General features: G+C 39.0%; 1 long non-coding RNA gene and 1 pseudogene across 1 annotated transcript; one reads left to right on the forward strand and one right to left on the reverse strand.

The window, feature by feature from the left end:
* Nucleotides 1–6,253: 6,253 nt before the first annotated feature.
* Nucleotides 6,254–8,358, reverse strand: LOC141630246 (high affinity nitrate transporter 2.7-like; annotated as a pseudogene).
* Nucleotides 8,359–33,786: 25,428 nt separating this feature from the next.
* On the forward strand, nt 33,787–41,957 carry LOC141626765 (uncharacterized). Its single transcript, XR_012536347.1, has 3 exons — nt 33,787–33,830; nt 33,935–34,675; nt 41,529–41,957. It is a non-coding gene; the product is annotated as an uncharacterized LOC141626765 (long non-coding RNA).
* The last annotated feature ends 30,132 nt before the right edge of the window (nt 41,958–72,089 follow it).

A 72,089-nucleotide genomic window follows, 5' to 3' on the forward strand; every position in this document is an offset into this window, starting at 1 on the left:
TATATGGTGGTAACTTGTGCACTTTACCTCGGTTGGACACTCAATCTTAATGCACGGAATCCGAGAGGCAAATGGAGCACTTTTCAAAGGCTAAGACAAGGTACGAGAAGATCACTTGTAACCCGAAAACCAGTTGAGAGAAGTAGGAATGAAGATTAGAAGAAATGAAGGCATTTGAAGAGGTCTAGCTCTTGGAATATAGATGTCCCAAAATGCGAGCCTGTGCGCAGCCTACGTAAACAGGGTGCGCAGGTGCGCATGATTGCGCAGGCAAGAACAGTGGTTACGCAGCCTGCGCAGCTCTGCTATACGGGTTTTTCTAATCTCGTTTTTGGGCTTCTTAAGTGGAAATCTTTCTAGGTTTTCGTGAAGCCCTATATATACCCGAGAGTTTGAAGACCTAAAGCATTCACCTACAATCCTATCATCTCATCTAATCTCATTTTGAGGGTTTCAATCTTGTAATAATTTAGAAGAGTATTTTCCATTCAAGTTGTAATCTTTCTTTATTGTTGGGTTTATGAAGACTATGGAAGGCTAAATCCTTCCCTACTTGGTATAATCCATTGCAAGCTTTCATCTTTATCATTGTATTGACTCTTTAATCTCTACTCTTTCATTTATTTCAATTTCTAAGTTTGAATGTCATGATGAATGTTTTGTTGTGAGAAGTAATTACCCTTGCCTCTTTAATGTTCATCTATTGCTTGTTTATTGCAAAGTTCCTTGCTTTTGTGATAACTTGTTGAAGCACCTCATGATTATTGATATCTTGGTTTAAAGTATCAACCTTTGTGAGTAGAAATTGATTGTATCATTGGGTTTGTTGGTTTAAACATATCTTTGTGATATCCCATTTACTTTCCTCTTGGTTTTGTTGTTCATGCTCTTGGCTACAATTCCTACATGGTTTAATGTTAGAATTTGTAGTTTAAGTAGGATTATCATTGTTGGCTTAGATTGGTGATCCCCCCATTTCCCCCACCAATTGGTCCTTTGGTCTGGGTGGCTGTGTAGGTGGTTTTGCATGTAAGGCGGTGGTCCTGGGAGGTTTCGATTGGTGAAATTGGGTGTCCTTTGCTGGTTTTCTTGGTGGCCTGTTTTTTTTTACGTGTCGTTCTTTTCTTTGTGTCCGTCCGTTTCTTGGGTGGTGTGAGTTCTTGGGGTCGGTCGGGGCTCTTTTTGGTTGAGATGTGTTGGGTAGGGTGGAGTTGGAAGTGGCTATGTTTGTGGTTGGTACGGATGTGGTGGTTTTCTTTTACGTTTGATGGTGATTTTCTTTTTATCGTTTTTCAAATAAGTCTAGCCGCATTTTCGAGTATGATTAGGGTGTCCTGTCCCTTCCTCGGGGTGTTGGTTATCGCTATTGTTGTCTCTTCATGGATGTTTAGGGTGTCCTGTCCCTTTATCCTTGGGGAGCTTCTAGGTATAATAAATCGGTTTTATGAAGATCGGTGTCCGTTCGGGTTGGATTTGTCGATCGACGCGCTTTATAGCAATTATGGACGAAACTTGGTCACGGGGAATCCTTTGATGTGGTTTGTGTACGTCTTTGGGTTTGTTGATCCGTCGTTCGTGTGGCCAGAGAGTTCGTTTGCCTTGGTGTAGGAGCCCATGCTCCATCGGATCTGACTTTTTTGTCTGTCATCCACCATCTCTTTCTACGCTCTTGTGGCGTAAGTGCACCACGCCCTCGTCACTCCGCATCTCACATGCATCGGGAGGCTTTCGGGAGATGTTAGTGCTCGCACAACGTCGATAAGGAGACTTGCGTCCACTTTTTCGTACTCCACCAACTTGATGTTTCTATCCGACATGGTCTTTTGCTAGGTTTTAATATTTGTATCGTAGTGATGGTTACTTGCATGTGTAATATGGGCGTTGTTTGCCCGAACTTTATGTAGGTATACCTTTATTTACTGCTGCCAAAAAAAAAAAAAACATTGTTGGCTTAGATAGTGGTAATCAATTGATTGAGGATTGTTGTTGGGTAAATGAAATTGGAAAGAAAGAGTCTTGCTTTGAGAAAAGTTGAAACTTGTAGGATTATACCAAGTATTCACCTCTTATAATTGTTACTTGCATACCAAGTGTTTGTTACCTTGTCTCATAGGAAAACTCACATCTCCTTGATTTTGTTACTTGTTTTCTCCATGCCAATTCTCCATATATGTCTCTCTATTGTTGTTCATTGTTGATAACCATTGTTTGTTTATAGTCTTGTGCTTTGTCCATCTTAATTAGTTTTAATTCAAGTTTTTAATCTTAAATCTCTTCTCTTGGGTTCGACCCTTACTTCCCTTTACTACTATTCTTAATTGCATAGTGTAGAGTTGAGTTTGGTTTATAAATTGTTAATTTGATAGGTTGATTCTAGTATATTACGACACCTAGTTTTATTGCTATCACATACCATTAGTCCATGTAAGAATTAAAAGTTTATCTACATTAATTTGCTATATAAACGTCCGTAGAACTGTTGTATGTAGGATTGTAGGACAATATTGTTAGAAAAATGATTAAATCTCTTAAACAAATGCCAAGGAAGGCAAAGATACTATAAATACTATAACTAGTATTAAGTGCACATAGTTCGATTTAACGTAATGCGTTTAGAATCTCAAATTCGGCCTACTTATTCCTAGTAGCCTCTACGACAAAATCCATGCAATTTCACGGAAATTTCGAATGGGTACTACACTGCTCTTTGTGTGCTACCAAATAAATCGCCCTTATGTCAATCGCAACGAATAACATCAAAACTTAACTCGTAATTCATTTGATTTGGTATTCCATTTTGAGAGTGACGGACGACAATACACCATTACACCATGTACCGGTGGACGCAAGTAGCACAACATTACTGAATCTTTAGGCTTACAAACATACCAAAATCTAGTAATTTTCTATAGCTGGATTAGTTAGTATAATGAACATAACTCTCACAGTTACGAGTATACTGCAAGCAGAAGTGTCGCAAACTTATCAACTTATATACATTTTGTTACTCCATATAGTACTGTCCTTCAACTCAGGTACTCGGTAGTTAATTCGATAGTTGAGTACAGAGCAATCGATCAGTCTTGTATTTTAAATGAAGTCCATGAATTACGCTAACTCGTTACGAAACTTTCTCGCCCAACTTAAGTGCAAATCCTAATATGTTAAATCACCGCAAGGTTCATTCACTAGCTAGATTCGATTGGCCATACTCCTATTCCAGCAAGTACGGAGTAGTACACTAGTACCTTGATAAACACGATGAAATGTACCGTAGCTTTTATTGGTTACACTTACTGTGAACTATGTGAACATAAGTTATATTATTGAGTTGATCTTGTAATAAGTAACACACCTATAAATAGGTTGTAATACATTTCATTCAATAATAAAATCACATTTATTTACTCTTTGTCTCTCTCTAGTTTTATCTCTCTATAACAAACTCCATAACAAACTATAACTAACTTTCTCTATGAACAACAATGGTGATCATCAATTTCTTATGGTATCAGATGACGAGGTTCGATGATTCTGGATGAATTCCGCGTCGTTCTTCTTCATTTTATTCCGCATTATTGACGAGTATCCTCTATACAATTGTATGATCTTCTTCTTCCCTGTTTCTTCTTCGCGTTGAAATTAGGGTTTATTGATCATTTTCACCCTGATTCTGTTCTTAAATCATCTTCCAGAGCCTTGAAGTTTCATGCTAATTTACCACTGAAGTTCTGGGGTGAGTGCATCTTAGCTGCTACACATCTTACTAATAAAATGCCAGTAAAATTGCTTAACTGGCTTAGTCCCCATGAGGTTTTATTCAAAGAGAAGCCCTTATATGATGACCTTAAAGTAATAGGTTGTTTATGTTACTCTACTATACCTATTACTCAAAAGGATAAGTTCAAAGAGAGAGCTAGGAAATGTATTTTTCTAGGCTATCCATTTAGACAAAAAGGCTATAAGCTTTATGATTTACATGAACATAAGATGTTTGTTGGGAGAGATGTCATTTTCAGAGAAACAGAGTTTCCCTTCAAGTCTTCAGTACCAGCATCACATAGTTCGCTCCTGATTTAACTACTCTTGATCTGGTAGATTTCACATATGAAATCAATTCATCTGGTGATCATCCTTTTTTTACTACTGTTGACACACAAAATACTACTTCAAATATTAATAATTCAGAAAATACCACATTTAATCATCATACTACTGTTTCCATATCTTCTGATCACTTACATAGTAATATTTCTACTAATAACAGTCAGCCTCTCACCATAATGAGATAGTTTCACAGCCACCAAGGAGGTCCTCACGGCCAAAACAGATATCCAGCTCCTTGGCTGGGTATCATTGCCTTGTTAAATTGCCCTTCAGACCAATGGAGAAACAACAACACCATCATCATCTTTCCATGCTGCTATTCTTCATGATTTGGTGGATTTTGATCAAAGATAATTGGCCAGCTTATCCAATGTGCTCACGGAGTTTGAACCATCTACTTTTCATCAAGCAGTCCAAGATAAAAGATGGGTTCAGGCCATGGAGAAAGAACTGGAAGCCCTAGAGAAGAATCGGACTTGGGATTTGATGACATTACCTCAAGGCAAGAAAGCCATATGATCCAAGTGGGTTTACAAAATCAAACATAATCCTGATGGTAGTGTGGAGAGATTTAAAGCCAGGCTACTTGCTAAGGGGTATAACCAAGTTGAAGATAAGGACTACAAGCATACTTTCAGTCCAGTGGCTAAATTTGCTACTGTCAGGACACTAATGGCATTAGCAACATCAAAGGGTTGGGTTTTACACCAACTTGATATTAATAATGTATTTTTCCATGGATTCCTAGAGGAATAAGTGTGCATGGCACCACCTCTGGGATATGTTAGAGCCAAGAAAGGTGAGGTCTGCAAGTTAAAGAGGTCCATTTATGGCTTGAAACAGGTATCTAGACAGTGGAATAAAGAGTTGACTAAATACCTTTTGAGTTTAGGGTTTATACAATCTAAGCAAGACTACTCTTTATTCACTAAATCCTCATCCATTGATTCTCTGATTGTTGCCTTGGTTTATGTTGATGATGTATTGTTGACTGGCAATAATCACACTGAGATACAATCTATCAAAGATGGACTTGATACTACTTTTACCATCAAGGACTACTTTGGTCATATGAGGTATTTTCTTGGTCTAGAAGTAGCAAGGAATGACATTGGGATTCTCTTGAATCAAATAAAGTATATCCTAGACATACTGCAAGATTTAAGGATGGAAAACTGCAATGAAGATGCATTTCCTATGCAAAAGGGTTTGAAATTGTCTACTACACAAGGAGAACTTTTGGATGAACCAGAACAGTACAGAAGATTGATTGGGAGGTTGCTGTACCTTAACCTTACCAGACCAGATATCTCATACTCAGTGCATCACCTAAGTCAGTACTTATGTCAGCCCAGGTTACCTCATATGCAGGCAACTCTTCATATTGTCAAGTATCTCAAAGGTACCATCAATGTTGGCCTACACTATCCTGCATAGACTGAACTGGAACTGAGAGCATATACCAATGTTGATCGGGGACAATGTGTTGATTCATGTAGATCCCTGAGTAGATATTGTGCATTTCTTGGTTCTTCACTGATTTCTTGAAAGACCAAGAAGAAGAAAACAGTCAGCAAGAGTACTACAGAGGCAGAATAGGAGTATGTCTTACACCACAAGTGAAGTGGCCTGGTTAGACGCTTTGCTCAAAGATTTGCATTTTCAAGTTATCTTGCCAATCACATTGCTATGTGACAATAAATCTGCAGAACATCTTGCACAGAACCCAATTTTCCATGAACGTACAAAGTATCTCAACTTAGATTGCCACTATGTTAGAGATAAGGTACAAGAAGGGTTTATGATTCCTTCTCATGTTTGTTCAAGTTTGCAGTTAGCTGATATCATGACCAAAGCCCTTGGTGCACAGCAACACTCTTTTCTTGCTAGCAAGCTTGGACTTCATTCTTACAAAGGAAATCCAGCTTGAAGGGGGAATGTGAACTATGTAAACATAAGTTATATTATTGAGTTGATCTTGTAATAAGTAACACACCTATAAATAGGTTGTAATACTTCATTGAATAATAAGATCACATTTATTTACTCTTTGTCTCTCTCTAGTTTTATCTCTCTATAACAAACTCCATAACAAACTATAACTAACTTTCTCTATGAACAACAATGGTGATCATCAGTTTCTCACTTACTTTGTCAATGAAGCTAAAATTATTCCTACATCATAATAACACAATGCAGTATCCGATCACATACTATATTAAACATTTTAAAACCAGAATTTCTAATATATATCGCTCTGGTCGCAAGTTCAAATTCTAAGTTTAAACAATAATCAAAACAAAGAAATTAAGCATACGATGAACAAACACTAACCTTGTGGAGACAAAGGGAACAACACCAAAGAAAACATACACATTACTCCAATTGACCCCCATAGGGAGTTCACCCGTCCAAGCCCAACACACAGCAGTCCCGCCACCGTTAACCTGGCCCATAAACTCCACAACCTCCCTCTCATCCCCTACTTTCGGCCCATATAGTCCGACAAGGCTCCACCCATGGGCCTTAAGAATCAATTTGCTAGCCCAAAAGTCGCTGCCACTGCCCTTGCTGTCTCCAATTTCAGCCCAAATTCATCGTAAAAATATTCGGCTATTATGTTATCAATTGTAAGTTCTACTCCAAAGAAAGTTGCATATAGAAAGCCTAATATCCAACCGCAGTAGTTTTTCAACCCGGTCCATAACACTTTTGTGACATTTTGTTTCGGAAATGTTTGTCTATGGAAGTCTTTATAGTATCCGTGTGGAGTGTCTACCGTGTATTTTAAGAATAGTATGGCGGTTGTAGCCTGGAACACTGCGGGAACAAAAAGCGCCAGTCGCCATGATTTGGTAAAGCTGTATGCCACCGGCATTAAGAGTTTGGCTATGCTAGAGCCGATGTTAGCCCAACCAGTCGCGGTAGCATTGGCCTGGCCTATGACACGACCTGAGACCATAGAGCTCATCCAAAACTGGTTGGCTACAAAGTTGCCTAGGGAGAGGCCAACGAGAAGGCGTAGAATTTCAAAGGACAGAGGCGTTGAGGCAAGGGATACGTGTAAGATTGTAGGGGCTGTGAAAAGGGAGAGAGTGGCAGAGGTGAGACGTGGACCCAACATGTCACATGCTAGGCCCATCAGGAGGTGGGAGAAGATGGATCCTGCAGAGGAGGCTGCCCCAGCTATCGATATGTCGGACGGGGTGAGTTTCAGGCCAGCTCTGATGATGGGAAGTAAGGGTGGGATGGAGAAGGTCGAGAAGAAGCAAGAGGAGTGAAATAATTTTTTTCTAAAATGGGGTTTAAAATCAAAGAAATTATCAAAATGGGTTGAGTTTCAAAATAATTATCCAAAATGGGTCCACGTCAGCCCGAAACTAGCCTCTGATTCAAGTCGCTCTCTCCCTAAGTCACTACATTCGGAATGACCTGAGAATAAACCTGTTTTTAAGAGCCTACGATTTTAGTCCAAGTCGCTCAGGTGACCAACGACTAGAAGTCAAGTCGCTATGGGAGCCAGCGACTTTAGCTAGTATTATTTTCATTAAAGAAAAATTTAAAAAATAATGAATTATGCGGAAAGCGGAATCGAACCAGATCACATCACATAACACAATCACTATCCCTTGCCTCTGCTCCACTACACCTACAGAATATTTACATTTAATACTTGCACTCAAATATATTTATTGTTTCCAAATATATAACTGGTGCATTTAATATGTTTTATAAATGTTTAAGTACGTTAATAAAGATTATAGCACACTTTCTGTAGTGGGTAAGAAGTTAGGCAGTTATTCTTGTAGACGCGGGATTGAGTCTCCAAGCATACGTTATTGTCTTTTTTTTTCCCAAAAATATTGTAGTCGCTCAATGGGTGAGCGACTTTAACCCAAGTCGCCTACCCGCATAGCGATTTGGGTCAAAACCTCCAAGCCTTATAATCACTATATTAACTTGTTGCCCGGGATGTAGTAGCTTAGTTGGAGGGCGACTTGAATGCGAAGCTAGCTTTGGTGCTGACTTGGACCCATTTTACGTAATTACTTTGAAACCTAACCCATTTTGATAATTTCTTTGGTTTTCAACACCATTTTAGAAAAAAATTCAGAGTGAAAGCCATGATAAGTGGAATGCGAGCATGTGGGGTGAGTGGTTAGAGATCGGGTTGAAGACAGTCGCCTTGCCGTCTTCATCCACATGAAGTAGTGGTTGTTTAAGTGGTGGTTTTGTTGGTTGGTTGTCCATGTATGGTATATGCATGGTTGGAACCTGGAAGTAATTGGTGAAACTAGGCAGTGTTGAGTACGTACGTGCTTGTTATATACACTCAAGGGAAATGGCCAAAAACAAAATTTTGGGTAGCAAAACTTCTTCTTATAAGTTACTCCGTAGTATCTTCGGTAAGATTGTATTTTTAGAGATATTTGCATACCAGAAATCAATAATTTTAACTGTTTTTCTTTTTGGGGATTTGGGATAGCGAGTGATATCCCTTGCTACTATGTTAAGATTTAGGAAATAGGAATTCATAAAAGATAATTGTTATTCAGTTGTGTTATTGATATCAATAGAATGATCGTATTTATATTACTATACAGGAAACCTAAGCATATCAAAACCCTAGACAATAGCCGGCCCTAATGTGCCTAATATCCTAATACCCTCCCGCAATTGTAAAGGCAGTACAGAGTACGAACTGTACGATTGGAGAAATATAAGAAAAATATAAGAAATGTTATTCTTCGTCAACTTCTCCATCTTTGTTTTCCGTCTTCATTTCCGCAATGTTGGCAAGATAAACGAGTATAAACTCATCAGAAAATTTCAATGAACAAGAACGTCCCTTTTCGAGCTTGTCGAATATTAGGTAACTTGTTAGGAACACTAATCGGACCTAAACAAATTTCAGGAAAACGGAACATTATCCGTCGATTTCAATATTTGGAGAAGGCTAAGTTTTTCGAAATCCAAATAGATTTGGATCACCATTATGGTGATTATGGTTGCGTAACTCGCCAGTCAATATTGTATCGCCTTGAACAAATTTGAAGACTTTATCTGTCAATTTCAATATTTGGAGAACACTAAGTTTTTCGAACTCCAAATAAATTTGGATCACCATTATGGTGATTATGGTTGCGTAACTCGCCAGTCAATATTGTACCGCCTTGAACAAATTTGAAGACTTCTAATCAAATTTCAAAGAAGACATAATATTTTTTTCTTTTTGAAGATATTTTGGGTGAAAATTCCGTCAAATATAAATCACCTGATAAAATCATCCTTATCTTATCATCATGATAAGATGGGAGACTCACTAATACCAATCTCATGACTCCCATCAGGGAAATCTAGACAAGAAGAAAGACGTCATAGTGTCGTCCACAATTTATTTTATTTTTTCAAGCGAAATAAAAGGCGTGTTTTTTAAAGGAGAAAAATTATTATTGTGAAGTCCCGCCGGCAAGAAAGAAAGCGGAAGCGATTTTTAGAGTTCTCAAGAAGGAGGCTCTGATTAGGGATGGCAATTATGGCCCGAACCGAACCAAACCGAACCAGAATCGAACGGAAGGAAAAAATTCGATCCAAACCCATCCTTTAAAAACCAATCCCCGATTCACTATTTAAAAACCCATATCCATATCCACTATTGGAAAACCCGAACCAAATCCAAACCCGATCCATTCATATCCGAACCCGATCCAATCGAATATTTTTGAAAATTTAGGCTTTATTAAACTTGAAATTTCAAATTTCTTATATAAGATTAATTTTTTACGTAGTCAAATCAAGTTTCGGATTTGGATCTTGCAAAACCCGATCTAATCCGACCCATTGCCATCCCTAGCTCTGATACCATGTTAAGATTTAGGAGATAGGAATTCATAAAAGATAATTGTTATTCAGTTGTGTTATTGATATCAATAGAATAATCGGTATTTATTTATAATACCGTACAAGAAACCTAAGCTTGTCAAAATCCTAGACAATAGCCGATCCTAATGGGCCTAATAAACTCCCTTACCTCCGTCTGAATCATATGTTTAGCTTTTTAATTAAAATATATCTCAGGAAAAAAATAAAAAAAAAATGTAAAGAAATGAATTGGACGGAAGGAATAACGTCTATTTCTCCTTTGTCCAACGTTCCGTATGAAATCAAAAGTTAAACGCTTAGTTTTTTTTTTTGACAGTAAAACGCTTAAGTTGTTCATGGTATCCTTGAACTATTTAGGGGCTGTTTGGTTGGAGCTTTTGGAATGGATTGGAATGGATCCAGGTCATTCCAATGTTTGGTTGAAGTATTTTGGAATGGAGTTAGATACCTGATGGATTCTAACTCCATTCCAACCCCTTGGAATCTCATACCCATCTCTCTCCCCAAGTTTCCAACTCCATTCCACCCAACACATTATTATTCCCATACCTGGATTGAACCAAATAACTTTAAATATGTATGGGGTTCTAACTCCATACCTCCTTGGAGTTAGAATCCATTCCATTCCATACCTAATGTTTGAACCAAACGCCCCCTTAAGGGGTCGTTTGGTTCAACAAGTCGGAATGGAATGGAATGGAGTTTGATAGTAGGGTGGTATGGGGTTCTAAATCCATACTTGTCTAATGTTGTTTGGTTCACCACAAATTATAAAGAGGAGGAATGAAGTTTGAATCCAAGGGGGGAGGGTGGGTATGGGATTCCAAGGGGTTGGGGTGGAGTTAGAATCCATTGGGTATCTAACTCCATTCCAAATCACCCCAACCAAACAATGGAATGGGCTAAAACTTGCTATGGATTTCCTACGGAAATTCCGTAGCAGCCATTCCCGCCATGTGAAAAAATTGACGCGGGCATAGGAAATTATGTTGCTACGGATGGTCCAAAATTTGTAGCAAATGGAATATAGATTAGTCCATAGCAAATAAATTTTTGGGACGGATTATCAATCCCTAGCAAATATACGTTGCTAATGGTCTATTTTTTTGAGTCCTCTTGATATGTATGAAATGTCGAACAAGATAACAATTATCTGATCATCTAAGCACCAACACTCCCATGAATCCCATCCCAAGCCATTCTAATGCAAGCAATCAAGCATGTGTACTCTAAAGATCCCAATATGACCAAATTTATTGAGTAATGACGGCAAGATGACTATCAAATTATCAATTATCGGTGGGTATCAAGCATCACTTTATCAACTATCATAGAATTATTCATGATTATCAATTTATCATCACTTTATCCACTTTCGTCAAAAACAATACACTTCTCGATTGCATTCTGGTACTTAATTTGAACCGTCTACACTCTCTTCCCCTTACTTTAATAGTTTAGTCATTCATATTTTCAATATTATAGAAGTGCCTTAATAACTTAATCAATAATATGATATTCGATACAAGAAATTGAGAGAGAAAAACTTAACTTAGCATTCTTAACATCATCAAAACCAAAAGATTTATCCAGAACTAGACATCCAAGAGAGTCCTGATAGCATAATTAACGTTTATAGTTTACTAATTTCAAGAAGAAGATGATGATTGATGAATAATAAGAGAATTACCTATGAAAGTATTAATTCGAGGCGTGGTGAACGACGACGGAGGTGGTGACCTACCAGAGTGACAACGGCAAGAAAGGTGGCTAGGACAATGAACCGGTGGTGACTGTTGAATTGGTGCTTTGCAGCGTGACGTTTGAGTTTCTTTTTCTTTGTTTTTGGCTTTTTGTGCTTGTATTGACTATTGACTTTTCTAACATTGGGAATTTTCGTTTTTTTTTTGTTTGGGCTCAACCACAGACAACCTTTGGACTAGATCCGCCCATGTTAACACTGTAACACCCCCATATTCAGAGGAGCCTTAACTAGGCCTTCCTTAGCATATAAGGGCGTTACCATCTCGGTTGCCCGAGGGTAGTAATAATCAAATGTCGATAAAAGAACTATTATATTATATTACAAGCGATTTAAACCAACAAACGATATGAAAGATACAACTCAAAGACTACTCGCTAAGACTACCGAATCTCGTGAAGACTCATCCCTGCCCAGACTCCAGCTATCAACAACATCGACTGCTAAGACCGATTTGCTCACCATAAGGGATCACGGCGGACACATAACAAACAAACAACCACACAAGGTCGATGCGAGATAAAATACAACAATCGCAACTATAATTAACAACATAATACACGCTGCCATCCTCATACACAATCACGATAACCCAACCAACCTCCGTCACTGACTGTCCACCGGACCAGCCCTGCCAGTGGGGGACCGCAGCCGTTCCCACCTAAGCCCCGCTCATCATATCGAGCGATAACCCTGTCCATTAATGTGCACATCCTCTTCCGTGGCGGGTTCCACGAAGGGCGAAACTAGGGCGTGAAGCCACTCCCGCAAGTGACCCCACTCAGCCGAGAACGCATCTCGAGAACTAGAGACCACAACCAAAATCACAATCACAGTCGTCACAATACAATTACGATATTAAACAACCACAATACAACCACAACGACCGACACGCTAGACCATCTACAGAAACTGAGTAGGCGAACCTACCTTTAAGCAATCGCAACCAATCCATGTCGACAAACAACATATCCAACGACCAAGCAAAGCCTATAACCACAATACACTTATCTATTACTAACAAGCAAACCCTAACTGTAAAGAACAAGGACACGGATGATGATTATGACATACCTATAGGGAGAAACTCAGCAAAAGACCGCTACCCGACTCAAGTGACGCTCTCCTAAGGCACAAGGATCTTCAAAAGGCTTCCATGGAGGTTTTGAGGTGAAGGGAAGGGAAAGAGGCGACTGAAGGATAGGAGGAAAGTGGCGGAAGTGATATGCGGATTTAACAAAACGCGATATAAAACCCTCGCTGAAAACTCGGTACTCGATCGAGTACCCAACATACTCGATCGAGTGGCCCCCTACTCGATCGAGTAACCTAGCTACTCGATCGAGTAGCCTCTACTCTATCGAGTACCACTCATAACACGCAACCCAAGATGGTTTTGGCACGCAATTCTAAGACTACTCCCGCTCCCAAGGTCAGTTAACGCTGGTCAAAGGGTCTCTAAAAGGGCGGGTATTACAGTCTTCCCCCCTTAAAAGAACTTCATCCCCGAAGTTCAACTCACCTATTTCACGCACAAGACACGGAAAAACACGACATCACTAATCTTCTTGCTCAAATCACTGCTCCCTGGAAATATCGTCCCCCCCCATGTCATCATCATCACCGTCTACGCTTTGTACCTATCGACTCTTACAACTATCATGCAAACAGTATCACCGTTAAATGTCACTCTATATGTATGCATCAATTCTTACAAATTATTATATATCAAACATCGACCTTACCATACGAGCCAACACAAACGACCATCACTCATCATATGATAACGACTATCAACCTGAAACGTATCTCATGTCAACCTCATACTGCACAACTAACACCACTGTGTTACTCACTAATTTATTCTATTACGACACATCACGCCACAACTGGCTCTTTATAACGGTCCTTTACAACATACTATCATATTCATTTCAATGAACTAAAGTAACCACTTACACTTCATATAAGCAATGTGACCAAAGTACTACAACGACAACAAAACATTGTAACGAGTAACAACATAACACAACAAAACATTGTAAACGTATAACTATATAACTTCAAATTCAGCCTTTTTATTTTGCGACATTACTCTTCCCCTCTAAAAGGAACTTCGTCCCCGAAGTTCTCAACCAAAATTACAACACATTTTACTTATTACTTGATTCATAACATATATTAGAAACATATTATTTATTATGGACATTACTCGCTAAGCATAAACTCGTTAAATCACCAATCGTATACAAACCACCGGGATAACTTGCCGCCGTCGATAAAGCACGTTAGTATCGTATGCACTAACGTACGAGGAAATGTAACTTCAATGAATGAATGGTAATATGGCATATGTAATATTAAAACAATCAAAAAATCGTCGCCACTTCACTAATTGTTACAAACACGCATATAAAACCGAAACTTGACTTCCAACATATGAAATTAACGGTTCAAAGGTGTTACTACGCACTAATAACCACATTAAACATCAAACTTGCAATTATAAAACAATTGAACATTTCTAATTTTCGAAAACCTCCTCTAACAATGCTACTCGATCGAGTAGGTAGCGGTACTCGATCGAGTGCGATGCTACTCGATCGAGTGTCTTGGCTACTCGATCGAGTAGCCCACAGATCAGAATGATTTTTATCCCACTTTCCTGCAGCTACTCGATAGAGTACGGGGTACTCTGTCGAGTACCTACAGGTCACAGTGCCTTATAAGACTTGTCGTAAGCCATCATACATAAACATAGTTGTCATATAATCCGAGTCGGGATGACTCCCCGACTCCCAACATCCTGCAATAAGCTCAAAATATCCAATCCGGCCTTATGGCCAACAATACAAGTCCATAACTAAGTCTCAACGAAAACAACTACTAAAGTCTAACAACACTACCAACATCTAAACCAACTACCATCAACAAAGATAAGAACAAGGAGCATCACTCCTCCTGCTGCTGTTGCTGCTGCTCAACCATCACCTCATCATCACCACCACCGCCAGAAGTACCTCCTCCCGATGACCCATTCCCCGCATCCACTCCTGCTCCAACTCCCGGGCTCACGTACCATGGGGTCAAGCCACCGTAGGCAAAGGACTGAGGTGTCCCCCATGTCGACTGATCCACCCCGTAGGAATGGAAAACCCCTGTGTAGTCCCCAACTCCACTCCACCAAACCGGATGCGGTCCCTCGGTCCCTATCCCCTAAGCGTACGCCATCTCGTGCATGTTCCAGAGTGTCAAGGTAGATGACACTCTCTCCGCTAAGTAGCTGGATCGCGTCTCCGGGGTGTCGAGGTAAGGGTAGCACGGAAAAGGATGCTGCTGCTGCTGTGGTGCTACCGGCCGTGGCCTAGTCTCCGAGGTCCTCTCCCTCACTCGACGGGGTCCTCTCCCCAACCTAGGTCTCTCCACCGCCACGACCGACGCATTCTCGCCCTTCTTCGGCTCTGGCATCACCTCGAGAATCGTGTCGTCGATGAGGTAGGTCTGCAGATGACGGGGTCTATCAACATCCTCCTCCTCCTCATCATCATCATCGGAGTCCACCGTCACTACCGCCGGCTCTAAGGGCTCCGTTGGTGGGAGGTGCTCAGGAGCTGGAATCTTCATCCAACTCACGCCCCACACTCTCCAAGCTAAGCTACCGTCAGCCAAAGTCCTCAACCATTTCAGGTCGAGATAGTAGTCACGATCCATAGTGGGCACTGGGGTAGCTAGAGGCACGTACTCCGAAGAAGCCTCGAAAGAGGTTAGCTTTTCAGCTAACCGAGTGGCGATGGCGCCACAACTTAAGTACCGGGGAGAGGCAGTGGCCATCAAGGCAAGGGCAGCACAAACCATCGAAGGAGCATTAAAGACCACTTTCCTGGTCTGCTCCGGGTTCAAGTAAGACATCAGAAGTAACACCTCATGGTTGTTCAGCTTACTGATATCCGGTCGATCATAAAGGAGGTTCAAGAGAGAACGAAGAAAGATCCTCAATATGACATGCTGAACATCATTAATCAGCATGTTACTCGAGGTGGGGGCTGGTTTCCCGGTCAGACAAGGCATTAGGCGGCATACACCGCACTCAGCAGGGATATCGGTGATGGAGTCCTTGGGAGGCTAGCAAGCCAACCGTTATTGATAAACGTGGACCAACTGATAATAAAACAAAAGTATATCCTTTGATCCTTTTAGAGATTTATATGTCATTGCACTAACTGTGGAGGACACCAGCCCCAACAAGCTCCCACTTGTCCGTACAAGTGTACGTGCAATAACGTTATCCGCACTAACTGGAGGACACTGGCTCCAACAAACTCCCACTTGTCCGTACAAGTGTATGTGCGATAACCGATTCTCATATCCACTTAAAATTTCTCCCACTCAATGTAAAACAATTTGCAGATCCGTATCCGCAAAGGTCGTATTTTACAATCGATCTGTATCAAGAGTGGTTTCCCCGACTAGAGAGTAACTTAATTGATAAAACGAATCCGTATTCGAGCATGGCCATGCATTTCAGTTACAGCTCCTCGAGTGGCCCTGAGAAATATCGAGTACCTGATAAAGGCTGAATATTTCCTTCAACTCGACTCCTGCCGATCTAAGCACAGTATGAAATGACCCAGAAAAAATCTACTTGGCCCCCTGTTACGGATGACCGTGAGAAAGAAACCAAAGTCACCCAAAATCTGCCTTAATCTCAAGAGACAGTCGATAGTCAAAAGAATCGACTCTTAGGATCACCATGGAGGTCCTATCCACGACCTGGCACCGAATGTTATAAAACATTTAGGACTCCACGTCGTTGTCACAATTGTGTCCTACGAGATATCCGTATAACTCGCCTCTGTGATTGGTCAGTCAACCGTTTCACTTATGGCTCGTTGAACCCACCATCAACCAACGTCACAAAATAATTGCCAGAGTTATCAGCTCACGTGGGCAATTAAGGACAAAAATATAATGTTTGTCCAGTTCACTTTGTGGTGTTCAAAATTGTCGTACAATCCCACATGAAAAACAAAATACATAAATATCCAAACGATGATGTCGTATAGAGTACATGAGAAAATGAATCTAATCCATAAAAGAGTACTACAACTCAGGAACACGTTTAATTCCAATGGAAATAACATGCCCTTCATGCTTATCTTGTCGTAATGGTTTAGTGAGAGGATCTGCTATATTATCATCTGTAGCAATCTTTTCTATCACTACCTCCTTTTGCTCCACGTAATCTCGGATTAGATGAGCTTTCCGTTGTACATGTCTAGACTTGTTGCTAGACTTAGGCTCCTTAGCCTGGAAGATGGCACCCCAATTGTCGCAATAGATGGTGATCGGGTCATTCGAACTAGGCACTACTGATAGTCCTTGTAAGAATTGACGCATCCATATCGCTTCCTTTGCGGCTTCCGGATGGGCATAGTACTTTCGGACTCGATCGTAGAATCTGTTTGTAACACTTTGTTTGGAACTCTTCCAGTGATGCAGCGCCATTAAGAGTAAAAACGAATCCAGACCGAGATTTCGAGTCATCTCGATCCGTTTGGAAGCTAGCATCAGCGAATCTTGGTTGCGCATAGCTTTTGATCGCCTCCATAAGTCAATGCCCAATCTTTAGTCCTCCGTAGGTACTTAAGAATGTTCTTGACAGCCATCCAATGTGATTCACCTGGATCTTTGTTGGAATCGACTCGTCATACTCAATGCATATGCCACGTCCGGACGTGTGCATATCATGGCATACATGATTGATCCTATAGCCGAAGCATAAGGAATCCGGGTCATGCGCTCTATCTCTTCCGCTGTCTTTGGTGCCTGAGACTTGCTCAAATGCACCCCTGGAGCCATAGGAAGAAACCCCCTTTTGGAGTTAGTCATGCTGAATCTCTCTAGAATCTTGTCTATATAAGACTCCTGACTGAGAGATAACATCCGACGTGATCTATCTCGATAGATACGGATGCCCAAAATTCTTTGTGCCTCACCCAGATCTTTCATCTGGAAATGGTTCTTCAACCATACTTTTACCGAAGTTAAGAGAGGTATGTCATTCCCAATCAGGAGTATGTCATCAACATACAATATTAGGAAGACAATCTTGCTCCCACTCGACTTGATATATAGACATGGTTCCTCGACCGATCGAGTAAATCCATTCTCTTTTATCACTTGGTCGAAACGATGATTCCAACTCCGAGAGGCTTGCTTAAGTCCATAAATGGAACGCTTAAGCTTGCACACTTTCTTAGGATGTTCAGGATCGATGAAACCTTCGGGTTGTACCATGTACAACTCTTCCTCCAAATAACCGTTTAAGAAGGCGGTTTTCACATCCATCTGCCAAATTTCATAGTCATGAAAAGCGGCAATCGCTAAGATAATCCGAATGGAACGCAGCATGACTACGGGTGCAAAAATTTCATCGTAGTGTAAACCTGGCACTTGGGTGAAACCTTTAGCAACTAGTCGTGCTTTATAGATATCTTGTTGACCTTCCACAGAATGCTTTATCTTGTAAAGCCATTTGCATTGAAGGGGATGAACCTTAGCAGGTAAGTCAATAATATCCCATACGTTGTTCTCATACATGGAGTCCATCTCGGATTGCATGGCCTCAAGCCATAGCTTTGAGTCGGAACTAGTCATGGCACCTTTATAGGTTGCGGGTTCTCTACTCGTTAAGAGCAGAATGTCATCTATGTCATGTTCCTCGACCATACCAATGTATCTGTCCGGAGGAATCGAGACTCTACCCGACCTCCTAGGTTCCTCAGGAATACTAACCGCAGCCGAGATTGAAGGAACTGGTTCCTCCAATGGTTGCTCGGCATTTGGTTCTGGAATCTCCGACGGTTCGAAGGTTCTATTACTCCTCGCGTTCTCGAGAAACTCCTTCTCTAAGAATGTCGCACTAGCCGCAACAAATACACGTTGTTCGGTTGGCGAATAGAAGTAATGACCAAATGTTCCTTTAGGATAACCTATAAAGTACGTCTTGACCGATCGCGGGCCGAGCTTATCCTCATGTCTCCACTTGACATAAGCCTCGCAGCCCCATACCCGTATAAAGGACAAGTTAGGGACCGTTCCCTTCCATAGTTCATATGGAGTCTTGTCAACAGCTTTAGACGGACTTCGGTTAAGTATTAGAGCAAATGACGTAAGAGCATAACCCCACAATGAATCAGGCAATACGGTGTGACTCATCATGGATCGAACCATATCAAGTAGTGTTCGATTTCTCCGTTCGGACACACCATTCAACTGAGGTGTTCCAGGTGGAGTTAACTGTAAGACAATCCCACAGTCCTTAAGGTGTTGATCAAACTCGTGTGAAAGATACTCGCCACCACGATCTGATCGTAGTGTTTTAATCTTTCTACCCAGTTGGTTCTGTACCCGATTCTGGTATTCTTTGAATTTCTCAAAGGACTCACTTTTATGCTTCATTAAGTAGACATAGCCATATCTACTTAAATCGTCCGTGAAAGTGATGAAATACCTATAGCCTTCTCGTGTGGTGATTGATATAGGTCCACACACATCCGTATGTATGATTCCTAATAGGTGAGCAGCGCGCATTCCAACACCTTTGAAGGAAATTCGAGTCATCTTACCAATGAGACATGATTCACACGTGCCAAATGATTCAAAATCAAAGGCCGAGATAGCTCCATTCTGTATGAGCTGTTTAACGCGTTTCTCATTAATGTGTCCCATACGGCAGTTGTGGACAAGGCCCTCGGGAACTGCGTCCTCGGGATCCACACTAGGCATAATCGACTCGAGGTTCTTTCGAATCGAATTAAGACATATTAGAGTCGCCACCAAGTTTTTTGGGAACTTGGAACCGTTCAAGTCAACTTTACACCTTTCATCGAAAAGCATCAAGCCAATCGACTACGAGTGATTAAAGATAAAGACTTGTACCCTATATCACTCGATTTGAATGACTCTCGTAATCCAATGGTATTTAGACGGATCCACAAACCATAGATCTTGAGTAAGGGGTGAGGGTACGTGTTAGGAAGCCCATAAGGACACCTAACCCCGTCCGTCAATAACGGCCTCTACTAAGTCAAGTGTCGGAGTTCAAACAAGGTCATAGCTACTACGATATATGATATGCAAACATCGTTTTATAAAACCCTAACATGTGAAGTTTCTATGTCGTTTAATGCATGAATATAACTTTGTCAAAGTTGTTTTAGCATGTTGGTTGATTTGAAATAAAAGATGCGCAAACACGGCTTAGGAGGAATGGGGGAGCCATTGGGATTTATCCTATTACAACCCAGGCATTTCATGCCGACACAACGAGAAATAAATTACAACTCAATCTAATTACAACAACTATCGTAATTACTTTGACTCAGATTACAATACAAACTAACAAAATACAACTTAAACTATTAAGTCTTAATAAACGAAAAAATGTAAACAAAAAAGCTAAAGCTAAGTTAGACTAATTAAAGATGTTAGCCGAATTATTAGTTAATAAACAAATTAGATTAGAATTAAACTAATTAAATTAAAATAAATAAGTACAAAGGCTTGAAATAAATTAGGTACAACTTATTAATTAAATTGAACCCAACTTATTAAAATTATTCACCTATCCATATTTATTAAAATAGGATTAGTAAACAATTAAAGAAACACAAGAAGAAAAGAAACTAAAACTCGGACCGAGTAGTGCACGGATCGAAGTCGAGACAGACACCGTGCAAGGCACGGTTTTTGTAGAAAAGCAAAGTTAATTATGTTTTAATTACGAAATCAGTAAAATAAATTACGAAAAAATTCATTAAATTAAATTTACAGATTTTGAACCATAAAAGGTAATTAAAACGATTTTTAAAAAATTAGAAATAAATAAAACAAATTAAAGGTTAATTAATTACAAATTGAATTAAATAAATACGAACTAGGTTAGGTACAATTCTAAATCGTCAACGAGTGCAAATGGAAAGGTGTTAAGCACGCACTTCCATGCTAGTGAGAAAATTAGTGAAAGGGAAGATGAATATAATTAAGTTACAGAATTGTTAATCGGTTTTTAAAGCTATGTCGATGTACCCTAATGTGTCTAATTAGGTTATCAAATCGATCTAATGTCATCTAAACAAGTTATATGTTAACAATCAGAGGTCATACTAACATGTGAATGGTCCTAGGGTGGGTCGAATCACACGAAACAGAAGAGAGGTCAAAAGCGAAGAACAAAGTTAGAATTTGTTTTATTAATGCCCTACCTTGAGCACGAGGATATGTAAATGAGACGGGGGTGTACGACCGACTGATGTAGCGATTTCTTTCCCATCTCAAGTCAACGCGGGTGTTCATGGTGGTACTTTAACTCATACTCGGACTAAACTAGTTTCGTAGTTAATTAGAACAATCGATAAAAAAAAACGATAAACAAACAAAAACAAACTATAAAAAAACAAACATAAAAAAACGAAATAAAAGGGAGAAAGAAAAGGATTTTATGCACCCTCAACCTACATGTATCGTTGACACCGTCTTGGATCGTAATCGATGGTAGATTTTATCTCGAGAGGCCGTCGCCGACGAAGAAACAAAGCAAACACGCGTTTTTTATCGAATCTGGACAGCAACTTTCAAACAGCGATTTCTCCCTCGTTTCACGATGAAAATTCGATTTAAAAGATGTTTTGAAAACTAGAGAGGAGAACAGAGATCTTGAAGCAACCCCTGCTCATTTTGATTTATTGGGCACGAAAAACGAGCACAAACAGTAATCGGACAGACAGAATGAACAAAAAAAGCAGTGTATAACACTCTGTTTTTCGAGGAATTTCGTGTACTCTCAAGGGCAATTTGGCTCGTAAATATTTGTCTAATGTGTAGATGGATGTTATATGGTTAATTAGGAACAAGAAACTCGAGTTTTGATGGAGGTTTGAAAGAGGAACGAATTGTTTTTCGAAGAGGACACACAAACTGTTTCAGTTTGGATGTCGGTTTTGTGGAGGGTTTTTGAGAGGCAATTAGGGTTTGTTTCGGAGGTTTAAAGCTTGTGAGTGAAGGTAGTATGTATGGAGAATTTAGAGGAATGAATGTATGGTGAAGGGGTGGTATTTATAAGGAGTTAAAATAGGGTAAAGGGGGGAGAGAGGCAGACGGGCCTGCTCGTGCATAGCTGCTGTCCAGCAGCTTTTGGGGGGTTTTCTAGGGTTCGTTTGGGGGTTTTTCTTGGTGATTAAGGTAAGGTAATATGGGTAGGATATTAGGGTATGGGTTAGGGTTAATGGGTACGGGTTTTGGTGGTATTTGGAGCGGGTTTTGGGCTCGAGATTCATCACGCAAAACAGGGGGTAGGCTGTTTGTATGCGGGCTGTTGGGGGTGATTTGGGATGGGATTTGGTCCGTGGTTAAGGGGTTCCAACTGGGGTTGGATGGGTAGTGGTCTAGGTTGGTTAGTGTACTCGATATTCGTGCCAACTCGTAAAGAAAACGGGCTCAAAAACCGAGCTAAAATCGCGCTCCAAAACGCGTGGTTGAAACGAGTTTTTTTCGATTTTTAAATCGATTTTTCATATCAATTAACACATTAAAATAAATGATTTTTCAAATCAAATATACTCATAAAATGATTTTTCAAATCAAATATTTATTTTATTTTCAATAAAATAAACTCAAGAAAAATAAATTCAAAATAAAATAAAATAAATTGAAATCATCTTTAAAAATCATTTAATTTAAATATCATTTAAATTAAAATACTCCGTCGACAACGCTCATTCTACATCGTAAAACGAACCCAAATAATGACAATGACAACTAAATGAATACATGTGTCCTATCATCATCTGGTGTTTGTCGGGTTCTCTATAAATTTCAATATCGACGGATACGGGTATCTACAGAGCCCCCACTTTGACTGAGGCTTGGACAAGGCGAAAGTCAAAGTATACCCCAGGTCCCTCTCGACCTGAGGATTATGCGGGTCGTTTATAGTCCATTAGACTTGCGTATATAAGCTCGCCAGCCATAAGAAGAGATCGTACCTGAAACTTCGTCGGGGATTAACTCTTGCTTCTGTTGCGTCAAATTGTCATCATTGGTCGTCGACCCATAAATTGCATATATGGTGGATTGAGCCTTATCCTTAGGCGCCTACGTATCCGTTTCTGACGGAATCAAACCCGCGTCGTAGTTCGGCAGCTGCTGACACATGCCCAAAGTTTATCATCTGCTGGCATTTGTCCAAAATTCATCATCTGTTGACATTTGCCCAAAATTTATCATCTGCTGGCAGGTGCCTACATGGGACGGGACTTTCCAATGAGGTTGCCGCCGCTTTCATCATTTGCTTTCAGCTACGGAATTCTTCCATTTCATACTCTTGTATCGAATTGAATTCTGAGTGGATGTCATCCTTTACATCTTGATAATGGTCTCTAAAGCCAACGGCTTCAGAGCCCCCAGTTTGCAATGGCTCTAAAGTCGAACCCAGTTGAAACATATCCTGCTATATTTGAAACAAAGAAAATGTACTAGCAATAATCATCACATAAGCACATTTGGATCATCGATCCTAAAATTAGATCATTTGAAAGATTGGGTCATCGACCCTTCAAAATTGAATTTGAAAATTTTGAATAATTGGGCCATCGGCCCGAAGTTTAAATTTGACATCACTTGGTATGTTGGGCCATCGACCCTTCAAAATTGAATTTGAAATTTTGAATGATTGGGTCATCGACCCAAAAATTGAATTTGAAAATTTTGAATGATTGGGTCATCGACCCGAAAATTGAATTTGAAAATGTTGAATGATTGGGTCATCGACCCGAAAATTGAATTTGAAAATGTTTAATGATTGGGTCATCTACCCGAAAATTGAATTTTGAATTTTTGAATTTCGAAGGATTGGATCATCGACCCACAAGGACTCCACTACTTGGATCATCTATCCACAATTCGCAAAAAGTATTTGGAATTTTGAAATTTTGAATTTTTTTGAAATCGAACCTTGACGGGTGAGCAGGAAATACGTCTCAGACACTCTGTATGACCCGTAAACAAACGTGGGCGTAGCCTGCTACCGTAAAACAAAAAGGAAAATAAAACCGTAAGTGTGCACGAGTTTTAATTCGATTATTGACTTGTTGGGGGTAGAAATGTAAATTGGCCATTCTGGCGCCAAAAGACGACAAATGGGAATCACAAGGTCGTCGGACGTAGAACGAGGATCGTATGGCATGGGCGTGCTCCCGAGGGCACATGGGAATCAAGATCACTTGGCATTGACAAGGTGGATTTAACTCACGGAGCAACAACGTTGGCGTCGCCCAGACACTAAACACAGACTGATCTTATGAAAGCACTTAGACATTACACATCACTCTTGTTGGGAACATTTTATCACTCTTCTCCTCGCCTCCTTTCTTTTCAGCAATTTTTCATTATTTCTTGCCACCGCCTTCTTTCTTTTCAGCGGGCTTTTACTATTTCTCTTCCACGCCTTCATTCTTTTCAGCGGGTTTTTCATATTTTATGTTCCCAACAAAAACCCACACCTATCTGACTGAGCATCTTTGCCTACACCGTTAGATAAAGCTCATTCTGAGACTTGATACTATTCATCCGAACCTATATCCTTATCCTAGCCTACATCGAGTGCTAAGACCGACTCAAACAAAGGTGGCTTTATTTGGACTTGGTTAGGACCCGTAAGAAACCGACAAGATGACACCTTGGTTGATGAGTGGATTGAATCCCTTATTCTGAAGGACTGCCTACGTATTCACGTGGAGCGAAATCAAATTCGACGTAGTTCGATCATGGTGCATAAACTTGGCATTTTGATTGTGTGTACACACTCGAAGGTTTCACCTAAGGTATCATGTCGTATCCCATTCTAGCCTGTAAGGTACCGTTGAATCCCGCGTCTAGGGTTGGTACAAAAAGGCTTGGATCTTTTGGGATGTGGAGCTTGGTAATAACAAGTTGGAATGGTTAACCATCATTCTGAAGGTTTGTTTTGTGGTGCTAAGGCCAAGGTCTATGGCTGCTGATGTGGTTGGAATGGGTGTCTCAGGTTTGATGAAACCCGAGTGCAAATGGGTTGGAAAATGACGTGGGTTCAAATTTCCATGTCTGGACCCTAAAGGCTAGGTATAACAACACAAGCGGAATGATTCTCAAAATTCCCGACTATCTCTTTGTAACTGTCTCAGGAAGGACTTAGAGGGTAAAGAGGTTACTACTTAAACTTTTGGGCTTCGCCCATTGAACTTCAACTATGGGTACTTGACTTGACTTCTGGCTTCCGTAACTTCGACATTCAACCAAAAGCGTTCTACAATGACTTCAACATATTTTTTCCTTTTTTCTTTTTCTTTCATCTTTTTTTCATTTTTCTTTTCTTTCATCCTTTTTTTTTCATCTTTTCATCTTTTTCATTTTTTTTCTTCTCTTCTTGAAAATGGTCTTCTATTCATTCCCTTAGTCACAAATGGATACACCTTAAAAACTGGGCTTCGCCAACTAAATTGGGTTAGAATTAACAATTCCTTCTTAGAACGGGTTGATATCTTCTCTCTTCGAGAGGGGATGATTTTGTGGGAAAAAGGCTTGCCTTCCGTCATCGATATGGAAAACAAGGAACTAGTTAGGGTTCGTCATAGATTCATCTAAAAGCTTGTCATAAGCACTGGTTTTGATGGAGGTTTTCTACCGCCAGACATGGAATAGGTAAAGAAATCAAACACGGGATCCTAGTGTACCTTACATTTTAAAACAGGACATATTTCTACCCCAGGGATTCCTTTGAGTGTGTTGTGCGTTTTATCATGTTTCGGAATGATTGAGGATTGGAAACAAGACATATTTGGAAACGAAACTGCAACTTTTTATTGGAATGAGAAATGCTTAACAGACTCGAAGAAACGATTCCTAGGACACATCCTAGGTCATCGCGGAACAAACGACTCAAATTCAAAAAAAGAAAGTCCTAGACTCGACTCGACTCGACTAAGAAAAGAAAACAGATCCCGACTCATAATTTTTCAAATCTGGTCTTGAGCTTTCCCTTGTTCAGCTGTCAGCTTAGATGCTCGGTTCTAGTCCTTGATCCCTTTGATGGTCTGCCTCCATCCTGAGGTAGTCCTCTGAGGATCTACGCCAGTGATGAAGGTTGGTGAATCGATTTGTCTTTTATTAACTTCGTTAATGAGAGGAGAACATTCTAGAGCAATACTCCCGACTTGAATTTTATTCTTCGAGTTTGGCAAGAATTCAAAGCAATCCACAAATATCTTCCCGATAAACACCCCTTTCAAGTGACATGGGCGGATAAGATAGGAATAATCGACATTGTCTTCGACAGAAACAAAGTTGGCGTGATCGCCAAATGGATTGGTGATGTTATTGGGTTTAACAGTTGGGATCGGGAGTGTTCCATTCTCAATCATGTCTTGGATTTCGTGCTTCAGTCGATAGCACCTTTCAGTATCATGGCCTTTCCCTTGATGAAAGGCACAGTAGGCATTTGGTTTATACCATTTACCTTGTTGATCAGCGGGAGGGTCCGGAGTTGGACCAATGGGCTTCAACTTTCCTTGGGCCATGAGCCTTTGGAGAGCGTAGGCGTAAGTGCACCCGATATCGGTGAATGCTCTCGGAGCTTGGCGTTGCAGCTTCTTTGATTGCCCTTCTAAGAGATTGATGGCTTCATCCAAATGGGTCGTTGCTGGGGCCTTGGCCTTAGACGATGAGGCCCCTTGGTACCCTTTCGGCTTTTCAGCCTCTGCCCTTATGACATCATCTTCTACCTTTATCCCGATCCTTATCAATTCTTTGAAAGAGCCAAAATTCTGGTATTTCAGAGCATTGCGGTAAATAGGTCGTAGATTCTTTATGAACTTATCTACCATTTCAACTTCGTCAGGCTTCTTGGCTAACTTCACACTTTCAGCGCGCCATCTTGCAAGGAATTCAGTAAAGCCCTCTTTTTCCTTCTGTGTCATTACTTCCAAAGTCCTTATGTTGGTTTGAATCTCAACATTGTCAGCATAGTGCTTGCAGAACTCCACCGTAATATCTTCGAAAGTGGGGAAGTTCTTAAGGTCAAGATTATAGAACCACGCCTTCGGGTGTTCACCCAGAGATTGGGCAAAGATTTCAGAGATCATGTCAGCAGGTACTCCCTTCAGTGCTAAGTACCCTTTATAGGCCTTAACATGGTGGACCGGATCTTCTGTACCCTTAAACTTTGGGATATCAGTGAGTACCATGTTTGTGGGCAACTTATCCTGAACTGGGGCATAGGCCCTAGCATTTTCGTAGTGGATGTTCTTCCCTTGGGAGAGTTTCAAACGGTCCTCAATGAACTTGAACCGTTTCTCCAGATCAGTCAGAGGTGGGGTAGATGAAGCGGAATCTTCACCCAGCTTAGATTCGATTGCATCCATTCGGGTCATCATGAGGTTCACGGCCTCCGTGAGCTTGTTAACAGCATCTTCCATTGCTTGACGTCGGGTTTTTGGCGGCCTTTCTACAAGAAAACCCCGTACTGAGTCAATATTTAAAGTAAGAGCCCCTGCACACTTAAGGACACGACCCCAACTTGACTCAAACAAAGACTCGACTTGAGACTGACTAACCAAAGGTTCGACTAACGGTTGGATTTAGACCTTGGTTCATTTTAGACTCGGCAAAACGACATGACTCAAGCTGTCATAGCTCGATTCTAAACTGGACTCGGTGTGACTAAACCCGTGATTGGACCAACATAGTCCTTAGGTTTGAGTGAAACGTCCTAAAGGGCCTAGCTTGGACGTTTCTGTGGACTATCCTAGACCAAATTGTCGACCAACATGACTCAAGGCCCAAGAGGTGAGCTTGGGTGACCCAACAAGGTCGGGTTCTAGACTCTTAGAACGAAACACACCCGGCCTAACACGGCCATGACCTGGACACGACTTGACGCATTTCATGCTTGGTTGAGGTTCGAGAGGCATTTTGGATTGGTTTTGAAAAAAACGAAAGATTGATTCGAAAATGAGATTTGAAATGGGCAGCATGCCGGCTATAGAAGCTTGTTTTGGCCGAAATTTCTAGTCCTATTTGGGCAGCATTCCGCGTTTTTAAAACCATGCTAATTTTGAAAGTAAGTTGTTCAAAAGTTCGGTTTTGAAATGGACATGGAAAATTTTGAAAAGACTCGGGAAAACAACTTGCACATTGTCATTCTCATGTTATAAGGATGTATGCTCCTAGACATCTCTAAGTCTCGGCAAGTCTTCTACAAGAAGGTCTATGCCCTCCATCCTTTTGCGGTCTTATAGAGCAAGGGCCTTAAGGTAAAGTACCTAGAAGAGCGTCCCCACCATCAAGAACCACGCGAGGTGAAGTGGAAGCGAGCAATGTGCAGCTTCCTAGCATAGTGGGACGTCGCCCCCCACGCATCACAAAGAAACGCTGGGACGGCCCGGGAAAATCCTTAAGGGTTTATGCATGAATCGTAGCACTATGAGTAATGTTTTACTTTCAACACTTTCTTTTCAAGTTTCACCTCGGAGGAAAAGACCCTAGAAACAAAGTGTAACTAGTCCTCTTTTCCCCAGCGGAGTCGCCAAACTGTGGACAAGGCCCTCGGAAACTGCGTCCTCGGGATCCACACTAGGCATAATCGACTCGAGGTTCTTTCGAATCGAATTAAGACATATTAGAGTCGCCACCAAGTTTTTTGGGAACTTGGAACCGTTCAAGTCAACTTTACACCTTTCATCGAAAAGCATAAAGCCAATCGACTACGAGTGATTAAAGATAAAGACTTGTACCCTATATCACTCGATTTGAATGACTCTCGTAATCCAATGGTATTTAGACGGATCCACAAACCATAGATCTTGAGTAAGGGGTGAGGGTACGTGTTAGGAAGCCCATAAGGACACCTAACCCCGCCCGTCAATAACGGTCTCTACTAAGTCAAGTGTCGGAGTTCAAACAAGGTCATAGCTACTACGATATATGATATGCAAACATCGTTTTATAAAACCCTAACATGTGAAGTTTCTATGTCGTTTAATGCATGAATACTAACTTTGTCAAAGTTGTTTTAGCATGTTGGTTGATTTGAAATAAAAGATGCGCAAACACGGCTTAGGAGGAATGGGGGAGCCATTGGGATCTATCCTATTACAACCCAGGCATTTCATGCCGACACAACGAGAAATAAATTACAACTCAATCTAATTACAACAACTATCGTAATTACTTTGACTCAGATTACAATACAAACTAACAAAATACAACTTAAACTATTAAGTCTTAATAAACGAAACAAATGTAAACAAAAAAAGCTAAAGCTAAGTTAGACTAATTAAAGATGTTAGCCGAATTATTAGTTAATAAACAAATTAGATTAGAATTAAACTAATTAAATTAAAATAAATAAGTACAAAGGCTTGAAATAAATTAGGTACAACTTATTAATTAAATTGAACCCAACTTATTAAAATTATTCACCAATCCATATTTATTAAAATAGGATTAGTAAACAATTAAAGAAACAAAAGAAGAAAAGAAACTAAAACTGGCGGACCCGTGCAGTGCACGGATCAGAAGTCAGACAGACCCGTGCAAGGCACGGTTTTTGTAGAAAAGCAAAGTTAATTATGTTTTAATTACGAAATTAGTAAAATAAATTACGAAAAAATTCATTAAATTAAATTTACAGATTTTGAACCATAAAAGGTAATTAAAACGACTTTTAAAAAATTAGAAATAAATAAAACAAATTAAAGGTTAATTAATTACAAATTGAATTAAATAAATACGAACTAGGTTAGGTACAATTCTAAATCGTCAACGAGTGCAAATGGAAAGGTGTTAAGCACGCACTTCCATGCTAGCGAGAAAATTAGTGAAAGGGAAGATGAATTCAATTAAGTTACAGAATTGTTAATCGGTTTTTAAAGCTATGTCGATGTACCCTAATGTGTCTAATTAGGTTATCAAATCGATCTAATGTCATCTAAACAAGTTATATGTTAACAATCAGAGGTCATACTAACATGTGAATGGTCCTAGGGTGGGTCGAATCACACGAAACAGAAGAGAGGTCAAAAGCGAAGAATGAAGTTAGAATTTGTTTTATTAATGCCCTACCTTGAACACGAGGATATGTAAATGAGACGGGGGTGTACGACCGACTGATGTAGCGGTTTCTTTCCCATCTCAAGTCAACGCGGGTGTTCATGGTGGTACTTTAACTCATACTCGGACTAAACTAGTTTCGTAGTTAATTAGAACAATCGATAAAAAAAAACGATAAACAAACAAAAACAAACTATAAAAAAACAAACATAAAAAAACGAAATAAAAGGGAGAAAGAAAAGGATTTGATGCACCCTCAACCTACATGTATCGTTGACACCGTCTTGGGTCGTAATCGATGGTAGATTTTATCTCGAGAGGCCGTCGTCGACGAAGAAACAAAGCAAACACGCGTTTTTTATCGAATCTGGACAGCAACTTTCAAACAGCGATTTCTCCCTCGTTTCACGATAAAAATTCGATTTAAAAGATGTTTTGAAAACTAGAAAGAGAGGAGAACAGAGATCTTAAAGCAACCCCTGCTCGTTTTGAGTTATTGGGCACGAAAAACGAGCACAAACAGAACTGGACAGACAGGAACAAACCGCGAAAACAGAGTGTATAACACTCTGTTTTTCGAGGGATTTCGTGTACTCTCAATGGCAATTTGGCTCGTAAATCTTTGTCTAATGTGTAGATGGATGTTATATGGTTAATTAGGAACAAGAAACTCGAGTTTTGATGGAGGTTTGAAGGAGGAACGAATTGTTTTTCGAAGAGGACACACAAACTGTTTAAGTTTGGATGTCGGTTTTGTGGAGGGTTTTTGAGAGGCAATTAGGGTTTGTTTCTGAGGTTTAAAGCTTTTGAGTGAAGGTAGTATGTATGGAGAATTTAGAGGAATGAATGTATGGTGAAGGGGTGGTATTTATAAGGAGTTAAAATAGGGTAAAGGGGGGAGAGAGGCAGACGGGCCTGCTCGTGCATAGCTGCTGTCCAACAGCTTTTGGGGGGTTTTCTAGGGTTCGTTTGGGGGTTTTTCTTGGTGATTAAGGTAAGGTAATATGGGTAGGATATTAGGGTATGGGTTAGGGTTAATGGGCACGGATTTTGGTGGTATTTGGAGCGGGTTTTGGGCTCGGGATTCATCACGCAAAACAGGGGGTAGGCTGTTTGTATGCGGGCTGTTGGGGGTGATTTGGGATGGGATTTGGGCCGTGGTTAAGGGGTTCGAACTGGGGTTGGATGGGTAGTGGTCTAGATTGGTTAGTGTACTCGATATTCGTGCCAACTCGTAAAGAAAACGGGCTCAAAAACCGAGCTAAAATCGCGCTCCAAAACGCGTGGTTGAAACGAGTTTTTCTCGATTTTTAAATCGATTTTTCAAATCAATTAACACATTAAAATAAATGATTTTTTAAATCAAATATACTCATAAAATGATTTTTCAAATCAAATATTTATTTTATTTTCAATAAAATAAACTCAAGAAAAATAAATTCAAAATAAAATAAAATAAATTGAAATCATCTTTAAAAAAGACTTTAATTTAAATATCATTTAAATTAAAATACTCCGTCGACAACGCTCATTCTATATCGTAAAACGAACCTAAATAATGACAATGACAACTAAATGAATACATGTGTCCTATCATCATCGGGTGTTTGTCTGGTTCTCTATAAATTCCAATATCGACGGATACGGGTATCTACAGCAGTGCCATAGATAAGTTTGATCTTTGTCACCAACCTTTAACTTCTTATTCATTACGTGCAATATTTCAGTGGTCTGATCTAAAACATAAATTCCATTCATGGAGACTGCCTTGCCATAAATCATATCGTGTAACGAGAAAATGCAGCTATTATTCTCTATTACAAATGAAAAACCAAGTTTGTCAAGTGCAGAAACTGAAATAATATTTTTAGATAAACTGGGTACATAATAGCAGTTATATAAAAATAACTCAAATCCGCTAGGAAGCTGGATCACATATGTTCCCCTCGAGACGCACCACTCGTGCTCCATTCCCGACACGCAGTCCACCTCACCCTTTACGAGGGGTTCGATGTTTGAGCCCCGCACATGATTGCATAGATGAGAACCACAACCAGTATCTAGTACCCAAGTTCCGTAACTTGCATGGTTAATCTCAATCATATGAATAAAAGAAGAAGAAGAAGAAGACATACCAACAGGAGTGACGCGACCTGCTTTTATGTCCTCACGGTATACAGGACATGTACGCCTCCAATGCCCAGTCTTGTGGCAATGATGGCATTCCATGTTACCGTCCTTGCTCTTTGTCGCGCCTAGTGAGGTGCTTGACTCACCAGGCCCACTCTTACCTGATCCCGACTTCTTAAACTTCGGCTTACCTACTGCTAGGTTTGCCTGAGCTTTGCCCTTACCCTTGCCCTTGTTTGATACAACGAGAACATCCTGTTTCATGCTCCCACTAAACTTCATGTCCTTCTCGGTCTGTACGAGAAGGGAGTGTAGTGCATGAGGACTTTTCTTCAAATCATTCATATAGTAATTGGCTCTAAAGAGCGCAAAACCATCGTGGAGTGAATGAAGCATGCGGTCAATCACGATGTTCTCGCTGATCTTACAATCAAGTGCCTCCAGTTTCTCGACATTCTCAATCATGCTGAGAATGTGTGGGCTAACCGGTTGGCCCTTCTGGAGTTTTGCCTCAAAGAAGCGACATGTATGCTCATAGGTCACGATTCTCGGTGCTTTCGAGAATTCCTTAGTGAGCGTGGTGAAAATCTTGTTCGCACCTTGGGCTATGAAACGTTTCTGCAAATTGGATTTCATTGCAAAAATGAGTACGTTCTTTATCGCACCCGCTTCCATGACGAAATCGCTATACGTGGCGATCTCGTTAGCTCCAGCCGTGGGGCACGGGTTTGGCGGGATGGGCTCTATCGGATATTTGAGCTTCCGTCGGCAATGGCGGCATTCCGTAATGCCGCCTCCTAGTCTGCGGTTTGATCCATCATTCTTGATCGAGTAGACTGATTCATCTGATTCATGAAGATCCGAAGCCAGGACTCACGGTCCAATGTGGCACTTGGCATTGGGTCGTCCGTACGGCCAACCATTTTGTTATTAGCAGTTTAAATGATCGTGTTCTACACTGAAAAAGAAAGAAAAACAAAACAAAATAAGCAACTCATCGAGGTGATTTAAGTCTATTTAAAATTCATTTTAACGTGTAGACTCATTGCACTTGTATAATCGATCTACCTCAAGAATTATACAAATGATCCCAAGACTCAATTTCCGTAAATTGATAAGCCAACTGTTTGGCTAGTTCTACCGTTAGAACTCTTGGTCGATAGATTTCCGTAAATCCTATCTTTAGTCCACCATAATCACAGGATCGTACGAGTGACCATAGTGTTGAGATAAAATAGGTCAATTAGTTCCAACTTACCCGACGTAGAAGGGGTCATATTATGCCTACCGACGAAGAAGGGATTCATTGGAGTTTGACCTATAAAGACTATTCTCAATTTTTGGTTATACGAGGAAGATCCCATCAACTTAGTTTTAATTCATTTTAAGTGAACGAAAAAACTAGCATTACGTGAATGAACACTAGTAGAAAAATATTTATTTGCTGCTCACTATTTGAGGCGTTTTAGTCAAACAGCAGCAAAAGCTAAAATACTTTTATATTTTTTTTTAATCTACCAGACCTATATGCGGCGTTTGGTTTAAGCGTGTTTTCCCTATTTCCTTTTCACTGTCATTTTTCTTGCCCTTTTTATCACTCTCTCTCTCTTCATCTACTTGCTCCCTTTCAATGTCGACGACTGAAGATCCATTCGGAACGACGACTAGCCACTCCGTAAGAATGAAGACCACATAGGAACTACGATAACGACAGCCACCCTCACTCCTTTCAACGACGGCGATGACTAAACACAAAACCGACCGATGGCGAAGACTATACCGCCGCCATCATCTCCTTAATTAGGTACTTATATTAATTAATTAAGCATTTCCATTTTCCATGTTCATCTGAAATCTAGTTTAAATTCTGTAATTAATGAAGAAATATTGCATTTTGATCAATTTTAGGGTTTATGATTGAAATCTCACTTCAAGATGAATTTGAGTAGAAAATGAAGCCTTATATTGTACCTGCTGCTGCCCGTGATCCTTAAAAGGTTACAATTACTGTCTCTTATTGATTTTATTGATCAATGAATGTATTATTGTATTCTGAAATTGATGCTATAATGTTGGTGTAGTTGATTTTGATTAATTTGGGTATGAGCATTCCAATTGTCTCTAGGTTCGGTGGAGCGGAAGGTTCACTATTTCAATTGACATCTTATTTTATACTGCGAGTTTCAGGATGCTTGTTAATACATCAATAATGAAACTCCTGACTAGTCTTGAGTAATGACTAATTTTTAATGTTTCAAGATGCATTTTTCATCGTGGCCTACTTTAAAAAATGGATCATGAAACATCGACTACTTTCAGTGTATGTATCAAAATTTGTGATGGGTTTGCAATTTTATTTTATTTTATTTTATAATGAAACTACCTTATGCTCTGGTTTCAGTGAATAACAGTGGCATGATATTTTAAACGACTTTGTTAGCATTTGTAATGTTATATGAAAGTGTTTGAAGATATGATTTTCTCGATCCCCAAATTTGCTTCAGTGTAACGAAAACTTAACAGCTATATGTAATGCACAAGCTATCTCAGATACCAATAATCCCCCTCATTGACAGTAAAGTGACCGAGTATATGCCGGCCGTTGGATAAGTCTGCTTCAGCGCTTCAATTGGGTCAATTATATATAAGGTATACACTACTTGCTCTCCTTTTCTTTTAGGGAATTAAACTTCAACTCCCTCAATTATTTTGGTATTACGTGTGTGCTCTAAGTAGTATATGTCACTCAATGTCGTTTGTGTATTGTATTATATGGTAGAGACCATGTTGTCTGATTTATGCTTTACTGTTTTAGCTAGGGACTTCGCAAATCTATATCATTCGGTTGCTTTCTCCATCATTTATACACGCCACTTATACCAGCACTGGTTCAGTTGCATCCCCTCTTCCCACGATCTCGTCCCCTAGTGCAGCTAACATAATTGTTTATTTTCTCAAATTCTCAATTTGATGGTTTAATTTCTTATCCTATTTTCTCTCTTGTTGAGATGAGGAGTGAATGGGCTTATTTGGCTTCTTATTGAAAGAAGTTTCCCATCCGTCCTTCTAATCTCATGTTAGTAATCGTTTTTTATGCTTTGTATCTGTACTATTTCATGCTTGCCCAAATGCGTGACTTGACCAACTTAATACAAGTGACCATCATTGGCTTCTTTTTCCATGCTTTGTCATCACAAAGGTAGTTCCTTTCTTTAGGTGTTTTTTGGTTTGCTACAAGTAGCTCTTTTCTTTCGTATTTGTGGTCCACTAGCTAAGGATTTTAATGATAGTGGTAATGCACGCTTCTAAGTTCTACCTGATTTAATTGGTTTAGTTTTTTTTTCTCGTTTGATGTAATGCACGCCTCTTTATGATGTCTTACTCGCCCTGTTTAGAAATGTTATTAGCTCGACTTTGGCGCTTCTTTTTAATTCATTTCTTTAGACTTTACTGATTTTGCTATGCTTCTTTCACTGTACGCGTTGGTTGATTTTCTTAAAGCTTATCTGATTAGTTCAAGCTATTGTCTCTTTGAGCTTGGCTAATATTTACTGATGTGCTAAATTTTGTGTCAGTGTTAAGCTTATCCTATTGATTTTTCTGGGTTTGTGTACAGACAAATAGAGGTAGTTGCTTCCAAATGTGTAATGTCTACTATTCTCTGGTTGTTTGGAATAAATGGAATCCATATTTCAGGGCAAACATATGAAACATCAGTTGTTATAGTAAGAAAGTAAAATGTTCACAATGGACATGAAGTATCTTTTGATATAGTAAATTATCTTTGCTAATGGTCAGACAAAGGCAAGCCTTCTTCAAAAACCGTATCTGGTCCCTTTCTCCTTTAACATATACTCAGCTTGTTGATGATTATATTAAGACCAGTGAGGTTATAATGGACAGCTGTGTAGTAAAGAACAATTTTCAAATTGTGTGGTGGCACTTAAGTATTGTTAGCAGTTTGATTACCCGCTTCATTAAGGTATATTAGGCCAACACTTTTATACTGTACTGCTTGTGCTAATAGAGTAACAATGTTTTTTTAAGCGTCTTTGGTGGCTCTCGTTGATAGCTTAGATCGTGAAACAAGAATATTAACTTTCTTCCCTTAATAGAGTAACAATGTTTTCTTGGGTTGCTATTTTTTTTTTTTTTTTTTTTTGCAAAAAGATATCATTTCATTTCATTGAAGAAAAGAAATTACAAATTGCAAGGATATCACACTAGCAAACTACTTAAGTAAAACACTTAAGCAAAAAAAAAAACTCTAAAAATTAAGAGCTAAGTCTAGCTAACAAGACAGCAGATCTCTTCTGCATTTGCATTCGAACAGAAACCAGGAACTTGATATTAGTAACAATGTCCTGAACAGTGTGCTCAGTCCCAGTGAAGATCCTACCATTTCTTTCCGTCCAAATTTTATAAACAAATTGCCATGGTCGTACTAAACCAGATTTTGTCCCAACCGTTTTTACTCAGATGATCAAAACTCCATTGCATCCCAAGTAAAAGATCAGAGTGTTGAAAGGTCAGATGCTGCCAAGTTTGTAATTCAGACCAGACTGCCTGCGCAAAAGTACATTCAAAAAATAGATGCTGATGATTCTCCTCAGCATTCCTACAGAGAGAACATCTATTAGCAAGTCAAACCCCCGAGTTTCGGGTTATCCGAGTTGCTAATTTTCCTTGAGCAAATTAGAATGGCAATGATCTTGTGACTAGGAATAATACTAGAGTGAAAGAAGACAGAGTACCAATCCTCAAGGAGAGGAGCCTGCAATAGGTAGTTATAGATAAGATTTGTGGAAAGCTTACCACCAACTACACAAGAAGCTAAGAAGTTTTGAGCCGCCGAATGAATCCGACTTTGCAATCGAACATCCCTAGCCCCAATAATTCCTTTAAGACTAGAAGAGAAATAGTCTTTAGAAGAAAGAGACCAGATGGTGGCTGATTTCAAAACATATTGCTTATGCCATCTTGCCCACAGACCTTCAGAATTAATAGAAAGTGTCCAAACCCAGTGAATGAGGAGGGCAATGTTCCAAGTATAGGCATCCTTGATACTGAACCCACCTCTATGTAAAGGAGCACAGATATGAGCCCAACTTTTAAATTGCATCTTCCTTTCTCCCTCTGAGATGCCCCAGAAAAAATCCCTGCTAAGCTTATTTATTCTGCAAAGCACCTCTTGGGGAAATAGAACACTAGAGCCCCAGTAGTTCTCAATACCAAAAATAACAGCATTAAGCAACTGAATTTTTCCAGCATAAGTAAGAGTTTTACCAATCCTATGCTGAAGTCTCTTCTGAATCTTGATCACCAGAGAGTCAAACATACTTACAGTATATCTAGAGGTCCCTAAGGGCAACCCAAGATACCTAACCGGGAACTGACCAGCTGAAAAACCAGTTTCCTGAAGAATAGCATCCTGAATTACCTGAGAGACTCCTCCAAAAAAAATATTAGTCTTCTCAACATTGGCATTAAGTCCAGAGATAAGGGCAAAATCACTTAAAGCCTGCTGAACAGCTTTAACAGAAGGGACATCTCCCCTAACAAACACCATCAAATCATCAGCGAATATTAAATGAGTTAAGTTGAGCTTGCTACACTTGGGATGGTAAGAAACTAAAGGCTGATGGCAGAGACGTCTTAAGGATCTAGAAAGGATCTCCATACTGAGAACAAAGAGGTAAGGAGATAGCGGATCCCCTTGACGTATCCCACTCTTACCTTGAAAGAAACCAAACAGTCCCCCATTCAACTTAAGAGAAAACCAGGCACCCGTGATACAACCATGGAGCCATCTAATAAATTGTTGAGGAAACCCAAACTCAAGAAGCATATCAGCTACAAAACTCCACTGCAAGGAATCAAAGGCTTTCCTAATGTCAACCTTAATCAGACATCTAGGAGAAATGAACTTCTTATTATATCCTTTTACCAAGCCTTGAGATAGTAGAATGTTTTCATGAATGTTTCTACCTTTTATGAAAGCTGCTTGTTCTTCTCCTACAATAGAAGGGAGCACTCTTTGCAACCTATTAGCAAGGATCTTGCTAACAGTTTTATAAAAAACTGTACAGCAAGAGATAGGTCTAAAATCCATCACAGTTGCAGGAATTTCCTTCTTAGGAATGAGGGAAAGAACAGTAGAGTTAGCTTGTTTAGACATCCTGCCAGTCCTAAAGAAACTTTGAACTGCTTTACAAAAATCTCCTTCAATAATATTCCAAGCCGATTTAAAAAACCAGCAGAAAAACCATCAATCCCGTGGCTACTCGAGAGTCCATAGCAAAGACAAAGCACTCGATCTCGGCGGGAGAAACATTTTTGATGAGCCCTTCTTTGTCCTCTTCAAACTCTTAAACCATCGTAGATAGGAACCATCTTATCAGTAGGAGTTTCCTGTCCTAAAAGATCCTGATAATAGTCTTGAAAAGCTAGCCCAACATTATCTATCCCTTGATGGAGAGTGCCATTCTTATCTTTAATTGCACCAATAATTTGTTGATGCTTTGCCTTTCGATAATTTTTTCAAAGAAATATCGAGAATTACTATCAGAAAGTTGAACATTCTTAAGCTTGGCTCGTTGATGAAGAATAGAAAGTTCAGAATTTTTAAGAGAACTGTAATCCTTTAAACAATCTTTCTCCTTCAAGCATCTCGGAGAAAAAGGATCAAGAATTAATTGCTGGCGACACTTTGAAGCGATTAGTTTTAGCCAACTTAACTCGGAAGAAATATTACTAAAATCCACGGCCATGTAAAGCGAAAGAGCATGCTTCACAGCTTTGAGTTTCTGAAAGAGTCTATGCATAGGACTTCCTGCTATAGGAGTATTCCAAGCAGTTTGAACTATTGTGAGGTAATCTGGGTGACTAATCCAGCTATCAAGAAAACTAAACCTCTTTAGTACCTTCCTATCCTCGATATATTGACTAACATGGGAGAATGGTCGATATACCGCCTCCCGGAAAATAGCATGAGAAGTAGGGAAAGAGGACATCCAAGTAGAATTAACAAGAACCCGATCAAGTTTAGACCAAACTCTAGCATCGGGGTCCCGCTTATTAGTCCAAGTCATATCACAACCAGAGCAAGCCAGATCATCCAACTGACAGTCAGACAAACAGGAATTAAAATCCAACATATCTTGCAATAAGGGAGGATTAGGGCTAAGCTTTTCCTCAGGACATCTTACTATATTAAAGTCACCTAGGACCAACCAAGGATCAGAGGAAGCTAAGCCTCTTAGAGTACCCCAGAGATCCTTCCTTTGAACAGCATCATTACTACCATAAACAAAACTGACATTAAGATCTTTTCCAGTCTCAAAATGGTGAACTCTACAACGATAACCCGAGCCTCAAGAAGATGGTGATCGAGAGCAACTGTCTGGGAATTATATAGAAGCCAAATTCTCCCATTATAATGACTCCCATAATTGGTTAAACTACCCCAACTTCCAAACTTGGTATTCAATATTTTTGAAGCTTTAGCATGTTTCACTCTAGTTTCCAAGATTGCAAATAAATCCAACTTATTGTTCCTCATATACTCTTTAGCCTCATTTTGTTTAAGGGGAGTATTAAAACCCCTTACATTCCAAGTCGCCACTTTCATAACTACTTATCGGGGGAAGAACTTCTTCCTGAGACTCCACTAAGACTGCGGGTGAACATTCTGAGTGCATTTCAGTTGAAAACTCAGGAGAGCTAGGACACATTCCAAGGGAGCTCTGGCCTATTCTTGAGCCTACAGTCCCTTGAGTGTTATCCTTGCCTTCTGAGATTTCCACTGAGGTACCACCTAGTTCAACCTCCTGGACATCCAGCCCAGGGATTTCCGCTAACACCTCCTGCTCAGAATCTAAAAGAGAGAACTGATTGTGGGAAATAGGAATAACCTCCAAAGAGGATTGCTGAGGCAAGGTATCAAGGGTAGAGCAGACAGAATGCTTTACTTGAGTCCCCTTAAGAGAGCCATCTCTAGTAGACAAAGACTGGGGAAGCCTTTTCTGAGGAAGTGACACAACCAGGGGGACATCAGAGATACCACCAAACTTCTTAACTGATTGAACCTGATTTGGGGAGGAAATCAGGCAGTCTTCAGCTGCCTTATCCTTTCCCTTCTGCTGGACTAGTAACTCCTTAGCTTTCTCCCACTTACAAGTCTGGACAGTGTGCCCTAATTTACCACATCCATGGCAAAAATAAGGGTACCATTCATAGACCACCTTCTGAGTTACCTGCCCTAGATAAGGTATATCTAGGACCACATGATCTGGCATAGTCTTAGACACATCAATTTCAACTAAAACCCTTGCAAATGATAGTTTAGCCTTAGTAGTAGTTGCTGGGTCAGCAAACAAAGGCCTTCCAAGCTTACTAGAAATTTTACTTAGAACTTTGTCAGACCACAAAAAGGGATCCAAACCAGGGAAAAGAACCCAAACAGGAACCTTAGCCACCTTCTCCATTTCACATGAAAATAGAGGAGTCCATTGCTTAAGGACTAAAGAATTTGCTCCAATCTTCCATGGACCTTGCTTTAAAACATTAGTCATTTCCTCCTGATTTGTGAATCTAAAGGAGAACCAGCCCTTCCTGAAATATTGAACAACAGGAGAACCGATCTTTCCCCAAAATTTGGTAACAAAACTCTGAACAGTTTGTAAAGTTGGCTTAGAACCCACCACATGCCCCATCAAAGTGTTCTCCCAAAACTTTAACTCATGAGCAAAATCTTGTTCATCTAGCTGAATAGTTTCAGAAACTTACTTTCTTCACAGAAAAACAAATTCATTCCTGTTGTTTTGTATTGTTAACAACGGATGCCCAATTTTTAGGTTTAGAAGACAATGGTGCGAGTCACTAGTCACAAGAGATTATCCACAATAGTATCCTTAGCAGTATCTAGAGATTCAGTAACAGTTTTATCCACAACCGGAGCATGGATAGGATCAACTGCTGCTACAGGAATCTCAGAATTACCGATAATTTCAGAAGAAATTGGCACATTAACAGGTTCAGTAGTTGCCAAAGAAGAAAGAGTAACAACCGGAGAAGGAATAGGACTCACTCTAGGAGCGAGAAATAGAAGTTTTCCCAAAGAACTTTAATGGCGGAAATGATGAGGTCATTTACCGTCCCCAACTGCCGAGATTGCGCAGTAGTGGGAGCGTCCAATTCTACATCGTTCGTGTCCAAAGGAGTACCAGATCCTTGCTTAGGTTCAGAGGAAACCTGTGCCGTCCTTGAATGAGCCAGTCTAGCCCTCGTGCGCGCCATGGAAATCAAAGAAAAAAGGAGAGAAAAAGATTAAAAAACAGAGTTTTCATGAAAAGAAGGAAAAACGGTTAAAGAGAGAGAAAAGAGAGAAAACGGTTTTAGAGAGAGAAAAGAGAGAAAACAGAGTTTTCATGAAAAGAAGGAAAAACGAGTTTTCTTGGGTTGCTATTATTGTCCTAAACCTGACATCATCTGGGAGTTGCAGATATGGCTCATAATAGACTTGCTGTACAGACCATAAGAGGAACTTTTGGCCGAGCTGGGCGAGTTCAGATCCAATGTAGCCGCTTTCTCGCCTTTCCTACCAAAGACGTTAATCATTCTGCCTAACAACAGGGATTCGAAGCTCTGGTGACACATTATGTAACAAGCGGAAAACTAAACCTGGATGCAAATGTAACGAGGTAACTTGAGTTGGGGTGTTCAGTGCTTAATGGACGTGCTAGTTTAGGTCATTTTGTTGTGCTATGAACACATTGTTGAGTCAGCTAGTGTAAGTGGTAGTCATTGAGATAATAGACTTGTTGCATTATTCCATTTGTATGTTTTTATTCTATTTGATGTATGAATAAAAATAATGTAAGATTGTCATTCTATTTGAGAGTTATTATATTTAAATCATTTGTTTGGATCATTTTTTTTTGAAAAAAAAAAAAAAAAAAAAAAATTTTTTTTTTTTTTTAATACCTATTTGCGGCGTTTTTTTGAAAAAACGCCTCAAATAGCCTATTTATTTGCGGCGTTTTTTTAACGCCGCAAATAAATTTGCTATTTGCGGCCCCCCCATTTGCTGCTACATCAAAAACGCCGCAAAAGGGCCTTTTTTTGGAGCCGCAAATAAATATTTTTCTACTAGTGGAATTAACTTAGGTGATGGCTTATTAAGACCGTGTGACATCTGTATGTCATAGAAAACTAACGCGTAACCTCTATATGAGTCAGTTTTCATGCAAATATTAGGTGGTTTGGTTTTAGGCGGAATATGATGCAAACTATCGTTACGATGAAAAACATAAAAATAAACAAAACGTAAATAAAAGTCCTAGTGTGGCCTATCCTAGCAAAATTAACAAAATACAACTTTGGAATCCACCGTTGGACCCGAGAAGCTTGTCTTGATGTTCCATCTTGGTTCATGCAGCGGGAGTGAGCATCCGATCTCCATCTTTGGTCTTCTCAAAATTACAATTTAAAATTTACAAAATGTAAACCTATTTACATTCTAAATTGAAACAGTAATTACAAGGAAAAACCAAAACGGAGATGCGAGATCTCAAAATACAACCAAGACCGTGTTCCATCATTACGGTAACACGTTCTACTAAGGCCACACTAAGTTACAACCGCTTGTAAAATTAAATACGTAATAAAAACATTCACAGCATTCAAAAGTAACGATAAATAAAAGATGCATCAACTAAAACAAAATTTATTCATGACATAATTCCGTAATTATGTTAAATTTATCCAAACCACCTTTTAACGATTAAAAATTATGTGACAAAACCGCTTTTATCAACTTAATTTTAATTCATTACAATCCGTTACTTTAAACCGCTTTAAAATAACTAAATGGTACGTGTGTGAACCGTTTCACAATCAAGCGAGTGTACAAAATCCGTATAATGTACATTTTATGGCCAAAAGAAAAATTAAAACATAAAAAAATAATTTTTTTCAGCGCTGCCAAAACACTTTTCCTCGATCGAGACACGAAAGTCCTCGATCGAAGAACAAAAATGCTCGATCGACTGATACTGCCAGTCGACCGAGTGGTCTGCCAAACAGAATAGCTCTTGATCGAGTAGTATTACGCTCGACCGAGAGCAAAACAATTCTCGTGAAATCGATTTGACAAAACAAAACCAATTGCAATTTTGACGTAATCCGTATTAAATTAAATCTACAATTGACAAAACCTTAACATATTGCTATAAAAACCGTTTATAATAACAATATGCACAAACAAATCGAAAATAAAACCAATTGATCGAGACACTACAAATCCTCGATCGATCGATCGACGTGAACAACATATCACGGTTTTCAAGGCAAAAATATCGATTCAAATCGTTTTATGAAAATCACGATGAAAAATTTACGTGGCCTCGCTCTGATACCAATTGAAGGGAAATATCCGTATAAAATCCCTTAAAAATAAGGACTATAACGTAATTTATCATGTGATTAATGGTCATAAACGAAAAACAAGAGAAACGATAAAAGAATAAGAATCAACCTCGGGTCCTGTGCAAAGTCGGCCTAAGAACAAATCAATGCGATTTCCTCCTAATCGTTGCACCCAAGATCGTCTGAGACTATGCCCCTTGTGCTAGAAATTGCTCTCTGATTGCCTTGCAATATTGAGAGAGCTTTTGTGAGGTTTTTGATGTGAGATCTAGAATTTCAGAGAAAAAGACTCCAAAACCCTAATTTTTCTTCAACTGAGAATGATTAGGTCAAAAGGAGAGAAGGACTCTCCTTTTGTTCTATTCGATCGACCGACCCTACTTAGGGAGGGAGTGGGCTTTCCACTTTCTCCTTATTTAACTCGTGGTCCGAGTCGTTTTGCTAAATGTATATGACGGGTTTTAATTATAAATCGTCATCCGTTATCGGATATTAAAATATCGACTAGTAACATGAATCAGTCGACATATTAATACTTGTCCGACAATGACAATATTGTATAGTTAATTAATTCAATATACATTAATTAAATATAACCGTTTATATTCAATTTACGAATTAACCGCTTAATTCACCTTAGCCAGTATTATTTAATCCGTATTAAATAATTATCTCAACATCGCGTTTGACTAATTATTAGTCAATAACTCCGACTAACCGCTTATTCATATTAGGCATCAACATGACTGTATTTTCATACCGTCACGTCTCTCAAACGTATCCTATAGGTGTGACTTTTAGGGACCAGTTGATCACCGCCATCAGTATGACAATAACGTCAAACTTATCTAGCAAGCCAACTGTTATTGATAAACGTGGACCAACTGATAATAAAACAAAAGTATATCCTTTGATCCTTTTAGAGATTTATATGTCATTGCACTAACTGTGGAGGACACCAGCCCCAACATGGCCAACCCAAGGTGAGAAGCAAATTGGTCCATAGAAAGCAAGAATCTAGTGTTCATCAACCGAAACTCAACGGTCTGGCCAGCGGGGTCATAGATAAAGGAGCTCATAAACTCCAAGGTAAGAAAAGGATAAGAGTGTTTCCTCAGCCTATACAAACCCATAAGGCCCAAGGTCTCAAATATGTGACGGACATCCGTCTCTATCTCCAATTCCTCCAACAAAGTAGTATCTATAAACCTCGTTGGTCTCATCTTGCGTTTTTGTAAAACTACAAAACGCTCTCGCTTTTTAAATCAACAAAAACCACAGAAGGGTACTCCGAAACTGCGGGTACCACAGGTCCACTCCCTTCCCCCATCTCAGGTGGATTACCCCTCCCCCGTTTACTTTGACGAGTTCCTATGTTCAGTCTCGGCATCTGTTTCAGCATGTGACTTAAGCAACTTGCATAAACACGTAAAGCATATACTTCATGTAATTTGGACTTTACATACTCAGTTAGGCACTCAAATTCACCAACAAATTCGACATGTGAAGCACATAATTCATGCCATTAACTTTGAATATTCATCTAGGTACACACATTCACCAGCAGTCTCCCAAATTTGATATATATAAACTCGGTTCTGACTATTCATAAGCCACAGTTGTGAACGATTTATCATGGTGAATACACATGCTCAACAAATTCGAATATCCTAGCGTGATTCTAAAGGTTGTTCCAAACACACTTCTAATCACATGTGAGGCATTGTTACTAGTTCATGGAAAAGAGTAACTTAGAACATATCATCATCACCCTTCAATATTATGAACAACAACTTAATTAAATTTTTCGACGGTCTTTACAACAAACAGAACAATTTTGGCATATTTTTCATCAATTATCGTCTTTATTATCATATTGAAGTTCAATCTTCACTTAAACAGTCATATACCACACCAAATTCCAATTATAGATCACGAATTTCCACTTGAGGCACTTTTAAGACGGAGTTTTAAGGCAACTTTCTAAGGTACAAATCATCAAAATCCATCTTTCAACATGATATAAACAATACATAGGACTCAATTCTACCATCTAACCATTGTAAAACAACCAAAAATCAATTTCAATTTTGGAAACCTTAGAAATTTCGGGTTCAATTTTTGCAATTTCAAGTCTAATTTATAGCAATTAGTCATCAGCAAACATGAAATGAAGGCATGTGAATCATATTGCAACTATTAAAAGCAACAATCTATCCATATGAATCGAAAATTTCAGATTTTATCCTTATTCTAACACATCCAAATCAATAAATCATGTAAATTAGGAAGAAAAGCATACCTTGATTGAGTAGCAAAGTAAAGAAACGAAATTAAACAAGGAAATCAACCCCAAGAATCACCACTAACCCAAGAGTATGAGAGATTTTGAGAGGATTTAGACTTAGGTTTTCGAAATATAGGAGATGAATGGGAGGAATAGAAAGAATAAGGGTTTTAAGAAACCCGTAAGTCTCACTGTACAGTAACCTACTCGATCGATTGCCTAGAGTACTCGATCGAGTACCACCCTACTCGATCGAGTAGGAGCCATTTTGTCGAGTATATGCAGGGAATCTTTCCACATCCCGACGTCATAGCTTCCTAACTAGATCGAGTGAGGTCTACTCGGTCTAGTAAGCACTCGCACTCGGTCAAGTATAGTTAAGTACTCGGTCAGAAATACGAAGAAAATTGAAGATACCTGCAAAACAACACCGCGTGTCGATTCCAAACTAGTTTGGAATTCGGCACTAATTATCACATTCGATCACGTTTTACAATCATTACTCAAGCATTAAGCATCGTCTCGACAAATAAGGTGTACAACACATTACGCTACACAATTACCCAACTCGGTTTACCTGCTACCGAGTCCCTCATAAACATAAGTACATCATTATATAACACTTAAACTTGTCTTAACATATCGCTACCAAACTCGCGTTCACAATAACATGAAACATGTAATTAACATTAATTCATTCTTTCATATAACATATAATTGTAACTCTTCATAACAAATCAATCTATCCATGTTCTCCAATACAATTATAAGCAATTCATTTTACACAAATCGATTGTCACGCAGCGGAAAAGTTTCAACTAACTAACAAAGCATATATACATTACCATATGCTATGATTCAAATTATAACTCAACAATTCTATAACCATCATCATCGTACACACGGCAGGGTTTATAGGCTCGTACATGACTACCGTCACCATCAACTTAAGCAAACACCAACATGATCATCCTTCTATTATAGAACACCCATTCACATTCCCAAGCATATCTATCGAATAGACTTTTGTCACGTATCTCAAAATCATCATACAAGCTCACTAATCATGCCAACTCTTTACTAAACACGGCCCAAATACAGCTATCACATCCTTATTAACGCTAACTAAGGCTCAACTACAAGTAGCTCCGACACAATTAGCATACACGTCACACATATACACACGGACTCCACATTCCCGTACCATGTGACTGGCTTAAGCATCATGGGGCCAAGATTTTGAAATGAGGGTGCCTACTCACCCAAAACCTAGCATCAGCTGGGGCTCCCATTACACATACACCAGGTTCATTTTACTAGACTCCCTACGTTCATTATGTTCATTTGTTACAAGTTCCAAAATCGTCGCTCTGATACCACTTTGTTACACCCCCATATTTAGAGGAGCCTTAACTAGGCCTTCCTTAGCATATAAGGGCGTTACCATCTCGGTTGCCCGAGGGTAGTAATAATCAAATGTCGATAAAAGAACTATTATATTATATTACAAGCGATTTAAACCAACAAACGATATGAAAGATACAACTCAAAGACTACTCGCTAAGACTACCGAATCTCGTGAAGACTCATCCCTGCCCAGACTCCAGCTATCAACAACATCAGCACCTGCTAAGACCGACTGCTCACCATAAGGGATCACGGCAGACACATAACAAACAAACAACCACACAAGGTCAGTATTGAGATAAAATATAACTATCGCAACTATAATTAACAACACAATACACGCTGCCATCCTCATACACAATCACGATAACCCAACCAACCTCTGTCACTGACTGTCCACCGGACCAGCCCTGCTAGTGGGGGACCGCAGCCGTTCCCACCTAAGCCCCGCTCATCATATCGAGCGATAACCCTGTCCATTAATGTGCACATCCCCTTCCGTGGCGGGTTCCACGAAGGGCGAAACTAGGGCGTGAAGCCACTTCCGCAAGTTACCCCACTCAGCCGAGAACGCATCTCGAGAACTAGAGACCACAACCACAATCACAATCACAACCGTCACACTATAATTACGATATTAAACAACCACAATACAACCACAACGACCGACACGCTAGACCATCTACAGAAACTGAGTAGGCGAACCTACCTTTAAGCAACCGCAACCAATCCATGTCGAAAAACAACATATCCAGCGACCAAGCAAAGCCTATAACCACAATACAATTATTTATTACTAACAAGTAATCCCTAACTGTAAAGAACAAGGACACGGATGATGATTATGACATACCTATAGGGAGAAACTCAGCAAAAGACCGCTACCCGACTCAAGTGACGCTCTCCTAAGGCACAAGGATCTTCAAAAGGCTTCCATGGAGGTTTTGAGGTGAAGGGAAGGGAAAGAGGGGACTGAAGGATAGGAGGAAAATGGCGGAAGTAATATGCGGATTTAACAAAACGCGATATAAAACCCTCGCTGAAAACTCGGTACTCGATCGAGTACCCAACATACTCGATCGAGTGGCCCCCTACTCGATCGAGTAACCTAGCTTCTCGATCGAGTAGCCTCTACTCTATCGAGTACCACTCATAACACGCAACCCAAGATGGTTTTGGCACGCAATTCTAAGACTACTCCCGCTCCCAAGGTCAGTCAGCGCTGGTCAAAGGGTCTCTAAAAGGGCGGGTATTACAAACACGATCTTATGGGAAGAGCTGGCCAATATGGCAAGCCACTTTGATCTAGCCCAACATAGTAAGCTAGAATGTTATGGCCCGGACAACTTCTAAGACATCCATACACCAAGGTGCCTTACAAGGACCACCTCAATGTATGGAGGTGCTACCATCTCGGTTTCCCGAGTTAATTAGATCAAATAACCAATAGTAGAACGTACAATAAAGATAAGCAGCAGTTCACCATCCACCTCCAACTCCCAATCTCATCAAGTAACTGCCAACACACTAAAGCGTGTAGCCCTGCCAGTGGGGGACCGTAGCCATACCCATCTAAGCCCCGCTCATCGACGAGCGATAACCCTGTTCATTAATTTGCACATCCCCTCCTGTGGCGGGTTCCACAGAGGGTAAAACTAAGGCGTGAAGCCACTCCTGCAAGTGACTCCACTCAGCCGAGGACGCACCTCGCGAACATCATCAACCATCTCAACAACAACACCAAATCCACTCCAACAACAGCATATAATCACAATATCAATCGTACAAACCATCACAACACAATCTTAAATCAATTAAACAGTAAACCGAGTAGGGAAACCCTACCTTATCGCTAATCCATGGAAGCGCTTCCACCAACTAGTCAGGCAAGACTCCGAGGCGAATCCTACGAGTAATAATTATATCCTATTACTAGACTACCCCAAAAACCTACTGAAAGACAACAACGAAATAACGACTGACCTTGAGACGCGGACCGAAGTCGGCAACGATGTCACCCCGACTCGAAGACTCTAAGCATGAACCATTCCCCCTTCTTGGGTTAGTGTCTAGGCTAGATGAGAGTGTATAGAGAGGTGGGTGATAGGTAGGAGAGATATATTAGGGTTAGAAAGATAAGGGAACCGTCAAAAGTGAATTAAGGTATACGATCTCGCGTTTTATAATAACGCGTTAACAGCCGTAGTACTTGGTCGAGTATCCCCATACTCGGCCGAGTAACCCATACTCGGTCGAGTATTACCACTACTCAGCCGAGTATCCCCTATTAGGTCGAGTAAACAGATACGTAGGACTTCTTTCCTCTCCTATATCCATTGCTACGGGTCTCCTCTGGTCAAACGGTTGGTTAAGGGGCCCTTAAACAGGGCGGGTATTACACAACTCGGGCCGTGACACGACACATCCAACATGAACATGGGCCGTACTCGTGATGCCCTCTCACTGGCCCGGCTTAGAGGAAACCCGTGATGTTGCGTTGTCCTGGTTTGGTCGAGCCAAACAGGCCAAAGGTTTGGGAGTGTGACTGTCACCGCCCAATGACTATTTTAGCGTACTTCCCTTTTTTTAATCCATTTATTTATCTCAAAATTGTATTTTCGTATTTAGTGTTACTAGTTTTATATTTCTTGATCTATTTGATCGTAACAAACTATGTAATCCATCATTATCGTCTCACACCACCGTACAAGGTAGCCAACAACGTTGAGTTCCAAGAATGTTGATTTCATGGTGGTTTTCGAGGGTGCGTGTAATTCCCCGTATTTTATATATAATCAATTAAACGGATATTAATATATATTAATTATTATACATTTTATATATTACTAATTAAGTCGGGTTAATTGTTGAGTCGATAATTACGTTAATTATTTTACTTGACTCGCGTTGTATCGATCTAAGTTAATTGAGACGGGTTTATATGGAATTCGAAATGTGAGCTAAACAATTTACCCTCGACCCAATTGAGCTGGCCCAATAACATGTCCAGCCCAATTAACCCTAATAACCCTAACCCTAATAGTACCCTAACCCTAATAGTACCTACCCTAACCCGCCTCCCTCATTCCTTACTCCCTCAACCCGCCTCCCTCCTTCATCAACACCAATCATCAGCTTTCACTCATAGAGAGAGAGAGAGAGTGGCCATGGGGGGGTTGACGGCACAGCAAGGAAGAGCTAGGGGCGATTGACGACGACCGTGGGTGGCCCTGGTGACGGTAGAGGTGGCAGAAAAAGGTATGAGTCAACCCCTTTCCCCTGTTTTCGAATTTCTAGCTGTTTTGTTGGTGGTTGCGTGTCTGCTAGAGGCGTTTCTGGTGGTTGTTGACGGATTATATGGGTAGGGTGGTTAGTGACGAGTGTAGTGGTGGTGGTTATGGTGGTTTTGGGTGGTGATAGTGACGGTAAAAGGGCGGCAGCGACAGGGTGTGGCAAAACGGGTTTGGTTACGGGTTTTCAGGTGGGTTTAGAATGCTAGGTTTTGGGTGGCGCCACTGTGGACTCGGGGGAGGTCGAACCGGCGGCGCCACGACACCTGGGTACGCTGTTCGACGGCGAGCAAGGTCGTGGTGGTTTGGCAGGGGTTAGGTAATGGTTGCGGTGGTTGTAGGTTGAGTATTAGAGGTGTTTGGGGAGGCGTGGTGGTGAACCAGGCCAAATGGCTATTGGTTTGACTCGCCGGCGAGAGTCGACCCTAGTGGGGGTGGTCGTTGGTGGTGGGTCGAGTGGGGGTTTGGGCGGTGGGGTCGACACGGCCTAGTGGTGGCGCGTGGGAGTGTAGGGGTGCGTGTGAAGGGACGGTGGTTGATGACGGGCTGTTTTTAGTTTTGAATCGGGTTTTTCATAGTTTAATCGTTATAATTCGTTATTTGGTCGTATTCTTAATTAATTAATTTAATTCCAGAGTTATTTAAATAATTAAAGTCGGGTTTTTGAGTCGGGTTGTTGAGTTGTTCAAATTAATTAATTCGGGTTTTCTTAATCGCATAATTCGTTTAATCCTTTAATTATCGTTTTGGTTTTAGTTCCGAGTTATTTAAGATAAAATAATAATTAATAATAATTAATTAATCAGAGACGGGTTTAATAGAAAAGCTACTATATCGGGAAAGTCCATTTTAAGAAATTCTATTTTTAGTAACTTCTATTTTGGGAACGGGAATAGTTAAGTAATTGTTTATCATTTAATTATCTTTCAGAGGGCGAATTATCGTGAAATATTACTGGACACCCGATCATTTGACTGCAGTACTGAGGTAGGGAAATACACTTGACCTATTATCATTGTTGTTGAATTGTGTTGACTTAATTCATGGTTATTGATTTACGTTATGTTTTATATACGGGAAGGTGATTGACTGAATTGATCGTATTGAGTATGATATCACAACATCGGGTAACCGGCATGATTTTATGATTTATCAGTTCAGTGATTTATATATATTGTGGTGCATTAATTTCTTTTGAGCATTCATATGCATTGGAGATGGAGGATGTGGTGGTGATGTGGTGTGGTGATGATGATGTTGTGATAAGGCCCAGGCGGGTTCTGCAGGACTTGCCCTGGTGTCCTCAACTGCGAGCTGGCAGATCGGCTACGGTCGATATATATAGTCCACCGGGGATCGGTATGGCTGGGCGTTCCGGGTTATGAGTTATGAGACTGGTTATGAGATATGAGTTGAGATGGAGATTGAGGTGACGGAGGAGCATGCATATCATATTTTTTTTTTTGTTGTTTCATTGTTTTCCCTACTCAACCTCGTGGTTGACCCTGTGTATTCGTGAACACCTATGATGACCCAAATATTGGCGAGCAGACTTGACAGGTTTAAGAGATAGAACAGGAGCTTGGTGGGCGTGAGACACTGGATCAGAAGACTTAGTAGCTAGATCATCATCTAGAAGACTTTCACTTTTATTTATGTTAGTTCTTTGTAATTTGACATAAAAGAGGTTTTGTAATAATTAAGTTAAAGTAATTATATAATTTTGCCTTGGAGTTTAATTTGTTATTCACTACCTCGGGAAACCGAGATGGTAACAGTCCGGTTTATTAGGGAATGTCTTGCTAAAGGCTCCTTCATAAACCGGGGTGTTACAATGCGTTTGTAACATATTGTTGTAACGGAGGCGTCCCGTTACCCAATAGTTAGTTGATTAGGGTGATAAGAACAAAATATAGCGAATAATAAATAAAGATGACACACAGATATACGTGGTTCACCAGTAAAATAACTGGCTATACGTCCACCTTGAAGGAGAGCAAAATTCAGTATTGTGGAGATAATAGTACAATAGTAAACCGGTACACACGCGCTACTAAGCGCCAAAAGTATGCCCTATTCTACTAAAAAAATAGTAATCTCAAAGAGACAAAAGAGACTACACAAACGAGATGAAGGACAAATGATCTTGAGGCCAACAAGATCCGAACAGACTCCTTTGATCTCCAAAGACAAAAGAACGCTAATCTACTTGAGCCCGGAACAAACTGAAGCTTCCTCCCCGAAGGGAACCTCATAAATCGACTCTCATAAGATTGTGCTCACAAATATTATCTCCACCTCCTTAATTAATCTAGACTGATATAAGGGTCTTTATGTGAATCCCCGCAATAACTACAAAAAATACAATAATAAAATGCGGAAATAAAGTTAAGTTTATACAAACGTGATAGTCAAAAGTGAGGGAAAATATATCCCTCGAATGATAAAATGATAAATGGTGAGTTTAAGTAATCCTAATAAACCGACTACTAGTCCAAGGTTAAGTTCTCGCTAGCCCACATTTCTTCCCCACGTAAGCATCTTCACAACCTGTCATTCATGTAAACATGAACGCCACAGTCAGTGGGGAGTAACTCAAGGTTCTTCCATCCAAAAAATGTCGAAACACACATAAACAGGAACATATTAGAACATCATAAATATAACTATTTGATGCAAGCACTCAGACATGAGACTAATATTCAAAACATGCGTAGTCAATCATAGATAAGGCATATGATACATACATATGTGACAATCCAACAAAAACGTCGTAAATGATAAAACAACTATAAACACGATAGAATACCATATGTTACAGATAAACAAGATTAACATCATCATACATGTGAATGGAAACCTTAGCGATGAACTTTGAAAGCCAAATAACAAACAATACACGAAATGGGACTACTAACATCACACATAAAGCAAAGCATCCGGCTCAGAGGCTACCTTTAAAGCATGTCCGAGACACAAATCTTTAAGTACCTTGGCTCAGCGGTTACCTTTAAAACATGTTCAAAGTACGACCTCTAAAGTATGTGGTTCAGCGGTTACCTTTAAAACATGTCCAAATACTACAAACAAATACCCGACTCAGAGGTTACCTTTAAAACATGTCCGAGGCACAACATATAAAGTATCTGGCTCAGCGGTTACCTTTAAAACATGTCCAAATACTACAAACAAGTGCCCGACTCAGAGGTTAACTTTAAAACATGTCCGAGGCACAACATATAAAGTATCTGGCTCAGCGGTTACCTTTAAAACATGTCCAAATAATACAAACAAGTGCCCGACTCAGAGGTTACCTTTAAAACATGTCTGAGGCACAACATATAAAGTATCTGGCTCAGTGGTTACCTTTAAAACATGTCCAAATACTTCAAACAAGTGCCCGACTCAGAGGTTACCTTTAAAACATGTCTGAGGCACAACATACAAGTATCTGGGAATGGATTACTAATATCTGAAGAGTCTATTGATCCAAAATATTCAAGAGGGGGGGGGGGTGAATTGAGGATTTAAAACTTTTTGAAAGCTTTTTCGATAATGTATATGTAATTGATTATTTAAAGTTTATTGATTAAACTTTAACTAATCAACTAATGAAGATAAACGTTATAAGCAAAACAAACGAAAGAACGAAGAGACACACGGTTTTTGAAGTGGTTCAGTTTCACAAGTCGAAACCTACGTCCACTATTCTCGATTAATAAATTTAGTATCTTTCTACGGATTACAAATTTACTAAATCAACTCGTACAACTAACTCTAGCTGTAACTCAATGAGTACCGTTAAATACTCGAGTGACTAACTTACGCTAATAAGAAAGCACTAATGATTCTAACAACGGTTCACGTTAATGAACGAGTTAAGAAATCAATTAAGCACTATTATCTTATAACGATAAATAAAGAACGAATATGCGAGTTTTATGACACACGACCTTTCAAAATAGCAAATCGGTTTTTCTTCTTAAAACACACGGTTTGCTTTGTAAAATTAAAATCAATTTTTATGCTTAAGGTCTCTAATTTAGATGTTGTAAATAGCAAAGTATTTATAGGAGAAGAAAGAGTAGGCTACACGGTTTTGTCAAACCCTAATAGCCGAAATAATAAGATATAGAAACAAATCATATATTCTTATTATCTCTTCCCTAAAAGCCCTCAAAAGAGAATAAAGAATATTCAAAGAGATAGAATATAATCTTTCCAAATATTATCTTTACTATAAATTCTAAGATTATGATAAGATTTCCTAAAACAAGAATATCTTTAATCATAAATAAATATATTAAGTAAGATATATAACATATGTAAAGATATTATTATGGAATAAAATCTTTACCTAATATCCCCCAGGCAACACGAGATATCACGGCCCATAAGCCTCGTGAATCGTGCAAACCCTAGTCTTAACATATAATTAGAATTTAGGTTTTAAGAGAGGTTATATAGAAACCCTAATTAGTAGCAAAGTCCAACTCATAAGTTGATCCATCATGACTACCAATTAACGTTCACTATAAAACCGAACTCCTCACTAAACCGGGCTTTAATATATAAATACTTTCATTCAAACATTTAAAACAAACTTTAAACAATTATAAAATAATTTTCGAAAAAATTATAAGTTGTGTATAAAAACTCAGCATTTCAATGTTATAGTAGAAGAGCTATAACATTGAGCTCTTTTACTAGTAATGTTATAGCTACAAAGCTATAACTTTACTAATTCAAGAAACTCATTCTTGATTACCATTACGAGATAATCACCTATACTATTCTAATCTTCAAGAAGATCTTCGAGTATAAGTTACGTCATCATCCATGCTTGATTAATCTTTAGACGAACTTCGTCTTCACATAGTTTTTGAATGAATCTTGAATTGTTTGATCTTGAACGAAGGCTTGAACTTCTCACGCAATTGTCACAATCTTCTTTGTTGCTCGTAATTGGTTAGTTCTAAAATACTCAACAAACGATTACACGCAACAAGTATATAGAATGTAAAACACCTTGACATCATCAAAACATTACATATAAATTATATGGTTCAACAAATTCCCCCTTTTTGATGATGGCAAGTCTCCTAAAATTGTGACTAAGTAAAAAGTTCCCCCTCAATATAGTACCATTATCTTGATAATAAAGATTAACGCAAGATCTATACAATTTTTGAAAAACCGAAACTTTAAGGACTTTAATAGACAATTGGTCTTGACAAGGAGCAAGCTTAGGTAGATGCTTACTATAGACGTTCTTTCCCCCTCTTGACATCATCGAAAAGCTAAGAACAAATCAAAAATGACTAGAATAATATAAGATGAGACAAGAGATAAAACGTCATAGGAAATAGTAATAACACGCAAAAACTGTAAGCATCCAAAAGATAATTAGCATACAAACTAAGAATTAAACATGTTTAAAGCCAAAATGGGCCGAATGAACACATGTCTAATGAAACACTTGGGCCATAACCACAAGCGCATTGCCAAAATGGGCCGAATAAGAAGTTTGTTTAACACACCATTAAAAGAAATAAAAAGAAAGCTAATTAAGGTAAGGGCTAATGATGGTAAGGCAGGAGATCAAATATTTCGGTGCACGTACGGGTTCACGTAGTCGGGCCTAGTACGATGCTCTAAGGCATCAAGACGGTCAAACGAGCTCCGAACCAGCTGCGAAAGAGTACCAATGCTCCTCTCTAAGTTAAGCACTTTCAAGGAAAGAGCTTTCGTGGCCTCCAACGTGAGAGCTTGATCACCCGCCATGGCTTTCCCATGCATCACCAGAGCTCCACCCTGACTCGTAAGGAAGGTGAGACGATCACCGTGTGGGAACACTTCCCCACGAATTGCCTTCAACTCCCTCTCAAAACCCGCTAACCTTTTGTCCACTTCCTCCATCCAAGAGTACACCCGAGTAGCATCCAAGCCCGAGTCTAAGGACCGAGAGGGTCCAACCCGTGACAACACCGTAGCCAAATTAGTCGAATGCTCCTCGAATTTCTTCATTAAATCACTCATAAACCCCTCCAACTTTGACTCCATAGCTCCCAAACCCGAATCCACCGGGGTTTTCTCAACATCTTTAGCAAGAAGGAACTCGGGTCCATCAACAACAAGACCCATTAGCTTGATCAACTTGACACACATACAGTCCCGCGCACTAACACCGTAACTTTCAGGCCCCACCACTCGTTTTATTTCCAACAATCGAGATATCCACATACCATATCGCAAATCGATTGTGGTGCTCAACTTCTCCTTAGTTACCGTAAGACTCGTCTGAATTATACGGTGCAAGACAACACTACCCAAATTCACCTTCTGACCTTCCAACCAAGAATAAACCATTATAGCTTCATAACTCGACACCTTATCACGGCGCCTCTCCTCGGCACCACAGTGTTCCACAAAAAGTTCAAGAGGAACTTGATTTTTGCCGAGAGAGGACGAACCACGATATTACCTCCCTCCGTCATCTCCTCAAAATACTTCTTCACTAACAACTCCTTTTCACTGACAACATTAGACCATTCAAGACTCGGATTTAATTCAATTCCTTCATCGGGAACCGAAAAAGCAGAGCAAAAATCCGAAACAGAGACCGTCACATCCACGCCATTAACAACCGCATGCAAGACTCCTTTCTTAATTGAGACACTAGCAAAGAATTGAACCACCTCAACTGGGTAAACAGGACCCGAAAACTGACTAATGTGACTCCACCCTTGAAAATCAAGAAAATTAACAAAGAAAGCAAGAGCGGGAACACTAACCAACCAAGATTTCGGATAGTACCTACCACCATGAATGGAATACCTCAAAACTCGATTAACTAGGATGCTTTCAACATGAGTAAGCCGAACACGATTTAACCCTTCCTTGGTCGCGGCTTTTGAAGCATCCCTAAGCAAGGTACGAGCAACACCATTCCGAACTATTACCTCTGGTTCCTCCACAGCTTCACTATTATCTACAACCACCTTATTTTTTCCTTTGAAAAGACGACGTCTTTTGCCTTCAGACACCGACTCGTCCCGACTACGAAACAGGGGCGAATTTTGGTTTGGTTGTGGTGAAGGACAATTAATGGAATGAGGATCATGTGGTGGTAGAGGTGAGGTTTGGTTATGAAAGGGGCGGTTTTGGTGGTGACGAGTTGAGGATCGGGTATTTTTTGCATGAGATGGATTCATGATGATGGTGATTGTTGAAAAAGGAGGTGATGGTGATGGTTTGAGTAAAGAAGATGAATTGTGATGATGGTAAAAATATGAGAGAAAGAAAAGTATGCAAGTGGGGTTGGGTGGACGGTTAACACGCAAGGGGGTAGATATAGGTGTAGGCTACGGTTAACAAGTGGAGAGTAAATATGGTAAGTGTATAATTAGGAGTATGAATTATGGTAGATGTAGGAAATTTAAGGGATAGATTTGATAGGCAAAGGATAAGTATAAGGAATTTGTGTTTGTATAGGAAATTTATTGTTTGAGCCGTGTACAAGAATTTGCAAAAAGGAAAGATTCTTTGTGATTTTAGAGAAATAAAAGAATTGGCGTGTTATATTTATTGTAATAAGGAATTAGTTTGTATAACAATTAAATTCTAAATAACAAATAGAATCTTATGATAAAAATATTCCTACAACCAAATTATTCATGCAACGCAATATACGGACACAGTCATACAATCTTAACTTAACTAGTCAGTCATAAAAAGATCGAACAGATATAAAAGCTTATGTACCACTGATTAAACCAATTTCCAACCGTAAAGTCTCAAATCGTTCTCTAGCTAATGATTTTGTCAAAATGTCTGCCCATTGTTTTTCAGTACTACAAAATTCAAGTTTTATATTCCCCTTCTCAACATGGTCTCGTATAAAATGGTGTCTAATTTCAATATGTTTGGTACGTGAATGTTGTGCGGGGTTTTTAGAAATTATTATCGCACTAGTATTATCACATAAAATAGGAATACATCCTACCTCAACACCATAATCACGTAATTGTTGCTTAAGCCATAAAAGTTGAGTACATACCAGTCCTGCGGCAATATATTCGCCTTCAGCAGTTGAGAGAGCAACCGAATTTTGTTTCTTCGAACCCCACGTGATGATACACGGTCCGACAAACGTGGCGACACCCGACGTGCTTTTTCTGTCTAGAGAACACCCTGCGTAGTCGGCATCGGAATAACCGACTAGATCAAAATTGTACTCCATTGGATACCATAGGTATAAGTTGGCGGTTCCAATCAAGTAACGTAAAATTCGTTTTACGGCCGTCATATGCGATTCTTTGGGAGACGATTGATATCTCACACAAAGTCATACGCTAAACATAATATCGGGTCTACTTGCGGTCAAATATAACAGTGACCCAATCATCCCACGGTAAGTAGTTTCATCAACTGATTTACCGTTTTCATCCAATGTCAATTTCTTGTTCTCGACCATTGGAGTAGGCATAGCGTGTGAATTTTCCATTCCAAATTTCCGAATCATTTCTTTGATATATTTATGTTGATGGATCTTAATGCCTTCATCTGTTTGTTGTATTTGCAGACCTAGGAAGAATTTCAATTCTCCCATCATACTCATTTCGAACTCGGAAGTCATCAACTCAGAAAAATATTTTCACAGGTTTCGGTTGGTCGATCCAAAGATAATGTCATCGACGTAGATTTGAACAACCAAATGGTCAGAACCCTCAGTTTTTAGAACAAGGGTTTTGTCGACAGATCCTCTACTGAATCCACTCTCAAGTAGAAACTTAGATAATCGATCGTACCAAGCCCTAGGTGCTTGTTTTAATCCATATAGGGCTTTATACAATTTGAACACGTGATCCTCAAATTTGATATTCTTAAAACCAGGGGGTTGTTCAATGAAAACTTCCTCTTGTAAATAACCATTCAAGAATGCTGTCTTGACGTCCATCTGGAAGAGCTTCATTCCCTTGTGTGCGGCGAATGCTATCAGAAGTCTAATAGCTTCAAGACGAGCAACAGGTGCGAAGGTCTCGTCATAATCTATTCCTTCTTGTTGATTATACCCTTGGACCACCAATCTTGCTTTGTTCCTTACGATGACTCTGGCATCATCTAATTTGTTCCCGAAGACCCACCTAGTTCCAATGACTGAACGATCTTTAGGTCTAGGAACTAAATGCCAAACCTTGTTTCTTTCGAACTGTTGAAGCTCTTCTTGCATAGCTATAATCCAATCTGATTCAGCGAGAGCTTCATTGATATTCTTTGGTTCGATCATGGATAGAAAGGAGTAAAAAGAGCAGAAGTTGTTTAAGGAATGTCTTGTTTGAACACCCTTCTTAATATTCCCGAGAATATTATCCATGGGGTGTGAGTTCTTATATTTCCACTTCGTTGAAGTGCTTGGTTCTTCATCGTTATTTGAGCTTGTTCCGACTTCATTTGGTTCGGAATTAGAGGAAGTTCCCCCTGAATCCAATTCAGGTGTTGTATTTGAGCCGATTATAACTTCGGACTCTACACCTTGATTTGGATTCAATGTTATAGTAACATCATCTATAACATTTGTTTGGGAGTTCTTATCTTGAGTCAATGTTATAGTATCATCAACTATAACTTTGTTTTTCTCCTTTTTATCTTTTGAGGAACGATCAAGTTCATCGTTTATTCCCTCAATCTCATTATCCTCTAACTCCAAATCCGGGGGATCGTCTCTTGAGAGACGAAAGTCGGGTTCATCCAAGTCTTCTTCCTCATCCTGTAATGGCTTATCAAACACGTTATCTTCATTAAAAATAACGTGGACACTTTCTTCAGTACAAAGAGTTCTCTTATTGAAGACCTTGTAAGCCTTGCTATGATTTGAATATCCTATAAAAATCGCCTCATCACTCCTAGGGTCGAATTTACTTAAACGGTTTTTACCGTTATTGTGTACAAAACATTTACTCCCAAAACAGCGAAGATGGGAGATATTAGGTTTTCGACCTCTAAGGAGTTCGTAGGGGGTTTTGTTAAGGATAGGTCGGATCATAGCACGATTATGGATGTAGCAAGAAGTACTAATGGTTTCAGCCCGAAAGTTAGAAGGTAAACCACTACACAAGAGCATTGTACGTGCCATATCTTCTAAAGTTCTATTCATACGTTCAACGACACCGTTTTGTTGAGGAGTTCTTGGTGCAGAAAAGTTATGCCCTACACCATTAACTCTACAATATTCTATAAAATTTTGGTTGTCAAATTCGGTGCCATGATCCGTACGAAGATACAAGATTAGTCTTATATTTATTTTGAACACGTTTCATAAGATAATCAAATTCATCAAAAGTTTCGTCTTTTGAATGAAGAAAGATAGGCCATACATACCTTGAGTAGTCATCAACAAGAACGAAGACGTACCTGGATCCTCCTCTACTCCTTACCTTCATTGGTCCACATAAATCCATGTGTACTAATTTCAAGGCTTGATTTGTGCTTACTACTCTTTTTGGTTTAAAAGATGATCTTACTTGTTTACACCTTGCACATGTATCACACATCTTTTCTTGGTCGAACTTGATCTTAGGTAACCCTTCAACCAAGTCCCACTTCTTGAGTTTATTCAAGGTTAGTGAGCTAATGTGACCAAAACGTTTATGCCATAGACAAGGATCATCAAGTGTAACTTTCATGCACGAAAAAGAGTTAGTAGGCACAGCATTTCAATCTACCATATAAACATTCCTTTTTCTATGGCCTTCAAGAATAACATTGCTAGTTCCTTCAATAATAATGCGACAACTATCAGTATGAAAAACTACTTTGTTACCTTTGTCGCATAGTTGAGATATGCTTAGCAAATTATGTTTTAGACCATCCACGAGGTAAACGTCACTGATTGCGTGAGACTTAGAGATTCCGATTCTGCTAACGCCAATAACTTTTCCCTTTTTATTGTCCCCGAACGTTACTTTTCCTCCATTGAAGGGCTTAAGTGAAAGAAACAGATTCTTATCTCCGGTCATGTGTCTTGAGCATCCACTGTCAAGATACCATTGATTGTTTTCTTTCACTTATTCCTGCATAAAGGATTAGATACAGTTTTTAGTTACCCAAGCTAAGTTTGGTCCCTTATGATTAGTTACTCTAAATACTAAATCCTTTCGAACCGAAACACGTCTAATGACCGTTTTTCTAACCTTAGGTTTGTTTGGTTTGGGAGGAGTTCTAGGGTTAGGGTTTTCTCTAGGTCTAGGAATTTCTCTAGGTCTTTCACGAATATTTCCCTTGTAAGTAGTTTTACTAGGTTGAGATCGACAAGGGTTTTGTGAGGTGCTAGGTTTCTTAGCGTAGTCAAAGGCCATGTCATAGAACCAACGAAATTTATTATTCCTTGCTTCGTTAGCTTTGTTAGTGGGGGTTTCCTTATCCTCATCAACTGTGTCAGCAGTTTTGGCATGGTCGTCATTTTTTCGTAAATCATGAGCCTTTTTGACACAATTGATTTGGATGTGACCCGTATGACCACAGTAATTGCAAATCAAGTATTCAGGAAGATCAGCATACTTCCTTTTTCTGAAATCAAAATTCGAAGGTGTTGATTTGCATTTAGAGTGATCTCTACGGCTGTAGCACTCATGTCCTAACCCCATCTTCATATTATTATCAGATTGTTCGGTTAGGAAGTTTAGGACTTTTGTGCTACCTTCCCACTTGTCATGGACCTTTCTAGCATGTAGAAGAAGGTGTTTTAGGGTTTTAATTTACTCTTGACATTTCGTGTGATATACATCATTGTCCTTTTTAAAGTTATCATGAGAGTCTTGGAATCGTTTGTTAAGAATAAACACAACATCAGTGTGTTGTTTCTTAACATTGATAATATCAGTCTTAGATTCCTTCAATTGTATTAAAAGAGAATCTATCTCTTTCTTCTGGTCTAAGATCACTTCTTTATTAGATGTGACCTTAGTTTCCAGAAGTTCCTTGACTTTTTTAAGTTCTAAGGTTATAGCTTCATTAGCTATAACTTTGGCTTGAAGGTGCTTGATGTTAAGCTTTAGGTCGGAAGTAATAGCTTCATTAGCTATAGCTTTGGACTCTAATTCCTTCTTTTCAGCCATAGTAGAATCTAATGTTGTAGCTTTCTCAGCTATAACTTTAGATTTCAACTTCTTAGCTTTAGTCTTGAGAATATGATTCTCTTCCGCAATTTCGAGAATCTGTTCCTTTAGATCTTTCAATTCCAAATCCTGTTCGTGACACTTATCAAGAGATTGTTCAAAGAATTCAATTAAAGCACTTTTAGACAATTTCCTAACACGTTTTTTAAGCTCAAGATAACTTACCTCTTCATCGTCGTCTTCGTCTGATTCTCCAAGAAAGCAATAGTTTGAATGAGAATTTGTGCTCTCATCATCACTGTCGAAGATTAGGTCAAGACTAACACTGCTGAGACAAAGGTTTTCTACTTCGTCGTCTTCAGATTCCTCGTCATCTTCCGAGTCAAGGTCTCCCCAACACGAAGCCATCATAACTTGTTTGAATTCTCTCTTTGTCTTCTCACGTTTCGTCTTGTCCTTTATCTTCTCCCATGTTGGACAATCCTTGATCATATGACCAGATTCTCCACACTTGAAGCAACCTCTATTTGCGAAAGACGACTTTGAGTCATTAACCTTTTTGTTGAATGACTTGTTGTTATTGTTGTTATAGGATGATTTTGTTTGTTTATTTCGAAATATCTTATTTTTAAAGCGTCGTGCAAACAAGACAGTTTCATCCTCTAGTTCAGAGTCAACTTCTTCGCTCTTTAATGCCATACTCTTATTGCGACGTGGTTCAGCGTCATCTTTGTTAAGAGTAATTTCATGGGCCATGAGAGCACCAATGAGTTCTTGTTAAGATAGGGTTTCAACATCTCGTGATTCCTCCATTGCAATGACCTTAGCACGCCACTTCTTAGTAAGGCTTCTAAGAACCTTTCTAGCAATGTCCTCGGTACAGAATTTCCTACCTAGGTTTTTTAATTCATTTATTATACTTGAAAACCTTGCGGACATACTATCTAAGGACTCATTAGGCTCCATGATGAATAGCTCATATTTTTGCTTAAGCAAATCAATTCGGTGCTTCCTAACAATGGAAGTACCTTCATAAGCTAATTCGAGCCCATCCCATATCTCCTTGGCCGTGGAACATGAAGAGAACCGATCAAACTCGGTAGAAGTCATTCCATTTTGCAGAAGACTTATTGCTTTGGAGTTCTTTTCGGCCTTCTTGTAGGCGCCCTCGACATAGTCCTCTTCTTTCTTTTCATAGGTAGTGCCTTCCTCGGATGCCACAAGATTTTTGTGTGGTCCGTTTTGAATAATCGTCCAGCACTTCCAATCGTGTCATTTCACATAGTGAGTCATCATGTTTTTCCACAATCCGTAATTCTTCCCATCAAAGACGGGACACTTGAGATATTTGGAATCCATATATCACGTGATAGGCAGCGGAAAATAAAACGATAAGATAAATGAAAAACAAGATAGATCAGCCTTTTTGCGGTTAGGCAATCAAGAGCACGAGGCTCTGATACCAATTGAAGAGTTTATTGATCCAAAATACTCAAGAGGGGGGGGGGTGTGAATTGAGGATTTAAAACTTTTTGAAAGCTTTTTCGATAATGTATATGTAACTGATTATTTAAAGTTTATTGATTAAATTTTAACTAATCAACTAATGAAGATAAACGTAATAAGCAAAACAAACGAAAGAACGAAGAGACACACGGTTTTTGAAGTGGTTCAGTTTCACAAGTCGAAACCTACGTCCACTATTCTCGATTAATAAATTTAGTATCTTTCTACGGATTACAAATTTACTAAATCAACTCGTACAACTAACTCTAGCTGTAACTCAATGAGTACCGTTAAATACTCGAGTGACTAACTTACGCTAATAAGAAAGCACTAATGATTCTAACAACGGTTCACGTTAATGAACGAGTTAAGAAATCAATTAAGCACTATTATCTTATAACGATAAATAAAGAACGAATATGCGAGTTTTATGACACACGACCTTTCAAAATAGCAAATCGGTTTTTCTTCTTAAAACACACGGTTTGCTTTGTAAAATTAAAATCAATTTTTATGCTTAAGGTCTCTAATTTAGATGTTGTAAATAGCAAAGTATTTATAGGAGAAGAAAGAGTAGGCTACACGGTTTTGTCAAACCCTAATAGCCGAAATAATAAGATATAGAAACAAATCATATATTCTTATTATCTCTTCCCTAAAAGCCCTCAAAAGAGAATAAAGAATATTCAAAGAGATAGAATATAATGTTTCCAAATATTATCTTTACTATAAATTCTAAGATTATGATAAGATTTCCTAAAACAAGAATATCTTTAATCATAAATAAATATATTAAGTAAGATATATAACATATTGTAAAGATATTATTATGGAATAAAATCTTTACCTAATATCCCCTAGGCAACACGAGATATCACGGCCCATAAGCCTCGTGAATCGTGCAAACCCTAGTCTTAACATATAATTAGAATTTAGGTTTTAAGAGAGGTTATATAGAAACCCTAATTAGTAGCAAAGTCCAACTCATAAGTTGATCCATCATGACTACCAATTAACGTTCACTATAAAACCGAACTCCTCACTAAACCGGGCTTTAATATATAAATACTTTCATTAAAACATTTAAAACAAACTTTAAACAATTATAAAATAATTTTCGAAAAAATTATAAGTTGTGTATAAAAACTCAGCATTTCAATGTTATAGTAGAAGAGCTATAACATTGAGCTCTTTTACTAGTAATGTTATAGCTACAAAGCTATAACTTTACTAATTCAAGAAACTCATTCTTGATTACCATTACGAGATAATCACCTATATTATTCTAATCTTCAAGAAGATCTTCGAGTATAAGCTACGTCATCATCCATGCTTGATTAATCTTTAGACGAACTTCGTCTTCACATAGTTCTTGAATGAATCTTGAATTGTTTGATCTTGAACGAAGGCTTGAACTTCTCACGCAATTGTCACAATCTTCTTTGTTGCTCGTAATAGGTTAGTTCTAAAATACTCAACAAATGATTACACGCAACAAGTATATAGAATGTAAAACACCTTGACATCATCAAAACATAAACATATAAATTATATGGTTCAACACTATCACATTCATACTTATGGCTTGCATCTCACCATAAGTACGGATGGGAACATCAATCCCGACGATCATATCGCAACTAGAGGGCTTATAGATCACCTCTAGTATCCGATAGGACCAAGACTCTCACAACCGAACAATACAAGACCTTATCTAGAATACAACCCCTCACAAGTATCTATTTATAATAAATATCTCATACTTGTATATTATTAATAAATATTTCATTTCATAATTAAGCATGCCGGTTAATAAAATAAATATAATATAACAAGTAGTAATGAATAATTTACGTCATGTGAAAATTTACAGAATGCAAACAAATCCAATACATGTGACAAGATGAGCCCAACCATTAAATTGTGGTGAGCCTAACAATTTAATGGTGGTGAGCCCAACCACACCAACATAGTGAGTCCGAAGGAAAAAAGTAATAAGCCCAACAATTGAATAACCAAAAAGAACCACCAAGGCACAAAAAGAGAAAAGAGGGAAGCACGAAGTATATGCATACCGCATCACTCACCACGACCAACAACCGAGTCACCAACCGCGATTATGGCCGTGCAACCACCAGACCTTGCCACCCACGGTTAGCTCCCTAGCTACAACCACATCACCATTCACCCTCCCTCATTGTCCCGCACAACAACAGTCCTCAAAATAGGGGGGGTGTAAACCTGTCCTGACCTCGGTATAAAACAGGGCTCCACAGTCCAAAACCCGAGTTTTCCAGGCGGCAAAATTCGCATATGCAGGTGATGACTTTTACATGAAGACACAAGCAGGAAAAACAGACCACGGGACTATTTAATCCGTCCCAAAACCGAGACTGAAGCAGTCAAACATGGTACACAAACAGAGTTCCAACAGCTTCTTTTCTGTCCAAATTCAAGAGGGAAAATTTAGGGCGAGGCGAGACGGAACAAACATGCTTATGGTACAAATAACCAACACGAATTTCATCCACGAATACTCAAAAAAAGGACAGAAAAATAGGGATGGCAGCAGCTCACAAACACGAAATGCAATGAACTCAACAACTTCTCCCACACCCGATTCCAGTATGAGAGCGACCCAAAAGGGTGTCCAAACAACCATGTAAAATGACCACAAACACTTCAAAATAAACCCCATTCATGAGGGACATACAAAGACTTAAAACTTTACGATAAATGATATGTTCATTTTATATACACTTTTACCCCTCATTTTAGCTCGGTTTCTATTGATTATCATACTTTAATTAGTATACTTTTGAGCTAATTTTGTGTTCTAGGTGTATTGTTGTGTTTGTTACGGTTTTGTAGGAATCTAAGCATTTAGAGGCTTTTTCCTATGATTTTGTACACCAAGTTCACTAAGCTAAACAAAGCCAAGCATTGGACTAAGCATGGAGCATTGGATTGGGTGTTTGCATGAAGTAATGTTGGATTGAAATGAGAATTACAAATGTTGCCAACAATCAAAGTCAAGCCCAACTTCAAGGTCCATATTAAGGTCAAGCTTAGGATGCCATGAAAGCATAGGATGCCAAGAAGAGCTTAGGATGCTAGGAATTGAGCACTACCGAAAGAAGCATAGAGATCCCTCACGCAATCAAGCACGGAATTAAGTGGAATGTGAGAAACACCATGGCCCCGATCGGGGTTGGGTGGCCCCGATCGGGGTTAGCCCCCTGTAAATTATTTCCGTTACTCCCTTCACTCCTATAAATAGGTGCTTTGGTCGACACTTCTTGGGCATCTCATATAATCTCTTACATATATTTTTCCATCTAAATTCTCTCTAAATCTTAGTAGGTAGTTTAGTTTAGTTTAGTTTTAGTTTATATTAGTTTGTTACAACATTTCTATTATCAAGTTCAAGTTATATTCAAGCTTTATTTCAAGTTATTTCCATTTGCATTTGTTCTTCATTTCTATTTCCATTCAAGGTAATTCTATTTCTTATTTGCACTATGTTATATATCATTTTAATTATCATTAGTATAGTTTACATTTTCATTATGTTTGAGTAGTTACTTTTGTCTAAGGAGTAAGGGAAACCATGCATGACTAAGTAAATTGTACATGTTAAAATGAGGCTAAGTTAAATTTCTAAATTGTTTCTATCACATGTTTGCATCTTAATGTTTAATCTATGTTTAAAGGCCTTATTCATTGATTAAGTTTGTTCATTCATTCTAAAGTCGAGAGGCACGGAATCGAATTAGACTAAGCATGTGTAGTAGGACGACCTAGTCATGGACGAGAGTTTCTCTAGGACCCGGTCTATGGTTGATACTAATGCCGTAAGGTGGGTATCTCTAAGCCTAAACATTTACCGCAAAATCAACTTCCTAACTTAACATAAACATTTACGTAGTTAGCATGTGTGACCCGACCTCCCTAGACAATTTCTTTTTATTGTTGTTTTCATTTTATTTGCATAATCAACCAATCAATCAATCAACCGCATCGACTCAAGGTAAAATTCACTCCATAACAATTAATCAATAACTCCCGTCTCCTTTGGGTTCGACCCCTAAGTACTACATTAATCTGTTGCCTAGGGTATAAATATTATCTTTGCATAGGTACGCGATAAAGCCTATCAATAAATAAAGATAAAAACCGAGTAAGAAGGGCGAATTCCCGACATTTTGTCGAGTAACCTATCACCGTTACCTTATAACTTCTTCAAAGGGTATGCTTCCGACTCAAAATCACTCCTGGTTGTCCAAGGGCACACCTAAAACACAGAGGAAACGGTTTAGCAAGGAGTTTCGAGCCAAAAAGGGGACGGCCAAAAAAGGAGAAGAAGAAAGCTCGGTTCTTTCTTACATACAAAGAAGGAGAATGAGGAGGGGAAGCTAATGGCGCAGGAATTAGCGCAACAGGTTGAGAAATGAGGTTGGGATCTGAGGTTGAAGATGACGAAAAATGGTGTTTTGGTAGCTCTGCTTGAATTTTCTTTTGGCTTTTTCCTGTTGTTGCATGTAGTGAGATTCGAAAAAGAAGAAGGAAATAGAAGAGGAAACGGGTTGGGGGGATTGGTCAGATAATGAGAGAGTGTGAAACAAATATTAATATTTTAGTTGGGTGCTCAATTTGAGAACTGAGTTGTCGATACAGGATAGGGGGAGAATAGATTAGCCTCACATGTGAAAATGTGACGGTCTATTGTTAGACGAAGATACGTCTTAAACCTACTATAATTTAAGACGGAACTTTATTATTATTATTATTATTATTATTATTATTATTATTATTGTTATTATTATTATTATTATTATTATTATTATTATTATTATTATTATTATTATTATTATTATTATTATTATTATTATTATTATTATCACTATTATTACTATCCGACTAAAATACGTATTTTTATATAAATTAAGCTTTAAAATATTACTTTTATAAAAATCAGGTTTAAAATGAATTAATTAATTAAATAATTAAAAAATATAAAATAAAGTAATTAAACGGTTAAATAAATTTTAAATGTCAAAATGAGAAATTCGCGAGTGTTACAATCACCCCATCTTTTGAAAAGTTTCGTCCTCGAAACTTGAAAGTAGAAAATGAGAGGTTATAAAGATAAAGTCGGACTTTTGAAATCGGTAACTAAAACATTAAAAGGTCATTCATTATGAGAAATAAAATTCCTTCAAAATTTTCAAGTAGAATTTTCCAACAGTACCAGATTCTCGTCAAAGGAATGGAAGTGTTCTCGTTGCGCATTCAAGAACATCACCCTCCAACTCGAAGACAAGGTCAAAAATCAATCATTTGCAGAAATCCAAAATCAAAATACTTTCAAAAATATTTATGAAGATTTTTCCAAAGTATAAGTCTCTTTCATGGAGCAAAATTGCTTTTGTCGTGCACAGAAGAGCACTAACTTTCCAAGTCAAAGACGAATTTAAAACAAAAATCATTCACCGATAAGTGTAGGGCAAGTTTTTAGACGCCTTTATTAATGAGTCCTAACATTCCATCAACGTTAAAACCAATTGAAAATGATAATCCACTCAAATTTTCTTTTGCAAAAGCCAAATGAAAATTAAAAGATTCATGGTTAAACTCAAAAAGGAGACAAATTCTTGAAAATATAACATTAAACTTTGACAAAGAATCATAAATAAATCAAAGTTAGTTAGAAATTGAACAAAATTAAAACTAATCTTCGGCTTTAGAAATCAAAGATCATGATAAAGAAGTCTATATTCAAAGAACAAATAGGGAACTAAATCAAATTTTTATTTTCAAACCTTTAAATTTGGTAAAGTTTTGTAAAAGTAACATAAATTTTAACAACGAACCAAAAATGGTAGTTTGAAGAGTTTAGAAATTGTACGAAATGAAAAATAACTTAGATGTCATAAATACAAAGTATGCTAAGAGAGTCCAAACTTAACCAACAAAAGAGTTATGATGAACTTCCCCGGGGTAAGAGTCGAAGTAAGGCCAACAAGGATGTCAAAGATGAATTTTTTTTATAAGCCTTTAGACTAGAATCAAAAGGGGAAGCGCAACAAAAAAGAGTAGGAGATGCGTGAATGATAAAGCTTATGATCAAGGAAGAGGGAAAGGTACAAAGATGAGTTGAGAGGGAGAATTTACAAAAGGAATTCCAAGGGTAAGGCGGGAAAAATGATACAAGAGGAACTCCAAAGGTAAAACAAAAAGAGTTTAGAAGGAGGATGAGCATCACGGGATAAAGGTAAGATAAGATTGATCAAGGATAGAAAACACACCCATAACGGTGTCGAGATGAATGGCGACTCCGACTTGATTCTCGACATGGATGGCTCTTCTTGGCTTAGCTTCCGGAGCATGAGGAAGAGGAGCAATCTTCATCTTCTCGGGGTAATCCTTGATGAGATTTCCGGGCTTCTTGCAATGGTAACACTTCAAGGGCATATCAAAGCATCAAATGCCGGGGTGATAAGCTTGCCTACACTTGAAGCATTTATTGGTCTTTTCAAGGTTGTCTTCCGACGAGGGAGATTGTCCACCTTGCACTTGTCCACTTAGTACTTGTCCTCTTGGAAATGGCTTCTTCTTCTTCTTCTTCTTCTTCTTCTTCTTCTTCTTCTTCTTCTTCTTCTTCTTCTTCTTCTTCTTCTTCTTCTTCTTAGAAGATGACGAAGATGAGGGCATAAAGGATCTCTTTGCCGCGGGAGTTAGGACGATGATTGACTTGAGCATTGGCATCTTGTTGACTCCGGAGAATTTTAGTAAGAGCTTCCATGATAGTATTCTCCACCTTGGCTGGTCGCACCATCTTCTCAAGACACCAAATAAATCAATCAAGTTAGCACCTAACAAATAACATACACAAAGAGACTACCAACTTAGGTCCTTAGTTCTACCCATCTACCTCATTCATTATTCAAGGTCAAGTTAAGTTTAAGTTTGGGTACACGTGTGCGCGTCGGGAGCAACAAAGGCTCCGATACCAACTGTGAACCCCCGCAATAAAGGTAAAAAAATACAATAATAAAATGCGAAAATAAAGTTAAGTTTATACAAACATGATAGTCAAAGGTGAGGGAAAATATATCCCTCGAATGAAAAAATGATAAATGGTGAGTCTAAGCAATCCTAATAAACCGACTACTAGTCCACGGTTTAGTTCTCGCTATTCCACACGTCTTCCCCATGTAAGCATCTTCACATCCTGTCATTCATGTATACATGAACGCCACAGTCAGTGGGGAGTAACACAAGGTTCTCCCAGCCACAAAATGTCAAAACACAGATAAACAGGAACATATTAGAACATCATAAATATAACTATTTGATGGAAGCACTGAGACATGAGACTAACATTCAAAACATGCGTAGTCAATCATAGATAAGGCATATGATACATACATATGAGATAATCCAACCGAAACGTCATAAATGATAATACAACTATAAACACGATAGAATACCATATGTCACGGATAAACAAGATTAACATCATCATACATGTGAATGGAAACCTTAGCCATGAACTTTGAAAGCCAAATAACAAACAATACACGAAATGGGACTACTAACATCACACATAAAGCAAAGCATCCGGCTCAGAGGCTACCTTTAAAGCATGTCCGAGACACAAATCCTTAAGTACCTTGGCTCAGCGGTTACCTTTAAAACATGTCCAAAGTACGACCTCTAAAGTATCTGGCTCAGCGGTTACCTTTAAAACATGTCCAAATACTACAAACAAGTACCCGACTCAGAGGTTACCTTTAAAACATGTCCGAGGCACAACATATAAAGTATCTGGCTCAACGGTTACCTATAAAGCATGTCCAAATACTACAAACAAGTGTCCGACTCAGAGGTTACCTTTAAAACATGTTCGAGGCACAACATATAAAGTATCTGGCTCAGCGGTTACCTTTAAAACATGTCCAAATAATACAAACAAGTGCCCAACTCAGAGGTTAGCTTTAAAACATGTCCGAGGCACAACATATAAA

The sequence above is a fragment of the Silene latifolia genome, chromosome Y, assembly GCF_048544455.1.
Source record: "Silene latifolia isolate original U9 population chromosome Y, ASM4854445v1, whole genome shotgun sequence".
Lineage (NCBI taxonomy): Eukaryota > Viridiplantae > Streptophyta > Magnoliopsida > Caryophyllales > Caryophyllaceae > Silene > Silene latifolia.